This window comes from Populus alba, chromosome 11 (assembly GCF_005239225.2).
Source record: "Populus alba chromosome 11, ASM523922v2, whole genome shotgun sequence".
In the NCBI taxonomy this organism is placed as follows: Eukaryota; Viridiplantae; Streptophyta; class Magnoliopsida; order Malpighiales; family Salicaceae; genus Populus; species Populus alba.
Genome location: NC_133294.1, coordinates 746,268 through 813,488, shown reverse-complemented (window position 1 = coordinate 813,488; position 67,221 = coordinate 746,268). Strand labels below are relative to the sequence as shown.

The 67,221-nt window shown below is 35.3% G+C and overlaps 6 protein-coding genes across 7 annotated transcripts in view; all 6 read left to right on the top strand.

Moving 5' to 3' along the window:
* Positions 1-7,331: 7,331 nt before the first annotated feature.
* On the top strand, positions 7,332-9,546 carry LOC140956146 (uncharacterized). Its single transcript, XM_073412615.1, has 4 exons — positions 7,332-7,845; positions 7,947-8,096; positions 8,216-8,346; positions 9,082-9,546. Exons 1-4 carry the CDS (start codon positions 7,332-7,334, stop codon positions 9,544-9,546), a joined length of 1,260 nt encoding a protein of 419 aa, XP_073268716.1.
* Positions 9,547-11,895: 2,349 nt separating this feature from the next.
* LOC118045260 (ankyrin repeat-containing protein NPR4-like) lies at positions 11,896-14,580 on the top strand. The gene is made up of 3 exons (XM_035053845.2): positions 11,896-11,989; positions 13,427-13,599; positions 13,900-14,580. Exons 1-3 carry the CDS (start codon positions 11,896-11,898, stop codon positions 14,578-14,580), a joined length of 948 nt encoding a protein of 315 aa, XP_034909736.1.
* A 2,379-nt stretch (positions 14,581-16,959) lies between these two features.
* LOC118045266 (uncharacterized) lies at positions 16,960-21,624 on the top strand. The gene is made up of 6 exons (XM_035053851.2): positions 16,960-17,070; positions 17,259-17,907; positions 18,010-18,159; positions 18,298-18,471; positions 19,831-20,474; positions 20,829-21,624. Exons 1-6 carry the CDS (start codon positions 17,035-17,037, stop codon positions 21,480-21,482), a joined length of 2,307 nt encoding a protein of 768 aa, XP_034909742.1. The 5' UTR covers positions 16,960-17,034; the 3' UTR covers positions 21,483-21,624.
* A 9,350-nt stretch (positions 21,625-30,974) lies between these two features.
* Positions 30,975-34,722, top strand: LOC118045268 (uncharacterized). Its single transcript, XM_035053854.2, has 6 exons — positions 30,975-31,044; positions 31,356-31,896; positions 31,996-32,145; positions 32,282-32,425; positions 33,199-33,743; positions 34,088-34,722. Exons 2-5 carry the CDS (start codon positions 31,365-31,367, stop codon positions 33,432-33,434), a joined length of 1,062 nt encoding a protein of 353 aa, XP_034909745.2. The 5' UTR covers positions 30,975-31,044; positions 31,356-31,364; the 3' UTR covers positions 33,435-33,743; positions 34,088-34,722.
* On the top strand, positions 33,558-34,753 carry LOC118045261 (uncharacterized). The gene is made up of 2 exons (XM_035053846.2): positions 33,558-33,743; positions 34,088-34,753. The coding sequence occupies exons 1-2, from the start codon at positions 33,558-33,560 to the stop codon at positions 34,751-34,753; spliced, it is 852 nt and encodes a 283-aa protein (XP_034909737.2).
* A 12,048-nt stretch (positions 34,754-46,801) lies between these two features.
* Positions 46,802-67,221, top strand: part of LOC118045263 (uncharacterized) — a 91,881-nt gene continuing 71,461 nt past the window's right edge. The window contains exons 1-6 of one of the 2 annotated variants that reach the window (XM_035053847.2): positions 46,802-46,916; positions 47,054-47,627; positions 47,722-47,871; positions 48,024-48,146; positions 49,599-50,227; positions 50,581-51,383. In XM_035053847.2, coding sequence (XP_034909738.1) covers positions 47,063-47,627; positions 47,722-47,871; positions 48,024-48,146; positions 49,599-50,227; positions 50,581-51,252 — 2,139 coding nt within the window. In that variant the 5' untranslated portion in view covers positions 46,802-46,916; positions 47,054-47,062 and the 3' untranslated portion in view covers positions 51,253-51,383. Of the gene's footprint in view, positions 46,917-47,053; positions 47,628-47,721; positions 47,872-48,023; positions 48,147-49,598; positions 50,228-50,580; positions 51,384-67,221 lie in introns of those variants that run through there. The other variant, XM_073412478.1, reaches the window with a different exon arrangement.

Sequence of the window (67,221 nt, the reverse complement as noted above, 5' to 3'; positions counted from 1 at the left end):
AGAAATTGGGCTTTGCACCCACGACCAATAAATATGATAAGATGGGTGTTGGACCCACGCCGTTTTTTATATTTATTTTTTTGTTTTATTGTTTTTCACATGCAAGAAAATTTATATACAAAATAAAAAAAACGTTTAGAAATCTCAAAAAATTTACCTGAGTGCCACTGTATAGGTAAAAAGACTGAAATACCCTCGGATTTCTCGAAAAATTATGAAATGCCACTGGCGGCGCGTGTGGCTCACGCGCTGTTACTATTGGCGGCGGCAAAATTTTTCCGGCGAGATTTCTGACCAACCGATGGTCGATCCTGGTAGATCTGAGGTCGAGGATTCTGATGGGTGTGTCTTGACGGCCATTGATGGCTGATGAGGGAGAATCGACGACTTGAAGCTTCGGTGGCCGGCGACGATCACAACCTTTTTCTGGTCAGATGAGGTGGCGAAAAACACTGAAAAAAGGCCGGGTTTTGCCTTTGTAGGAGATTGGAGACCTTTCTATGGTGGTTTGGAGGCTTGAGACGACCGGAGATGGGAGATCGTAAGAGAGAGAGAGAGTCCCCGGCGAGAGGAGAGAGAGGCTCTAGGTTATACTACGGTGTGAACGCTAGCACGGTACACCGGTGCAGCTGAAGTCTGTGAGCCGTTGGATCTCTGATTAAAAGATCGTGTGGCTGTGATTGGCTCGATCTGTAGGTTGATCGGACGGTCCGGATGAGCATAGGATTGGGTGACGTGGCGCAATGGGATTAAATCTTAGATTATTTCAAGGGCTGAGATGTGTTGGGATATGTTTGGTATTTTTAAAATTGTTTTTTTAAAAAAACAATATCTTACTCTCGTGAAGAAAAACTAAAAAAAATATGAATAGTGACAAATCAATTCTTTCTCTTCTTTTCTGCCTCTCTTCCCCTTTGCTCTCGTGGCTATTTATAGCCAATGAGTAGGGGACAAATGAGCAGAGGACAACACGCATCTACCTTAAATAAAAAAAATATATAAACACAACTGCTCCTTCTATAATATACATATAAATACAACTACTCTTTCTATAATACACTTGTTCCTTCTATAATACAACTGCTCCGCTGACAAATTTTATTTTTGTATTATTGATTTTGTTTTATTATATATATAATAATAAATATTTATATAGGTAAATTAAAAATTCAAATCAGTATTAGAAAAAAGCTCGTTTCAACCGCAAAAGCAAAAAAAATGGAATACCAAAAAAACATTTTGATGGGTACCAACCCGATGAACCGAGTTTTGGTCGAAAAATGACGGTTTTTTGACCTGAAACAGCTCGAAACTAATTTTTACCCTGGTCGATTATGGTTTGACCCGTATTGACCCGGTGAACTCGGTTTTGGTCGGAAATGACGGTTTTGACCCGAAACAGCCTGAAACTCATTGTTTACCCTGGTCGACATGGTTTGACCCGGTGGACTTGGTTTTGATGGAAAGATGCGGTTGACTCGAGAAAAATAAATTTTTAAATTTTAAACTTTTTCTTAATTTTTTTGGATTTTTATAAATAATAATAGAAATAAAATAACATTCAAGAAAAATCTTGGTGAATCCAAAATTGGGTTACAACATATATATTGTCAAATTTCAATATTTTTATTTTTGAACCTCCTTAACCAATTTTTGATCATTTTTCGGACGCTGTGGCATCCTTTTCTCATTGTTATTATTTTTTTCAATTTTTTTGTTTTTTTAGTTCGAATATTGTTTTTGATTTTTTTTGAAAGAGAAAAAGTGAATTTGGAGAATAACCAAAAAATGGGTATGACACTCAGAAGAAGGGGATAAATTATAATGAGGTATTCTCTCCAGTTGTTAAGCATTCATCAATTCATATTCTACTAGCCTTGGTTGTATAATTTGATTTGGAGTTAGCCCAACTTAATGTGAAAACTGCCTTCTTACATGGAGATTTGGAAGAGGAAATTTACATGTCTCAGCCATATGGTTTCAAAGTCACTAGGAAAGAGAATTGAGCTTGTAAACTGAAGAAGTCATTGTATGGATTGAAACAATCTCCTTGCCAGTGGTATAAGCGATTTGATAAGTTCATGACAGAACATGTATACACACGGAGTCAATTTACAACTGTGTATATTTTTGCAAACTTCTTGATGGTTCTTTCATCTATTTGCTCTTATATGTGGATGATATGTTGATTGCATCACAGAGCAAGGTGGAGATTGATAGACTGAAAGCTCAACTGACAACTGAGTTTGAAATGAAGGACCTTGGAGAAGCTAAGAAGATTCTTGGCATGGAGATTCAGAGAGACAGAAGAAAAGGCATAGTTTGTTTGACACAGACCCAATACTTGAAGAAAATTCTACAAAGATTTGGGGTAAATGGTAAGACCAAGCCTATAAGCACACCTTTAGCTCCTCATTTTAAGCTAAGTGCTTCAATGTCTCCACACACAGAGGAAGAGCGCAAACATATGGCTCAAATTCCATATGCAAATGCAGTTGGTGCATTAATGTATGCAATGGTTCGTACGAGACCAGATATTTCACATGCTGTCAGTATGGTGAGCAAGTATATGCATGATCCGGGAAAGGGTCACTGGTAAGCAGTTAAGTAGATTCTACGGTACATTCATGGCACAACTGATATTGGTTTGAAGTTTATGCAGCGCCATATAGCGCATTGGAGGCAGCATTGATTGATCACGAGGATTGAATGGAAAAATCTTGCCAAAGTGGAGATTAAAGTGGAGATTTCAACCACCATCAACCACCATCTCCTTTTTCAACCACCATCACTTCTCAACCAAGCTACCAAGGCTCTCATTTCTTTATAAATGGAGACAAAGAGAGAGCAAGGTAAGTGTAAGTGTAGAGGAAGTGTGGTGAGAGCAAGAGAGTGAAAGTGCAATTTCAAGAGTGTGAAAGAGCAGATTTGAGAGAGAAACACCAAGTGTAAAAGTAAAACACTGGGTTTTGTGGGATTGTACTGGGTTGAGTTGAGTGTTTGTATCATTCCTCCAATAATATACAATCTACTGCCTTTGTGGGCGTACCCGGTTTTGGGGAACCACGTAAATCTGCTTGTTTGTGTTTTTACTTGTGTTTGTTTTCGGTCCAGTAAGCACAACAAATTTGTCATGAACGTGAAACACAATTGTATATTCTGTGTCTTTTAAGTTGTACTGCAATAATTGTACTTATGTATCATGTATGAACATTTAAAATACGATTATTCCAAAAGGAAAAGAAAAAGATGAAGAATTTACTTTCTGCTTTTTTGCTTGCCTATTGTCGTACCCGACATCGCGGCAGCCTTAAAAATTATCTAGATTATGGAAAAAGAACAGATTTCTAGCATCTGGTTTTTTTAGAAAAAAGGTCTTGTTTAAGGAGTCGCCACCTAGTATTATGGTTACTAGTAACCCTGATTGGTCAACAAAGATTCTATGGTACGGGACTGGTTACGCAAAAGGAAAGATATTATCACCCCTTAAACGTCCTGCTTGAGGCAGGCTGCATTGCTAATTTTGTCATAAACTGCTAATGTTTTGTTGGTTTACGCTATGATGGTTTGCATGTGATATTCCTGACTCTGGCGCCAGTGAATATTCAACTACGAATACTTCCAACTCTGGCGTTGGTAAATATTACGTAGTTATAAAACAAAATAAATTTAAATCCATATTTTTTATTCCTGACTCTAGCGTCAGCAAATTAAAAAAATTAATTTTATGCATACACATATTTTTTATTTTTATGTAGCTAAAATAAAATAAAATAAATTTAAATCAGTATTTTTATTCCTGACTCTAGCATTAGTGAATAAACAATAAATCTATATATTTTTTATTTATACATACATATATTTTTTTATTTTTTTATTTTATTTTTTGGGCTGAGCCCCACTCAGCCCATATGGGTTGGGCTAGGCCCGGCCAGGCAGCCGGGCCACTGGCCCAAGTCAGCGGCCCGGCTGCACTGCATCAAAGCACACGCGTGAATTCAATTCACGCGTGCCTTGAACTGTGCGAAGGTAATTAAATTACCTTCGCACAGTGTTCTAGCAACTCTTCTTTGAACGAAGTACAAAAATGGAGGGGAATGGCATACCTGCTTCTGGAAACAAAGAAGAAACTTGCAGCGCGGTGATGCCTCTCGCCTGCTTAAGACCTTTCCTTCTGTTTTTTTTCCTTTTGTTCCTATGCCCGGTCTACTTTCGTCGTCCAGCAGATTTTGAGATGACGAAGGAACCGAGAATGAAGGTGTCGACTTCTACTGATTTTTGGGTTGTTTTCTGCAGGGATGAAAACAATGGCAGAATCGATTCTCCTCTTTGTGTTGTTCCTCTGCTTTTCTTTCCTCGTCTGGGTTTAGCTTCTGTTTTTCTTCCTCTGGTTTTTTAGGTCAAAATCCCCCGTTTCTGTTTTTTCAGTGGTATTCGTCTTCCACTCGTCGTTCCCCTGCTCCTGGGTCTCTCCTTTTGCTCTTTTTTTTACTGTGTTTTATGCCCCTGTTTTTCGTAGCTCTGGATTTCTTCCTCCTCCCATGTGAGGCCTTTCTCTGGCTTTTATAAAGCCAAAGAAGGTCATGTGTTCATGCCTTCAGAAATGGCGAGCATCGTGGAGGCGAGAGATCGTGGGCGCGAGATACTGGAATTCCCCTGTTGAATCGGTCTTCAGCCAACACATGATGAACAGAAGGATCAAAACGGCGTCATTTGGCATGAAAAATGACAGATTATAGATTGGTCCCTGATGTTTTGAAATGTATCAATTGGGTCCCTTAATCAATAAATTTTAATTTTGACCCTTGGATTAATTTCAATTAAATCCCTGAATTTATTTAATTTATTAAATCAAAGTTTAATTAAGTCCGAAAACTTATTAATTCTTCAATTAAACCCTTTGATTTGATTAATTAAATTAATTCCAAGCTCAATTAAATCTCAAAACTTATCAATTCTCCAATTAAGCTCTTGATTTAATTAATTAAACTAGTCAAGAGTTTAATTAAATCTTTAAACTTCCAATCATGTTGCCCTTAACCCAAATTTTAATTCATTCTTCATTTATTTTATTTTTACTTGTTTTTCATTATTTTTTTAATAAATAAAATAATTAAAATAAAAAAGTCAAAATTTTGTGTCATGGCAACCTATTTTAGAAGCAAGAATGTGAATCTCGATTCAAGCTGCAATATTATGGTTTAAAAATTGCAATGCATTTTTTTTTTATACTGAGCTAATAAGAAAAAAAATCTGGCATAAATCTAATCTTAATATATTTATTTTATAGTGATCAATCAATCAAGTTCTTAAGCTACAAAAAGCAGAGTAATAATATAAACCTCTGAAAAACGGATTAATTCAGCTATTAAGAAAATATCCCTATGAAAAAGGAGCTCATCCGAGCAAGAAGTCATCGAAAAGAAAAAATGTATTTTAATTAAGAGATCAATACAAAGTATTATTTAATTATTTAAAAGAAAATAGAAAGGTAAGATGGGTGCTGATAGTGAGGAACATTTAAAAGTGGATATAAATTATCTATTTAATGACTTGAGTTTTTGAGTTAAGATAATGATTAGCTATAAACCACAGGTTATACACTTGCTTTTTTTTTAATTAAAAGAAAAATTATTCATAATACAAGAAGATATATTTTTATTTTGTATTTCTGGATTAGAAACTACAGATCACATTCATGGCGCATAACTCATTTATTGCATGATTTGTTTCATTAGTGGAAAGGATTGATTTAAGGAAAGTTGAAGTATAAGATATGGCAAGGAATCTTTTATATATGGAATAAAATAGATTATAATTTGGCATACTAAAGCTAATTCTTATATGAAGCAATCATCCCTGATTTTTTGTTGTTTATTTCAAAATGCCGCATCTTGGATTCAATTCTTTAAACCTAGTTTTATACATACTTGCATGGATCTATTAACAAATAGAGAGTGTGTAGCATATTAGATACATTAAATAGCCTAATTCTTAGCTGATTTACTTTCATAATAAACCAACGTTTTTTTCTGTTTGTATCTTGTCCTCCAATGTAACCTTTCTTGTTACTACAATTGATTTGTTTCTATAATCAACAAATATCTCAACGTTTCTTTTCGTTTCTGTTTTATTACCATTAGTACCCTTTGGCTTGTTGGAAATATATTTATCATGAACGTGAAACACGATTTTATATTCTATGCTTCTTTAAAGTTGCAGTGTAATAATTGTAACTATGTACGAAAAAGCAAATGGGAACATCTCATATTATAGTGTAACAATTGTAACTATGTACGAGAAAGCAAATGAGAACAATTAAAGTAGGACTATTCCAAAAGGAAAAGGGGAAACCAGTACTAATTTACTTTCTTCTTTTTTGCTTGCCTATTTTAGAAGCAAGAATGTGAATCTCGATTGCAAGCTGCAATATTATGTTTTAACAAATGCAATACATTTTTCTTTTATACTGAAACTAAGAAAAAAAAAATCTGACAAAAATCTAATCGTAATATATTTATTTTTATAATGATCAATTAAGCAAGTTTTTAAGCTACAAAAAACAGAGTGAAAATATATACTTCTGAAAACGGATTAATTCAACTATTAATATATATATCCCTACAAAGGAGGAGCTCATCAGCAAAGATTCATCAAAACGGAGAAGTATTTTTTAAGAGATCTATAAAAAGTATTATTTAATTATTTTAAAACAAATAAATAGGTAAGATGGGTGGTGATAGCATGGAATGTTAGATTTGAAATTAATATATTAGATTCCATCATTGTTATATTCTTATAAAAGAAGTAAATAGAACTTTAGCTTCATTAATTATATTCTCATAATAGTTTTCACTTTATAAACTAAACACACAGATCCTCATTTACCTTTTTCTTTTTAACATGGAACTGTTCTTTAAAGGATTGTATATAAAGGGTCCTCAAACTACAAGCTAGGTTGTGTCTTTATTGTCATCTCTCCGAAAACAAAGTTTTCTTGTTGACATTGATTTTAGCAAGAGCTAGGTAGAGAGGAGCATTTCGACCATTTCCATTACTAAAAGGTAATGACATACTTACAGTTCTCTTTCAGTGCTTACTGCTTACTTCCTAATATTGTTTTCCAAGTCGAGAACTTCATTAATATGTCTTATAGCCAGTAAAATAGTGACTATACAAAGAGAGAAAAGAAAAACAACAAACAAAAAGTATCATGTACACTACAAAACATAACAGTACTAAACATGATTTCACCCAACAATTTAATTAGCTTTGAGTTGAGATTGTTCATTAACAATGGTTACTTACATAATTTTATGTAGAGAGCAAATATGGATTCTGAGATGATACAGGAGACACCTTATACAGCAGCCATGAATGGAGATTGGGAAAGCATGGTTGATTACTATAAGAAAAATTTACAGTATTTGTTCTCTCGAGTTACTCTCTCTTTAGATACCGGATTTCATCTAGCTGTGCACAGCAACGAAGAGCAACCACTTAAAGATTTACTTGGAATCATGAAGGAAAGAGAATTCTTTTTACCGGAGACACGAAACAAATTTGGAAATACGGTTCTTCACGAGGCAACCATCTATGGGAATTATGAGGCTGTAAGACTTTTGGTAGAACGTTGTCCAGACCTGCTTTGGATTCCAAATGAGGTCGGTGAAACCCCATTGTTTACAGCTGCTGCATTTGGTGAGGCAGAAATGGTGGAGTTTTTAATCCGTTCCAAACCAGAACAATGCGTGGATGATAATGGCCACCTGTTATCAAATCACCGCCAGCGATGGAAAGATGGCCTGTCCATCCTTGGCGCTGCTATCATAGGGCAACACTTTGGTAACAATTTCTCTCTTTATAGAATTCTCAAATTTAAAAAGTGTGTGTGTGTGTATCATAGATATTGTATAATTTTTGAATGTCTAATTTCATGAATGCAGAAACAGCTTTACTTTTGCTAGAACTGGATGAATCGCTCCACAGCTTGAAGGACGATAAGGACAGAACTGCTCTTCAACTTCTAGCCGATATGCCATCTGCTTTTAAGAGTGCATATTCCATGGGCATATTTGAAACACTCTTCTACTGCTGTATGCCTACACCAACCGCATTATTAGACCTTACAATACTTCCTACATATTTCTTGTTTGAAATACCATGGAGATACATACATACATACATATAATTTGAACTCTAAATTATATTGCAGGCCTTCCTGTTATACGTCACCACGAGGTAGTATTACAAGTAGAAACTAGGGGCCAGGCAGGTCAGGTTGTGAGAGATCTTGAGAGCGGTTTGGGGAGGAATCAAAGAGGCGGCCTACTCAACTATTTAAAGGTACCTAAAGGTAATGGACACAATTGAGCTACCTTTGCATATCGAGATTAGATATAATTACATTTCATTCATGTTCGTTCGTTTGTTTGCTTTGTTTGTTTTCTTCTTCTTCTTCTTTTCAAAGGGAAGACTTAATGGACCTCTGCTACACAAACAGAGTAGTTCTTCCCAATTTGTAAATTCTACAAACTTTGACTTGTTATGTTCCTTCCTACAAATTTTACAAGTGTTATATTTAAATCACATTTAATACTTGCATAGTCCTTGTGCTTGAAACAAATGGGATTCGATGTTACATCTTCATAAACTTAACAGTCAAGTGGTTGGCACGAATTGCATGGAAAATACAACTTTAAGACATAAAGAGGTAATGGTTCAAATTCTATTTTTAGATGCTGACGCAAATAATTCTTGGGAGTCATCAGAGAAGAACCTCTTCCAAAAAGAACAATATATGTTGGTGTTGTTTTGTTGTCTATATGATAATTAATTGTGCTTCCACTAAATTTAGCATGTCTCTTTTTTGTAACCTTTCACTATCTTTTTAGTTCAACCTTCTATCATTAACATTTCTTTTTACTTCATAAAAATGGCTAGCTCTCATCCATGATTAATTTCGTTCCCTTTCGCATGATCATGAAGTCGGATTTTGGCCAGTTAGGCTAGAAAGATTCTGGAACCAGAAAATAAATCATGTATTTGCTTTGAGACTCGCGAAAATACTAATAAAGGAAGATAAGTCATGAAGAGCCGTCAGCAAAACAGAGGAAGGACAAGAAGAAAAACAAAACTGTCGATCCTCATTCACAAGTTAAGCAAGGAGACCAAAAACAAGGAAAAGAAGAAGAGCAGGGAATGGGCGGGGGAAAAAATAAAAAGGGAGAAAACGAGTTCCCTGCTGAAAGAAGGGAAGAAGGGAAAACTTCTGAAAACACTAGCAAAGAAACAGAAATAGAAGAAGTCCAACATCCAACAGCACAACCTTCTGTAACGAACTCATCATTAATTAGGAAGGAGGAGATCCCAATGTTGATTGCAACTAGGAATGGAATAGAAGAGATTGTGGGGGAGATAATAAAACAACATCCTCATGCTATTGAGCAGCTCAATGATGAGGGGCAGAGCATTTTGGATGTGGCCGTCATGCATCGCCAGGAAGAGATCTTCAGTCTTGTGAAGGAACAGAGAATACCATGTTAGGTTTGTTAGGTGTGTTGCCATTTAATGTGCCTAACATTACCATTGACCAGCAGCCTTTGTTGAAGAAGATGGCAGCCACCATTGACTGCAGCTGCAGCTGCTGGAAAGAAGAAGAGAAGCCACCATTAGCCTATAAATAGGCACCATACAAAGAGAGCTTTGTGAGAGTTGTGAATAACGTGAGGGTGAAGAGAAAGAGAAGAGAAAGGGCTGCTGCCCCATGGCAGCAGCCCTGCAGCTGCAAGCCATTGGCAGCAGAGATGTGAGTTGAGTGGATGACCTCCTCCAATGTTTATTGTATTCTTTCTCTACTCTAATAAAATGGACTCTCTCCCGTGGATGTAGGCGGTTTTGCCGAACCACGTAAAATATTGTGTCTCAGTGTGCTTGCCCCTCCTATGAGCAAAGATCAGTTACATCACCGGTCACATGGATTCCGAGCCCCCAACAATTGGTATCAGAGCTAATGGTTTTAAGTGGTGTTTGATTTTTGCAAAAATAAAAGTTGTCCAAAATTATGTTTTCTATCGACCATACCACTATGTAGAGGAGGCCGAGACGAAGCCACTGTGAAAACGGCGTCAAAATCGGACGTCGACATGGCCGCACTCTCCATCACTCTCCGGCAAGCGTCTGCCACGCGCACAGACGCGCCCCACGCGTCTTCTTCACCCGGATTGAGATTGACCCGACCCGAATACCAGTTGACCCGACCCATGTGAACAGTATCATGAACAGTGACGGTATCATGAACAGTACCATGCAAAGGATGACGTCATCATGATGCAAGGATGACATCAGCATACACAGTCAGCAAGCAATTGACTAGTCAACATCCATGTCAGCATATGGGGACCCACTTGCCACGTCATCAGCCGCGAGCCGAGCCACGTCGAGCCGAGTTGAGTCGAGCCGAGTTGGAGCTGAGCCGAGCCGCGAGCCGAGGGATAGGATCCAGTGTAGCTGATCCTACGTGCATCCGGATCTGAGATTGAATCTGAGCCGTTGTTCAGGCCAGAATTGTGTTGATCAAAACGTAGCCGTCTGAAGTGCGATTTGGACGATTCAAGACATGTTTCCAGCTAATTTGATCATTCCGGATGCAATGGTACGGTCCGATCGTTGATATTCGAGACTAAAAATGGCGGTGGTGAATTATTAAAGAGAGATTGCCCGATCAGGAGGCATCTGAAGGTCATTCATTGGTGGTCGATGAAGATGATGAAGAAAGAAGGTGCACATGTTTACCCAATTACATGTGCTGAACTGTTAAATGGGAAAATTTTAATGCCTTGATGGAAGGCAAAATTGGGACACTCAGGACACCCGAGATGTGGACGATTTGAGGTGTAGAGTGAAAACTGATGAAGACCAATCTTGTCGAATCTAAGCACTGGTAGTTCTCGCCAGATGTGAGAAATCAGGTATATAAACCAGTATATTCCAGATTACTTGCAAAGGAAAGCCGCAACAAAGCTAGCAAATGGTTGTATATACGGAGAGACAGTACGATGGATAGATATGGCCTAAGAAGTTCTGTCTAGGAGATTGGGTTTTAAGCGGGACCGTTTACCCCTCCAATCTTTCCTGGGAACTTGCTTAGTGGAAGATTATCCATACGGTACTATTTTCGTATATATAGCAGTTTGTAATGAAACGGTTGAAGACTAGCAGGATGACGGCACAAAGGAACAGTTGGGTTCCGCATGATCAAGGATCTAATGGAGTGGTGATTTCTCCAAAGAAGTTAGATTCGGTGACTGTGATTTCTCGAGGGGAAAATTGATGAAGACCCTGATAATGGAAGAGAAATACAGCAAGGAATGAAGATTGGCACCCTATTTTGACTTGGACAGGTGTTGTGATGGGATGAGCTGCTGTCAAACATAAGCAAGGAATAGGGAGACAAATCTGGAGAACAGATATTGCACGAGGGCACACGGAGATTGTGCAGGAGTACCCGAAGGATCCTAACGAGGTACTGTGATGAGACAACAGGTGCAAGGAGAAGAAGAGTTCCCAGATAAAGCTCAGAGCAGAGACTATGTACAACAGGAAGTCTCTTATGCTCTTGATGAAGACAACAAGCAAGGACCTTTCCAATGCATGCAAGGATGGAAAGATGAGCTGTTGCAGATGCATCTAATTGAGGGGGTGCGAACGCCTGTGATAAAAGGCGACCGCCTATGATGAAAGGCGAAGACACCAAAGAGAGTTGGTATAGGTGGAGCTGTCAAGCAGAAAGGCGTAGAAGCTCCAAACATAGAAATCGAGGTGGAGGATTGCGAGGAGTATACCGCAAGTTTCTCTTTCTATGTAGTTAGTGGCAGTAATCTCTCCCAAGTCCACATGGTGGTAGAGAATCTTAGAGCCACTAGAGACATCCCCGATGAAGGAGGATGTGGCCGTCTCATGATGACAGGTGGAGATACCTCAGGAGAAGGTGTGAGGACCATGTTATGAGTCCAAGTTCAGACCGTCTCATGACGACAGACGAAGACACCTTAGAGAAGGTGTGAGGGCCATGACAGGAGCCCCATTTCAGACCGCCGCATGACGACGAGCGGAGACACCCGAGAAGAAGGTGTGTGGGCCAAGATATGAGCCCAGTTCAGAACCCCCAGAGCCAAATGTGATGGCTAGATATAAGTGGACAGGTGGATAGCCAATGAAGTGGCTATGATGATATGATGAGTATGAAGACAAATGCAGGATTGACTTTCATGGATATTGCCCCCATGCTAAAGATCAATGAGCTAGAAGACATTTGCCTTGGACAATAAGTGGATAACTTGTGGAGCATTAAGACGCGGCTGCTATGAAGGAGCAGAGGGCATGCGCAGGTTCCGGGAACGAGTTGACTCTTGTCAAGGTGGTGAGCTCGGAGATGGCATTGTAATACTCAGAGTATGAAGACATATATGGATCAACCTTTAATGGGCTGCCCCCATGGTTAAAGGTGGAGAGCTACCTGGACTCTTACGACTAAGAGCGGGAGACTCATGGAGAAGTAAGGCGTGGTTCCTATGGTGGAACAGAGGGCAGGCGCAACTCCTGGATGAGTAGACTCTTGGAAGAGTGGTGGGCTTGTGATCATATTGAGATACTCAGATAATGACTGTCGCACTTGGAATATCCGTTTGAAGGGGTGTTGTAAGCCTTGGTGTGAGGCTTGGTGAATCATTCCGGACCGAGCATGATTGATACGCTCGAAGGGGAATGTTGTGTTCCCAGAGACAAGCGTTAACACTCTTCAGATGTGATGTGTGAGACCATCTGGTTGAAGTGATCCTTTGGTGTAAGCAAGGGTGTGCTTTGGTGACTCTGGTGATTGAAAGGTTTGGTGAGTACCTGTAAACTTGGCCACAGACGCTCTCAGAATGGAAGCTTGAAAGAGCTGCAGGATGCAAGATTGTGCTGAAGAAGCAAGAGGACAATTGCCCATTATAATGTCAAAGGGGGTGATTGTTAGGTTTTGTTAGGTGTGTTGCCATTTAATGTGCCTAACATTACCATTGACCAGCAGCCTTTGTTGAAGAAGATGGCAGCCACCATTGACTGCAGCTGCAGCTGCTGGAAAGAAGAAGAGAAGCCACCATTAGCCTATAAATAGGCACCATACAAAGAGAGCTTTGTGAGAGTTGTGAATAACGTGAGGGTGAAGAGAAAGAGAAGAGAAAGGGCTGCTGCCATGCAGCAGCCCTGCAGCTGCAAGGGCAGCAGAGATGTGAGTTGAGTGGATGATCCTCCTCCATGTATTTATTGTATTCTTTCTCTACTCTAATAAAATGGACTCTCTCCCGTGGATGTAGGCGGTTTTGCCGAACCACGTAAAATATTGTGTCTCAGTGTGCTTGCCCCTCCTATGAGCAAAGATCAGTACATCACCGGTCACAGGATTCCGCGCCCAACATACCATTGGCTAGATTGCATCGAAATATTGATAAGAAGGGCAACACATTGCTGCACCATGTTGCAGTTATGACGGAACACAGTGGAGCCACCAAGCCTGGGCCTGCACTTCAACTTCAGGAGGAGTTGCAATGGTTTGAGGTGAGCCCTTTTCATCCCCTTGTCTTTACCTCCTGGTAAAAATTATTCATGGACTTTGTACACGATTACCCATCTTGTGTATATGAACACCATGCAATCCTATTCAGACATTTGTTTCAACCAAATTAAGACATCAGGCTGAACGAGCTCTCCTCACCACCTGAACCACCTAATTTTGAGGAAAACATAAATATTGTTCACAATTAAAAAATTATCTGCATTCTAGTAATTACATTTCTGTAATATTTAGTTTTATTTAGGAACTCCATATATGTAATGTTTATCTCCAAATTATGGCAGCATGTCCGCAAGGTAATTCCCTCTCATTATGTCACGCTTCGGAACGATGACGGCAAGACTGCAAGAGAGCTCTTCAAAGATAATCACAAAGAACAACTGCAGAGCGCACGAACATGGATCAAGGAAACTACTCAGTCTTGTTCCACAGTAGCTGCACTTGTTGCTACTGTTGTCTTCGCTGCTGCCTATACCGTGCCTGGAGGTTCTGATGATAAAGGCAAGCCCAACTTCATCAACTCTCCCTATTTTCTGGCTTTCACTGTCTCGGATGTTCTCTCCTTGGCAAGCTCCTTGACTTCGCTTGTGGTTTTTCTCTCTTTGTTGACCTCTCCCTTTGAGCTACAAGATTTCTACATTTCTCTTCCTCGAAAACTTATTTTGGGCTTCACCTTCCTCTTCTTGGCGGTGATAACGACCATGATATCCTTTGGGGCAACGATTTTGATACTCATTCAAACAGAGAGTAAGTTGACAACATTACTCCTTTCCTTTGCTGCCTTCTTTCCTGTCTTAATATTCGCAATAATGCAATTCCGTCTGTACGTCTCCTTTATGGGCTCTACATTCAACATTCTCAAGAAAAACGGGAAAGCTCTGCCATCGATTCCTGTCCCTTGCCTACCATGGGGGGAAATGCTCGTCCCAAGTAAAAGGAAAAAACTCGATTTGATTAATGTGTGAGAATAAAGTGGCCTAGAGATTTTTCATTTTTATTGTTGGTTTGAACCTCTACCATTGATCATTATGTTTTGAGTGTTTACAGAATGTTTGATAGTTCAATTTCGTGATATTTATAAGGTCGTGCTCTCTTCAATGATGGCCTTAGAAGTCAGTACTTATTATATATTTAGATTATATGGGTATATATAGACAAGTCTCAAATCTAAAAAAAATATAAGTTTGCCAAACAATTGATTTGATGAAAATATCCACAACTTTTGATTTAATCATTTAATATGTTTTAAATTTTCTTAGAAGATTCTGTATGCTGGTTTTTATAATGTGAGCTTGATATAACCACCAAAGCTCAAATTACCCTTCAAATTAGGCTCAAAGTTGCTATTTTATTCAATTTTATTATTTTCCTAATTAATTTTAAAATTTTTAGCATGATATCTGGTGTTTATGTTATTTTTTATTTGAATTAGAATTCTGATTATTTTTATTTTTAAAAGTCAATTTAAAACCTATTTAAAAGGTTGTGATCTCTATTTTGAAAGCAACCCATTAGAGAAAAACAATTCAATAATAACACTAATCGGTGTGCTGACATATCTTTTGCACGGTTGCACCTATTCTCTATGTCTCCATAATTGCAATATGACACATGCCTCAAAGGCTTGCACACAATGCACAATCATGGCTAACCAATGGTTTATCCTCTGTAAAAAGCACCAGATAGAATTGATGATCACCAATTCTTCCACTAATAATACATGTTCTTTTCCAAGAAGAAAGTTCAAAGACTGGGTTTAAAAATACACTTAGCTAGACTGCAAATATTACTCCCGGCCTGCCTTGTTCAAGTACGTATTTTCTTCTCTGAAACTTTAATGCTTTTGTTCTCCGGCTTGTTGGAAATATATTTATCATAAACGTGAAACACAACTTTATATTCTATGCTTCTTTAAAGTTGTATAGTAATCATTGTAACTATGTACGAAAAAGCAAATTAATGTGAACATTTCATATTATAGTGTAATAATTGTAACTATGTACGAGAAAGCAAATGAGAACAATTAAAGTAGGACTCTTCCAAAAAGGAAAAGGGGAAACATGTAATAATTTACTTTCTTCTTTTTTGCTTGCCTATTTTAGAAGCAAGAATGTGAATCTAATCGATTTCAAGCTGTAATATTATGGTTTAACAAATTAAATACAGTTTTTCATATATAATGAACTAAGAAAAAAAAATCTGATAATTATTTAATTAATTAAAATTTTAAATTAAAATAATTATTTAATATGATATCAAAATTATATTGACCTGTGAAGAGTTCAAAGTTTATATTCTGTATTTTCTTTAATTAAATTAGAAAAAAAAATAAAAGATAACTAATTTCAATTGAGAGAATATAAAAAATATTGAATGGACTATACATTATAAAAATTGAAGTTTTTTTTAAATGACCCCATTTCAATAATTCAATTTCATATGTTATGAGAACTGAATGATTAAATAATTAGAAATTCAAAATCTCATAAATTTAACTTGAAACTGATGGATATGGAACTTAAGGGTAGAATTGTTTTTTATACAATTTTATGTTCTATGCTTCTTTTAAAGCAACTGAGAACATCTCTATGTACGAGAAAGCAAATGAGAATATTTTTTTTTATATAGTAATTGAGAGATCATATTAATAAGATTTAGGCAATGCCATTAAAAAAATAACAAATTAACTAAAAGAAGCAAATAAGAACAATTAAAATAGGATTATTTCAAAAGGAAAAAAAAGGTTAAACAAGTAATAAATTAATTTCTTCTTTTTTGCTTGCCTATTTTAGAAGCAAGAATGTTAATCTCGGTTTCAAGCTGCAATTAATTTTATGGTTTAACAAATGCAATACATTTTTCACTCATACTGAAACTAGCTAAGCCAAAAAAAAATATGACCAAAATTCTAATCTTAATATATTTTATTTTTATAATGATCATTTAAACAAGTTCTTAAGCTATACTTCTGGAAACGGATTAATTAAATTATTAATATGGAAGAAAATATCCCTACAAAGGTGGAGCTCATCAGCAAGAATTCACCAAAAAAGAAAAGTGTATTTTAAGAGATCGATACAAATTATTATTTAACTATTTAAAATAAATAATAAGCTTAGATGGGTGCCAATATAAAATTATTTATAAAATTTAAATTTAAAATTATTTTAAGCGAAAGGAGAATCAACATATCTTTATTATATTCTCATAATAGTTTCACTTTATAAACCAAACAAGCAACACACAGATCCTAATTTACTTTTTTTTTTTTTTTTCTGAAAAAGCAATTAAGGGGATTGTATATATAGGGTTCTCAAACGACTTAATTCAGAAAAAAAACTACAAGCTAGCTTGTTTCTTTGTAGTCATCTCTCCGGAAAGAAAGTTTTCTTGTTGACATTGATTTTACCAAGAAGTAGATGGAGGGGCATTTCGATCATTTCCATTACTTAAAGGTATGACATACTCACAGTTCTCCTTAAGTGCTCACTTCCTAATTTTGTTTTCCATTATATTAATGAGTTATATAATATAAATTTATTTTTTAGGGTTTCACATTATTTAGCTTTGAGTTGAGATTGTTTTCCATGATATTAATAAGTTATATAATATTAACAATAGTCACTTACGTAATTTTTTGTAGAGAGAAAACATGGGTCCTCTTCCTATAAGGGCGACACCTTATAGAGCAGCCATGAATGGAGATTGGAAAGGCATGGTTGACCATTATCAGGAACGTGTCCTAGATGTTCCCTTGCCAGTTACGCTCTCTGCGGATACTGCACTTCATTTAGCTGTGTACAGCAAACAAGAGCAACCACTTAAAGATTTACTTGAAATCGTGAAGGATATAAAAGAACTTCTACCTGAGACAGAATTCCTTCTACCTGATGAGACAAAATCCCGTGTACCTGAGATAGAGCCTGAGACAGAGCCTGAGACAGAGTCCCCTGTACCTGAGACAGAGTCCCTTGAACCTGAGATTCAATTTCTCAAGAGAAAAAACAAATTTGGAAATACGGCTCTTCACGAGGCAACCATCTACGGGAATTATGAGGCTGCAAGGCTCTTGGTAGAACGTTGTCCAGACCTCCTTAAGGAAAAAAATAACTACGGTGAAACCCCATTGTTTACAGCTGCTGGATTTGCTGAGACAGAAATAGTGGAGTTCTTAATCAGGTCCGAACCAGAAAAATGCGTGGATTGTAATGGCCGCATATTATCAATTCACCGCAAGAGAAAGGAAGATAACCTCTCCATCCTTAGCGCTGCTATCAGAGGGCAACACTTTGGTAACAATTATTCCTCTCTTTATATAATTCTCAATTTTAAAAAGTATACTCATATATATAAGATATCGTATAATTCTTCTATGCCTAATTTCATGAATGCAGAAACAGCTTTACTATTGCTACAACTGGATGGCTCGCTCCACAAGTTGAAGGACAAAGACGGCGTAACTGCTCTTCAACTTCTAGCCCAAATGCCAACCGCTTTTGAGAGTGGATTTCCCATGGGCATATGTGAAAGACTCATCTGCTGCTGTATGCCTATACTAACCACATTATTAGACCTTACAATATTGCCTACATATTTCTTGTTTATATACCATGGACACACACACTTATATGTATATATGTGTATGCACACACATATAAATTGAACCCTATATTATGTTGCAGGCCTTCCTGTCAAACGTCACCACAAGGTAAAATCACAGGTAGAAGCTTGGTTCAAGGAAAGAAAGAGGTTGAGAGATCTTGAGAGCGGTCAAGGGAAGAACTCTGAAGATCTGGGGAGCGGCTCGTTGAGGAATCAAAGAGGCGGCATACTCAAATATTTAAAGGTCCCTAAAGGTATTGGACACGATTGAGGCCTGTTCTTTTGGTTTCAAGGCCAGGTGGTATTATATATTGAGCTACCTTTGTATCTCGATTTTAAAATTTCATGGCTCGAACAAATATTTGAATCCGGTAGCCAATGTTAGTTTGAATATAATTGAGTCTCTCTCTCTCTCCCTCTCTCTTTTTCAAAGGAAGATTTAATGGACCTGGGCTACACAAACAGAGTAGTTACTCCCAATTTCTAAATCCTACAAACTTTGACTTGCTGTGTTCCTTCCTCCAAATTTTTGACTTGTGTTGTATTTCCAGTTTGCGGCGTCAAAAATGATAAGTAATAATGTATCACGTTGCATATTTTAATATGATGACGTGAGTAGAGATACAACCACCTTTTTTTGTTATTCTCTTATAAGTATTACTTAGTAACTTAAATTTTTTTATTGAAACGATTTTTTAAATGATATTATAACTTTAATAATAAAAAAATCATGAATTTGAATTCTAGCTTCCAATATTAGAGATTGAGAGCATTGCAGCGGGTGGTTATTTCTCAACTTTATGCATCACTCACGTTATTTACTTTGGACTGGTGGTTCTAACATCTTATTGTTATTTAAAAAGGTGTATTAGTGAGATAATAAATAACTATTCTTGCATTTAAATTTTTTCATTGTAATGTTTTTTTTACTGGAATAATCCTTATGCTTTAACTTGGAAAAAACTGGATTCGATGTTACGAGCCTGTTTGAAATTTTAGTAACGGTTATGGTTTAAACTGTTTTTTCGTTTATAAATGTATCAAAATAATATATATTTTTTATTTTTTTAAAAATTATTTTTAATATCAGCACATCAAAACAATTTGAATATATATAATTTTAACAAAAACAAAAATCAAAATTTAAGAAAACACCACAGGCATTTCCAAACAGAACCTACATCTTCATTAACTTAACAAGAGGTTTTAGTTCACATCCTATTATTAGATGCTTATGCAAATAATTCATGGGAGTGATCAGATATAGAGCTACGATTTCTTCTTTTAATTATGTTGGTGTTGTTTTGTTTTCGATAATTTTTTTAAAAACGAGAGAGACTATTGTTAATAACGGAAAGTTAGCCATACGGTTTTTTACTACCTAATATAAAGTATAAGGCATGAAAGTAAAGAGAATTGCTGATATAAAGGTTAAAAACCAGACAATCATTATCTTTTTTCACCTCTAGCATGCCTCTATTTTTTCACCTTATACAATCATGATATTTTTTTGTTCATCCTTCTACTATCATTGTTAACATTTCTTTCTGTTTCCTAAAAATGGCTAACTCTCATCCATGTTTAATTTCATTCCCCTTCGCATGAACATGAAGTACGATGGCTAGAAGGATTCTGGAACCAGAAAAGAAAGCATGTATTTGCTTTGAGGCTCGCCGAAATCCTAATAAAGAAAGATGAGTCATTGAATAAAGTCAGCATAACAAAGGAAGGACTGGGTGGGAAAGAATATAGAAAGGGAGAAAACTGCAAAGGAAAAGATAAAGAAGAAATCCGACTTGAGGGAGAAACTTCTGAAACGAACTCATCATTGAAGGAGAAGATCCCATTGGTTATTGCAACCAAAAATGGAAAAGAAGAAATTGTGTTGGAGATAATGACAAAATATCCCGATGCTACGAACTCACCATCATTAACTAGGAAGGAGCATATCCCATTGTTTATTGCAACTATGAATGGAATAGAAGAGATTGTGTGGGGGATAATAAATCAATATCCCCACGCTGTTGAGCATCTCAATGAGGAGGGGCAGAGCATTTTGGATGTGGCCGTCAAGCATCGCCAGGAAAACATCTTCAGTCTTGTGAAGCATCAGAAAATACCATTGGCTAGACTGCATCGAGTTGTTGATAAGAAGGGCAACACATTGTTGCACCATGTTGCAGATATGGAGCATTACAGAGGAGGAACCAAGCCTGGGCCTGCACTTAAACTTCAGGAGGAGTTGCAATGGTTTGAGGTGAGACCTTTTCTTCCCTTTTTCTTTACCTCCTGATAAAAATTATTCATGGACTTGGTACAGGATTATCCATCTTGTGTATTAGAGCACCAAACCTATAAAAACATTTGTTTCAATCAAATTATCCAATCCAGTTAAGGTCATAGAAAAACCGTTAAAATGTAAAAAATCGATTTTAATGCTAATGAAGCGTAGACATGTCACCTAATTAAGACATCAGGCTGATCTAGTTCTCCTTGTCACCCGAACCAACAACTTAAATATTATTAAAAATTATACGGAATTAAATTATACGTTGTTTTATTTACAAACTCCATTTATATAACAATCATATTTATCTCCCGTTTATTGCAGCAAGTGGAAAAGGTAATTCCTTCTCATTATGTCACGCTTCGGAACAAAAAAGGCAAGACTGCAGAGGAGCTCTTCAAAGAGAGTCACCAGGACCAACTGAAAAATGCACAAACATGGATAAAGGAAACGACCCAGTCTTGTTCCACAGTAGCTGCACTTGTTGCTACTGTTGTCTTTGCTGCTGCCTATACTGTGCCCGGAGGTTCTGATAAGAATGGCACGCCCAACTTCATCAACTCTCCCTATTTTCTGGTTTTCACTGTCTCGGATGTTCTTTCCTTAGCAAGCTCCTTGACTTCGCTTGTGGTATTTCTGTCTTTGTTGACCTCTCCATTTGAGCTACAAGAATTCCACATCTCTCTTCCTCGGAAACTTCTTGTTGGCTTCACCTTCCTCTTCTTTGCTGTGATAACGACCATGCTATCTTTTGGGGCCACAATCTTGATACTCATTCAGTCAGAGAAAAAGTTGACAACATTACTCCTTTCCATTGCTGCATTCCTTCCAGTCTTAGTATTTGCAATAATGCAATTCCGTCTGTACGTCTCATTTATGGGCTCTACATACAACATTCTCAGGATAAGCGGGAAAGCTCTGCCACGGTTTCTTGTCCCTTGCCTACCCCGGCAGAAAAAGCTCCGTCGTGTTGATTAATATGGGAGATTTAACTGGCATAGAGGTTATTCCATTTTCTTGATGATTTGAACCTCTACCATAGATCATTATATATTGTGTTTTATTGCATGTATGGTTGTGATTCAGTTTCGTGATATTGAAGTGGTTGTGCTGTTTTCAATGGCGGCCTTGAAGCCAGTACGTATTATATATAGTTTGTCACAGGGTGGTATTTGAATGGTATGATTACAGGCAAGGTTGTCAAAATCGCGTTTTGACTCGTAAAATCGTACGATTTTACGAGTCAAAACATGCGATATCGCGCAAAATCGCGATATCAGAACCGATTTTACGATTTCAATTTAAAAGCCCCAATATAATTGTTGTCCCCCAATATAATTGCTCCCCCCAATATAATTGCTCCCCCCGTTCCTCCCCCAATATTATAATTGCTCCCCCCAATATAATTGCTCCCCCCGGACCCCTCCCCTCCAATATTATAATTGCTCATTTGCTCCCTAATCGTTCCTCCCAATATAATTGCTGCACAGCCCCCCCATTAGCCTTGATTTTTGTGATAGTTGGGATTCATTTTCGTGGATCTCACTAAAATTATGACAAACATTTTGTCCAAGTAAAGTATTTTTTTCAAGAGGTTTTTTTCTTGGTTAGAAAATGTTTTTTATAAAAAAATATTATTTTTGTTTTAAATTATTTTTTAATGTTTTTTTTATTTTCATATAATAATATCAAATTACTTTTTCTAACATGTAATTAACTGTTTTGCGGACTTATAAATAAAGTACCATGTAGTGTATATATATTATTGTGGTGTATGTTGCTTTTAAAAATTAATATTTATTTAAAAATATATACTATAATAATGCTGAATTTATATTTTTTTATTTTTTATATCAATATATATGTTTTTATTGTGATGAATGCTTAAGGAATGATGAGGAAACACACCAGCAGATTGTTTGTTTTAAATTTGTTGATTATTAGTTAATGAAAAGTTATTTTATATTATATATGACTTTTATTTGAATCTTATATTTTAAGATGCTTGAATTATATATGAATTTTTATTTGAAGGCTTGAAATATGCATGAAGTTTTATTTGAAACATGTTTTTTAATGTCCTTGAAATATGTATGAATTTTTATTTGAAACATGAATTTTTTTAATATATTTCAAAATTCCTTACGATTTTACGATTTTACGATCCGTTTTTACGATCCGATTTTGTGAAGGGCTTTCCGTTTCGTTCTAAAATCTCGATTTTAACAACCTTGATTACAGGCCTTCAAGCTTGCTCCAATCAGTTACATGGTAATAAAATTGGATGTAAATTATAAATGTTTAATATGTGGTCAGTTCTGAAGTGCAGGAATAGTGGAGGCCTATTTTGTAAATTATAAATAGTAGAGGCCTATTTTATAAATTATAAATATTTAGTGTGTGTTTGAATTAAAAAAAGAATTTTTATTGTTTTGTAAACATAGCTCCCAATCACCCCCCAAAAAAAAAAAAAACTAGACTCAATAAGCAAAACTAGCCGCCAGCTGCCTTTTCTTCTTTCCTTCAGATCAGCACCAAACCGTAAAAACCCAAACCACCAACCCTCTCCATCATCTTCTTTGTTTTTTTTTTTTTATTCCAGAAAACCCTATTTCTCAAAAAGCGTACTTTGTGGGTCCAGGTAAGCGAGTAAAACCCTGATTGTCTCAGGCTTTTACAAGAGGTGTACGCCCTGACTCGAACTCGAGATCTGCTGTACAAATCTCAAGCCCTTTACCATCACGTTACGTTTTTTTGAGACCTCTCCATCATCTTCCCTAACGCGCAAGCACCGAGAGACCCACTCTCACTGATACAAAGCTTCATCCCTCTCTTTAGACCAAAATAATTAACCCACCTCCCACTTCTACACCTCCAGTAACACCATCACCAACAACCCCACCCTCCAAGTCAACCCGTCTTCACCCGGAATGTCCAATCTTGTCCCAAGAAAACAATTTTTCATTTCCCAGGACTATGCATCGCACAATTTTTCTGTGTACATAATTTATATTATGCAGAGCATGTCTGCTAATTGTAACACCACTTGGTGTGTTGAAATATTTTCTACACCTACTCTCTGCATCTACATGTAAGCATGGCACATACCAGACAGCTCTAAGATCTAACTTGTTGTTGCTGAGCCGTTGTAACTGTACCTTTCCCTATCTTTGATACTCTGTTTCCAGAAAACCTTCTCTGTTTCTTGGAAATTAAAATCCAAGAAATGGCCACCATCTATCCATTGAATCAATTTCCAGAATTACGTGCATATGTTAATTGGGGTTCAATTTATTTTGAATAAAAAGGACACTGGAGTATGGGAGGCAGACTCACAAGGAAGGTTCAATTCATTTGGATGTTGCTTCAGAATAGAGTCTGCACTCGGGAGTTTCTTCTCCACAGGAATCTGATAGACACCGGTCAAAGTAATTGTTCATCTTTTCTTGCACTGTGATGATGTGTGGAAACTGTGGATGAAGTTCACAAAATGGTTAGACTGCAGCTGGATTATGCCTCAGGAGTGCACTGGTGACTTGGATATTCCAACGAAAAGCAATTATTTTGCTTTTGCATGGCATTTTATGGGGCATTTGGACATCAAGAAATAAACTAATTTTTGAAAACAAAAACCCGATTAGATTGCAGCGTTTTCCCTAATCCTTCACCACCTAGCACTATTGTTGCACAATGTGGACAATAATTTCTCATATACAGGGATGGATCTTTACAGAAGTCCGATAGAATCTGATGCTGGACAAACAACTGCTGAATATTGCTCTGCAAGTATAACTGTTAGGTTTGTTGCCATTAATGTGCAGCAACAACCATTGACAATTGCAGCAGCTGAACATGGTAGTTGCACCAATCATTGATAAATGGTGCAACCCATGTGCAGCCACTGTTGATGAAGAAGAAGAGCTGCCATTGAAGCCTATAAATAGGCACCAAGAGCAGAGAGCAAAGTGAGAGAGTGTAGAGAGATTGTGAAGAGAAGGAGAGAGAAAGAGGAGCTGCTGCCATGGGCAGCAGCCCTGCTGCCATGGGCAGCAGCCCTGCTGCCATATGCAACAGTGTGTTTGAGCTAGGAGTAGAGTAGAGTGAAGTGATCCTCCTCCTTCATGTATTTATTGTATCCTTTCTCTATCTTTAAATAAAATGGACCTCTCCCGTGGATGTAAGCAATTTGCCGAACCACGTAAAATATGGTGTCAGTGTGCTTACCCTCCTATGAACAATTATCAGTACATCACCGGTCAGATTTCCCCAACAATTGGTATCAAAGCATTTGGTTTAAAGTGGTGTTTGATCTTTGCTCAAAAATGAAAGTTTTCAAAATTGTGTTTTGACCATACCACCGTGTAGAGGAGGAAGAGACGAAGCCACTGGTGAAAACTGCGTCGAAATCAGACGTCGAACATGGCCGTACGCTCCGTCACGCGCTGGCGAGGTTGCTACCCACGCGCGCAAACGCGCGCCATGCGTCACATGCGTCTTCTCTGTTCGGATGGGCCGACCCGACTCGAATACCAGACGACCCGACCCACGTGGCTGACCCGGATAAGGATGACGTTAGCATGACGTAATTGTGACGTCAGCATGCATAGTAAGCATGGCCCATGATGACATCAACATGATATAATGGTGGCGTCAGCACAGTGGGGCCCACAAGCTGAGCCGAGGGACAGGATTCTGTGCAGCAGACTCTACGTGCAACTGGATCTGAGATTGAATCTGAGCCGTTGATTAGGCCAGAATTGTTTTGATCAAATCTTAGCTATCTGAAGTGGGATTTGGACAATTCAAGACATGTTTCCAGCTAATTTGATCATTCCGGATGCAATGGTACGGTCTGATCATTGAGATTTGACACCGAAAATGGCTGTGGTGAATTATTAAAGAGAGATTGCCCGATTAGGAGGCATCTGAAGGTCTGGATTGAGGTCGATGGAGATGAAGAAGAAGAAGATGCACATGTTTACCCAATTACATGTGCTGAATTATTAAATGGGGAAATTTAATGCCTTGAAGGAAGGCAAAATTAGGACACTCTGGACACCCGATCATGTGGACAATTTGAGGTGGAGAGTGAAAATTGACGAAGACCAATCTTGATGAATCTAAGCACTGGTAGTCTCGCTAGATGTTGAGAAATCAGGTATGAAACCAGGATACCCAGATCACCTGTAAAGGAAAGCCGCAACAAAGCTAGCAAATGGTTGTATATACGGAAAGACAGTACGATGGATAGATATGGCCTAAGAAGTTTTGTCTAGGAGATTGAGTTTAAAGCGGGACCAGTGTGCTTCCCCCTCCTATGAGCAAATATCAGTACATCACCGGTCGGAATTTCCCCAACAATTGGTATACCAGTGTGACCCATCCAATCTTTCCTAGGAACTTGCTTAGTGGAAGGATTATCCATACGGTACTATTTTCACATATATAGCAGTTTGTAATGAAACTGATGAAGACTAGCAGGATAACAACACAAGGGGAACAATTGGGTTCCGTATGATCAAAGATCTGATGGAGTGGTGATTTCTCCAAAGAAGTTAGATTCAGTGACTGTAATTTCTCGAGGGGAGAATTGATGAAGACACTGATAATAGAAGAGAAATACAACAATGTGATAAAGATTGGCACCCTATTTTGACTTGGATAGGTGTTGTGACAGGATGAGCTGCTGTCAAACATAAGCAAGGAATATGGAGAAATCTGGTGAACAGAAATTGCACGAGGCACACAGAGATTGTGCAGGAGTACCTGAGGGATCCAACGAGGTACTGTAATGAGACAACAGGTGCAAGGAGAAGAAGAGTTCCCAGATGAAGCTTAGAGCAGAGACTGTGTACCTGAGGACCTTTCCAATGCATGCAAGGATGGAAAGATAAGCTGTTGCAGAAGCACCTAATTGAGGGGGTGCGAACGCCTGTGATAAAAGGCGACCGCCTATGAAAGGCGAAGACACCAAAGAGAGTGGTGTAGGTGGAGCTGTCAAGCAGAAATGCGTAGAAGCTCCAAACATAGAAATCGAGGTGGAGGATTGCGAGGAGTATACCACAACTTTCTCTTTCTATGTAATCAGTGGCAACAATCTCTCCCAAGTCCACATGGTGGTAGAGAATCTTGGAGCCACTGAAGCATCCCAGCTGAAGGAGGATGCGACTGCCTATGAAAGGCAAAGACACCTCAGGAGAAGGTGTGTGGGCCATGATAGGAGCCCCAGTTCAGACCGTCGTATGACAATGAGCGGAGACACCTTAGAAGAAGGTGTGAAGGCTAGGATTGGAGCCCCAGTTCAGAACGCCCCAGAGTCAATGTGATGGCTGGATATGAGTGGACAGGTGTATGGATAGCCAATGAAGTGGCTATGATGAGTATGAAGACAAATGCAGGATTGACTTTCATGGATATTGCCCCCATGCTAAAGATCAATGAGCTAGAAGACATTTTCCTTGGACAATAAGTGGGTGACTTGTGGAGCATTAAGACGCGACTGCTATGAAGGAGCAGAGGGCATGCGCAGGTTCTGAGAACAAGTCGACTATTGTCAAGGTGATGAGCTCGGTGAAGGCATTGTTATACTCAAAGTATCAAGACATATATGGATCAACCTTTAATGGGTTGTCCCCATAGTTAAAGGTGGAGAGCTACCTGAACTCTTGAGACTAAGAGCGGGAGACTCACAGAGAAGTAAGGCGTGGTTCCTAAGGTGGAACAGAGGGCAGGCGCAACTCCTGGATGAGTAGACTCTTGGAAGAGTAGTGAGCTCGTGATCACATTAAAATACTCAATGACTGTCGCACTTGGAAATATCAGTTTGAGGGGGTGTTGTAAGCCTTGGTGTGAGGCTTGGTAAATCATTCCGGATCGAGCATGGTTGATATGCTCGAAGGGGAATGTTGTGTCCTAGAGACAAGCGTGAACACTCTTCAGATGTGAAGTAGCAGACCATCTGGTTGTAGTGATCCTTTTGTATGAGAAAAGGTGTGCTTTGGTGACTCTGGTGATTGAAAGGTGTAGCAAGTACCTGTAAACTTGGCCGGAGATGCTCTCATAATAGTAAGCTTGGAAGAGCTGCAAGATGCAAGCTTGTACTGAAGAAGCAAGCGGACAGTTGCCCCACATGAATGGCAAAGGGGGTGATTGTTAGGTTTGTTGCCATTAATGTGTAGCAACAACCATTGACAATTGCAGCAGCTGAACATGGTAGTTGCACCAACCATTGACAAATGGTGCAACCCATGTGCAGCCACTGTTGATGAAGAAGAAGAGCTGTCATTGAAGCCTATAAATAGGCACCAAGAGCAGAGAGCAAAGTGAGAGAGTGTAGAGAGATTGTGAAGAGAAAGAGAGAGAAAGAGGAGCTGCTACCATGGGCAGCAGCCCTGTTGCCATATGCAGCAGTGTGTTTGAGCTGGGAGTAGAGTACAGTGAAGTGATCCTCCTCCTCCATGTATTTATTGTATCATTTCTCTATCTCTAAATAAAATGGACCTCTCTCGTGGATGTAGTCAATTTGCCGAACCACGTAAAATATGGTGTCAGTGTGCTTACCCTCCTATGAACAATTATCAGTACATTACCGGTCGGAATTCTCAATAATAACATGGATCCTCATTCTATTAAATATAGACCAAAATAGTGTAGCAATTTTCGGACAAGCTGATAGAAAAGTCACTCTTTCCATTTTTAAACCAATCATTTGTTTATTAGATTCACAATTTACCCCTTTATCATTTGCACATCAATTATTTCAACTTGAAATCTTTAATTTTTAAATGAGATTCATTTAATAATTTTAAAATAACTCTTAATACTTGAAACCTATTTGAATTTAAAAATTTATGCTATATTATAATTGATTTTATCAATTTAATAAAAAACCAATGAAGATAATGAGATTAGAACCCATGACATATTAATTTCTTTGCTATTAAAATTAAATATACTATAAAAAATAATCTCAACTCCAAAAATTAAACTCTTAATAGGGTCTAAGAAATAGTTTTAAGAACATAAGATAACAAAGAATCTATAGTATTCTGGTCAATCAGAAATATGGAAGAGAACTGCAATATTATTCCCGGCCTGCCTTGTTCAAGAATGTAGTTATTACGGGATGTTGCTAAAATAGTAATTATATTAATAATAAGATGATGTTTAGAGTGGTAGTTATGGTATGGTGGTGTGATGATGGCAATAATTATAATAATATTATTGAATGCTATAGTTTAGTATTGTGAAAATATATTTTTTTTCACGAGATTAAAATATTTTTCGACACTATTAAGAGAATAACCGAAGATGGCAAAAGTGGAGAAAAGAATACTTCCATTTTGTTGCGAAACATAATTTACCACTCTAAACGGAAAAGGGGAAGATTGGACTAGCAAGGACTGCCTGAGAATCATTTTTATCCTCTTGCTGCTTGGACTGTGGGATCTATTTCGGACGAGACAACACTGTCGATTTAGTGCTTCCATTTTTATTTATGCATGGGTTTGATTTTCTCGCCGGAGCGTTTAACGGAGGACATCCTCTCCATCCTAAACATGTTAGCAAAAAGAGAAAGGAAGGAAAGATGGAAAACCCAGCATAAAAACAGGAGTCAAAGACAAGTAATTATGTTTATGGTAGGGCAAAATGAAAGGTGGATTCTAGCACCCATGGCGCCACAAAATAGGTGGAGGAAAGGAAGGAGAGAGGCCGTGGGGGAGACAAAGATACCCATTTATGCTGGACCACATGCCTTGTTTTTATTATATTCTTATAAAAGAAATAAATAAAACTTTAGCTTTATTATATTCTCGTAATAGTTTCACTTTATAAACTGAACAAGCAAAACACAGATACTAATTTACTTTTGTTTTTTTTCTTTGAATGATTGTATATATAGGGATCTCAGACGGTTTAATTAAGAGAAAGTAGAAGCTAGATTGTTTCTTTGTACCTCTCCGAAAACAGGTTTATGCTGGACCACATGCCTTTGCTTTGCCCTGCACTCCAGTGTAAAAGAAGTCACATGGATGGAGCTTCATTTTTGTTCTTTTCAATGTACATAGTATCTAAAGATACATTGCTCTTTATATATATATATATATATATATATATATATATATATATATATATATATATAAGATTTACTAACTTACTGAACTAAGAAAAAGAATTCCGACATAAGTCTAATCTTAATATATTTATTTTTATAGTGATCGATCAAACAAGTTCTTAAGCTACAAAACGCAGAGTAATTTTTAAATTACTATTAAGAAAATATCCCTATAAAGGAGGAGCTCATCCGAGCATGAAGTCACCGAAAAGAAAAGGTGCATTTTAAGAGATCAATACAAAGTATTATTTAATTATTTAAAAAGAAATAGAAAAGTAAGATGTGTGCTGATAGTTTTTTTAAAAGTTGATATAAATTATATATATAAAAAACTTAAGTTTTTTAGTTAAGATAATGATTAACTATAGAAAATAAGTTTTGCACCCAACCTTTTTTAATTAAAAATATTTTATCATAATGCAGGAATATTTATATTCATTTTGTATTTCCAGGTCAGAAACTACAGATCACATCCGTTTTCATTATAATTAAATGTCTTGAAAAATCTGAAACAAATAGTTTATTGGTGGGGACTTTCATGGTTCATAACTCATTTATTGGATGATTTGTTTCATTAGTGGAAAGGATTGATCAAAGGAAAGTTCAAACGAAAGGTATGGCAAGGATTATAATTTGGCATACTAAAGCTAATTCTTATATGAAGATGAAGCAATCATCCCTGATTTTTTGTTGTTTATTTCAAAAGGCCGCATCTTGGATTCAATTCTTTAAACCTAGTTTTATACTTACTTGCATGGATCTATTAACATATTGGATACATTAAATAGCCTAATTCTCAGCTGCTTTACTTCCATAATAAGCCAACATCTTTTTCTGTTTCTGTCTTATCCTCCAATGTAACCTTTCTTGTTGCTGCAGTTGAGAACAATTAAAGTAGGATTATTCCAAAAGGAAAAAGGGGAAACCAGTAATAATTTACTTTCTCCCTTTTTGCTTGCCTATTTTAGAAGCAAGAATGTGAATCATATAAAATCATATATGGTTTTTAGGAAGTTGATATAAAATCATATAATTTTTAGGGTCTCATATGTTAGCAAACATATCCCATATTGAATAAATATAAAAATATAAAGAAATATTGAATGGACCACACATTACAAGACTTGAGTTTTTCAGCTATTTAATTTAATATAAAACTTTACAAGGCTTAAGTTTTTTAATGAGTAAGCAAATAAAGTAAAGAGGGATGCATTAGAAATTAATATATTAGATTCCATCATTGTTATATTTTTATAAAGGAAGTAAATAGAACTTTAGCTTCATTAATTATATTCTCATAATAGTTTCACTTTATAAACTAAACAAGCAACACGCAGATCCTCATTTACCTTTTTCTGTAATATAAAGGGTTCCCAAGCTACAAGCTAGGTAGAGGAGCATTTCGATCATTTCCATCACTAAAAGGTATGATATACAAACAATTCTCTTTGAGTGCTTACTTCCTAATTTTGTTTTCCATTATATTAATTAATGATCGGTATTATGAGTTAATATAAATTTATTTTTAGGATTTTACCTAACAATTTTATTTTATTTTTTTGATGAAGTCGATAATTTCATTAATATCTCTTGTAGCCAGTAAAATAGTGACTATACAAAGAGAGAAAGAAAACAACAAAGAAAGTATCATGTAATTTACAAAACAGAGCAGTAACAATTTAATTAGCTTTGAGTTGAGATTGTTAATTAACAATAGTTACTTGCATTTTATGTAGAGAGCAAATATGGATTCTGATGAGACGATACAGGAGACACCTTATGGAGCAGCCATGAGTGGAGATTGGAAAAGCATGATTGAGTACTATCAGGAGCATTACGAATATTTTTTCTCTCCAGTTACGCACTCTTTGGATACTGTACTTCATCTAGCTGTGCACAGCAACGAAGAGCAACCACTTAAGGATTTACTTGAAATAGTGAAGGAAAGAGCATTTTCTGCAACTGAGGAAGGTTTTCTCAAGACAAAAAACAGATTTGGAAATACGGTTCTTCACGAGGCAACCATCTATGGGAATTATGAGGCTGTAAGACTCTTGGTAGAACGTTCTCCAGACCTAATTTCCATTCCGAATGTGTACGGTGAAACCCCACTGTTTACAGCTGCTGGATATGGTGAGGCAAAAATAGTGGAGTTTTTAATCCGTTTCAAACCAGAACAATGCGTGGATGATAATGGCCACCTGATATCAATTCACATCAAGCGATCGGAAGATGACCTGTCCATCCTTGGCGCTGCTATCATAGGGCAACACTTTGGTAACAATTTCTCTCTTTATAGAATTCTCAAATTTAAAAAGTGTGTGTGTGTATCATATATATTGTATAATTTTTGAATGTCTAATTTCATGAATGCAGAAACAGCTTTACTTTTGCTAGAACTGGATGAATCGCTCCACAGCTTGAAGGACAAAAATGGCATAACTGCTCTTCAACTTCTAGCCCACATGCCATCTGCTTTTGAGAGTGGATTTCCCATGGGCATATTTGAAAGACTCGTATACTGTTGTATGCCTACTCCAAACACACTATTAGACCTTACAATAGTGCCTACATATATATATACATGCATGTGTGTGTGTGTGTGTGTGTGTGTGTTTAGACATCTATATGTCTATGATTTGAACTCTAAATTATGTTGCAGGTCTTCCTGTTCGCCGCAAGGTAGAATTCCAAGTAAAAACTAGTGGCCAGGCACGGGAGGGTGTGGGAGATATTGAGAGCGGTTGGGGTAGCAGCTTGGAGAGGAAACCAAGCGGCCTACTCAACTATTTTAAGGTCCCTAAAGGTATATATTGGACACACAATCGAGACCTGTTCTTTTGGTTTCAAGGCTAGCTAGGTGGTATTATTGAGCAACCTTTCTATAACGAGATTAGATATATTTCTGGAGGGTACATTTCATTCATGTCCAAATTAAGGAATCATAACTGATTATTGAATTTGATGCCATTTATTGAATTTCTGTTATAACTGATCATTGAATTTGACTTTCTGTTATACAATGAAACACCCTCTCTTTTTTTAATGTTTATGTTTCTAGTGACTTTCTGTTATAACTGATCATTGAATTTGATGCCATTTATTGAATGGGATAATTGACTCTTATTATATGAGATTTGTGATTCTGGTCATTGAATTTGATATTTATTTTTATATATTACTCATACTATTTATTTATTCCACGTGGGATTGGTGGTTCTATATATCATTGTCATTTATAAAGAATATGGATTGATGAAATGATTTATTTACATGCATAATTCTTATGCTTGAAACAAATGGGATTCAATGTTACATGCTCATAAACTTAACAATGAGGATACTTAACTTTAAGACACAGAGAGGTTGAGCCTTTTCCTACAAAAACTTTCCGTGAATTTGATGATTTGATATATATATATACTGGAATGACTTTGATCCAGTTCTTTATTATTATTGTTATTATTATTTTACTTTAGTTCATCCTTCTACTATCATTGTTAATGTTTCTTTCTATGTCATAAAAATGGCTACCTCTCATCCATGTTTAATTTCATTCGCTTTCGCATGAACATGAAGTACGATGTTGGCCAGCAAGGCTACAAGTATTCTGGAACCAGAAAAGAAAGCATGTATTTGCTTTGAGACTAGCCAAAAAACTAATAAAGAAAGATGAGTCATTGAAAGTCAGAAGAGACCAAAATGAAGAGGAAGAAAAAGAGCAGGGAATGGGTGGGGAAAAAGATGAAAAGGGAAAAATAGAAATAGAAACAGAACCTCCTGTAACGAGCTCATCATTAACTAGCAATAAGTAGATCCCATTGTTTCTTGCAACGAGAAATGGAATAGAAGAGATTGTGTGGGAGATAATAAATCAATATCCCCACGCTGTTGAGCATCTCAATGAGGAGGGTCAGAGCATTTTGGATGTGGCCGTCATGCATCGGCAGAAAAAGATCTTCAATCTTGTGAAACAACTGAAAGTACCATTGGCTAGACTGCATCGAGTTATTGATAAGAAGAAGAACACATTGTTGCACCATGTTGCAGATATGGAGCATTACAGAGGAGGAACCAAGCCTGGGCCTGCACTTGAACTTCAGGAGGAGTTGCAATGGTTTGAGGTGAGCCCTTTTCATCCCTTTGTCTTTACCTCCGGATAAAATTTATTCATGGACTTGGTATAGTGTATTAGAGTACCAAACCTATAAAAACATTTGTTTCAATCAAATTACCCAATCCAGTTAAGGTCATAGAAAAACCGTTAAACTGAAAAAAATCGATTTTAATGCTAACGAAACGTAGACATGTCAACTAATTAAGACATCAGGCTGATCTAGTTCTCCTTGCATGTCACCCGAACCAATTACTTAAATATTATTAAAAATTATACGGAATTAAATAATACGTTGTTTTATTTACAAACTCCATTTATATAACAATCATATTTATCTCCCGGTTATTGCAGCAAGTGGAAAAGGTAATTCCTTCTCATTATGTCACGCTTCGGAACAAAAAAGGCAAGACTGCCGAGGAGCTCTTCAAAGAGAGTCACCTGGACCAACTGAAAAATGCACAAACATGGATAAAGGAAACGACTCAGTCTTGTTCCACAGTAGCTGCACTTGTTGCTACTGTTGTCTTTGCTGCTGCCTATACTGTGCCCGGAGGTTCTGATAAGAATGGCAAGCCCAACTTCATCAACTCTCCCTATTTTCTGGTTTTCACTGTCTCGGATGTTCTTTCCTTAGCAAGCTCCTTGACTTCGCTTGTGGTATTTCTGTCTTTGTTGACCTCTCCATTTCAGCAACAAGAATTTCACATCTCTCTTCCTCGGAAACTTCTTATTGGCTTCACCTTCCTCTTCTTTGCTGTGATAACGACCATGCTATCTTTTGGGGCCACAATCTTGATACTCATTCAGTCAGAGAAAAAATTGACAACATTACTCCTTTCCATGGCTGCATTCCTTCCAGTCTTCGTATTTGCAATAATGCAATTCCGTCTGTACGTCTCATTTATGGGCTCTACATACAACATTCTCAAGATAACCGGGAAAGCTCCGCCATCGTCTCTTGTCCCTTGCCTACCACGGGAGAAAATGCCCGGTCTTAAGAAAAAAGGAAAAAAATAAGCACCACTTGATTAATATTGAAGATTAAAGTGGCATCGAGTTCCTTGTTATAGTTGGTTTGAACCTCCATTAATCACTATTTATGGAGTGTTACAGAATGTTTGGTTGTTCAATTTCGTGATATTTATAAAGTTGTGCTCTTTTTAATTATAGTTTTTCTTAATTAAAAAATAATATAAATTATATTTTGAAACTTTACCTAACAGTTTAAGTTATTATATTGAGATAATTCTTCAATATAATATAAGAGTTTTAATCATCAAACGATCACGAGAATTTCATCATTCTCATTTATTTGATAAAAATTAAGTATATAATAATATAGATTTTACAAGTTTTAAGTCTAAAATGGATTGAGATGGTTTTTTAATATAAATTAATATGTCTTATGTATAGTGTGTAATAGGTTGGTATTTAACTTAACAAGTTAGGACTAAAATGTTGCTTCAATCGGTTACTTGTAGTAAAATTGGGTGTAAGTTTATGATTATTATTATTAATGGATATCTCTCTTCGATTTTCTCAATCACCTACAAGTTCGTTTTCTCAATCAACTTGAGGGGACTATTTATTGTATTCCACAGTACTACCAGGTATTACAATGATCTTGATACAATAGATTTTGATCAATATTTAGATTATATGGGTGGCAAGACTCATATGGGCTGGATCCAGCAGGCTAACCGGATACTGGCCCATTGGCCCAAGCAAGTAACCTGTTTTTTTTTTATTTGGCGTGCGTGAACAGCAACAAGGTAATTAAATTGTAAAGCATCTCCAATGCAAAAAGCCAAATTGAGAAGCTAAATTGATAAAATGGCTTTTTGAATAGTATAAAATATAGTTTTTTTGATTATATGCATTCCAATGGTAAAAAGCTATTTAGAAAAGCCATTTATATTTTAATATATTTCATGTTAAATTCATTTTTATATTTTAGAGAATATCTTCTGATTCACTCATAAGAAAGTTGGTAAAAGAGCTTGGAAAATTTGAATTCATCTACATTAAAAAAAACCTCAAGTTAAAACCTTATAGGAGAGTGTAAAAGAAACGTACATTCAATGTCTAGCAATTTTATAGTTTACATACATGTGAATTAATAACAAGCATTGCATTCTACTTATTCTAACATTACAATTTGATTATTTTTTGGAACTAAGAGAGGATTGATATACTGGTTTAATTGCATTTTCAACAAGACAAAATATAATTAACCTCAAATTAAAACAGACAATCAAAAATAAATTTTAAATATGCCACTCTATATTTTTATCAATATTAGCTACCATTATTACTTCCTCTTAATTTTGTCAAAGATAACAACATAAATAAAAAAATGTTTTTCATAACCCATATCAAAAACATAAAATTACAAAGAAATAAAAATCATCACAAATATCAAATTAACAACAAAAAATCTACAAAATCAAGAGATATTAAAGAGAAAATATAAAAAGCTTTTAAATAAACATACCTTTTAATTTCAGCTAATTAACACAATCGATGTTATTAATTAACCAGAAAATAATTGATTCTTGTTTTTTTAAATTTAGGAGAAGAGTGAGGCACAATACAAGATTTAAAACAAAAATAAGTTTTTTTCCTTACTTTTAAAACACAATCGATGCTGGAACGCTTGGGGACGACATGGTGGCGAACGTGTTCTGGCTAGCCAAAGCTACTTTCTTCTCCTCTGTTTTTTTTTTTTTTTTGCTTTTCTTCTGGTCTTGCTTTTCTTTGCTTGGTTTCTTTTTGCTTTTCTTATTCTCTCTGTCTCTGTTTGTGTCCGTCTCTGTTTCCTTTGTTTTTGGGTGGTTAGGTGATCTGTTGTTTAGGAGACAACAGACATTCCTTTTCTGGAGTCCTGGAAGAAAGCCCAGAAATCTTTCTTCGTTTATTTTGTGTTCTCCTGGGTTCTCTTTATCTCTTTGTTCTTGATCTTCTTCTCTGGTTTTTTTCTCCTTCCATGTCTCTCTCTGTTTTCGTTCACTTTCTCTGTATTCGTTCTTCGTTTGTATCTGTCTTCTTTCCCTTTCTCTCTCTCTGTCCTCCTGTTCGTTCTGTTCCGCTGTGTTCTGTCCTCTCTGTGTTTGCTTCGTTCCCCCAGCTCGTTCTCTCTTCCCCCTCCTGCTTGTTGCCTTTTTCTTGTAGGCGAGAGGGATCGTGGGCAGCTGAGACGTGACCCACGATCTTCAGTAGTTTCCGCTGAATCGGTGGGATGAAGGAGATGAATGGTTTGTTTTGAAACGACGCTTTTGCACATGAAATGCAGATTTCCAATTTGCCCCTAAACGTCTGACATTTAGCAATTGGATCCTCACGGAAATCTTTTTTTTATTATTTTACCCTGGCTAAATTGCAATTGAACTCCTGTATTTTATAGCCATTTACCAAATAGTTCTTGGTTTCTAATTTAATCAATTAAGCTTCATTGACTCTTCAACTTTTAATTCTTTCAACATTACCCCTGAAAAAATCAATTAACCCCCCTATGGTATAACTACCTATGCACTTTGATCCTTGGACTTTAATTTCTTGCATTTTCGACCCAAATTAGCCCCAAACTTTGGTATTTATTCAATTAAGCCCTTGATTGCATTAATTAAATAAATCAAAGTTTAATTAAAAGTCTTCAACTTTTAAGCCTTTCAAAATTACCCTTGGAAAAATCAATTAACCCCCCTATGTATCACTATCTATGCACTTTGGTCCTTGGACTTTAATTTCTTGTATTTTCTACCCAAATCAGCCCCAAACTTTGATATTTCTTCAATTAAACTCTTAATTACATTAATTAAATAAATCAAAGTTTAATTAAGTCTATAAACTTATTAATTCTTTTTAATTTTTTACTAAATTGACTCCCAAATTTATAATTTCATTCTTATTATGTTAACTCAATTCTCAAATTATTTTTTTATTCATTCATTTTTATTTTTATTTATTTTTTATATATATTATTTATTTAAAAATAAATTTCAAAATTAGGTTACTACAATAACAAGTTTTCAATCAATAAAGCTACAGGCTAAATGAAACCCAAATTCCAAAAAGAGGCACACAATTTGACCCTTTAAAACTCATGATTTTTCCAACCTTTTTTTTCCAACCTCTTCAAAATATTTTACATATCTAGTTTGATACTTATTTACGTAATGTGTAATGTGAATTGTAACATAATTATATATTTTTAATAAAAATGTGACAAATATTAAAGAGAGGAAAATATAAAAAATATAGACACATAAAAAAAAATGCTATCTTTTGACAAAGGTTTTCTTTAAGAGGAAGAGCTTCTCAAAACAAATAAATAACTTAATCTAATGATGTCAAATATAAGATAAAACAATAGCTAAATGACCCTTTAAAAAAATACTAAGATTCAATTTATTAATATTATAAATTTTAATTTAATTTATTATTTTAGAATTAAAATTATATGTAGAATGGAAGAAAATAAAAATATAGGCAAGAATAGAAATGCTATAATTTTTTTTGTTTAAAATGAGTATTTTTTAAAAAATATTTCTAACTATTTTAAAATATATATATATAAAATATAATATATATTTTTTAATTTTTGTAACTATTGAGATCTTATTAAAAATATTTTGTTGACATGACCCAGAAACATAATATAAACTTGAATCGTAAAACCATAAAATTATAGGTAATATTTTTTAATTAATTATATAGTGACAATTCCAATCAATAAATTAAATTACATTAAAATATAATAAAACGAGTCAACAATATTATAATCAATGAGTGATCTAAATTAAATAAAATGAGAGAGATAAATAGTATGAATCAATAAATTACAAACATGGATAAATAAAAAGTCTCAGAACAAAGCTTTTCAATACAGGGGAATCACTAAATGGTATGAACTACACATGAACCTGGTGACAACATGATTATTCACATCACAATAAATTCTAATGGACACCTTTTGGGTTGAAAGCTAATGAACCTAAACTAGTAATTAAGTAACATAAATTCAATAATGAAATAAATTCCTAAACAATGTCTAATATATTAGAAAAAATTCAAATTAAAAATAATTATTTAAAATAATAAAAAATAATAATAATAAAGTTTTCATGTTTAAATTTCTCCATGTAACTCGAATCTCAAATTTTTACATATTTTTGACATATTTGAGTTCTGATTTCAAATATGTCGCTCTCTTTTTTCTGGATGAATTACTATGCGTATAATATATGATTGGAAAGCTTCCAATGTTCCATATATGTCACAAGTAGCACACAAAGGTCTAGTTTGATATATTTAACAAGATTCATCTGCTAATTTTAAACCCTCTAAAATATTATGTTTCTGAACTTCATTTAACCTGAAAATTTATCATAATATATTTTCATGTGTTTAATATTTTCCCATCAAAGTTTAGCTCTATCCAAATTTACGCTTTAAAAGATATGTTCAATCTCGTAAAATTGATCATCAAATATTTTAAAACTAAATTTAAACATAACTTTGTTCATATCATAAATTTAATAAATTTAAAAAATCAGATTGTATTTATTAATTTTATTGATTTTGTACTAGTTAATTCCGATTTTACTAAACTCAAAAACTCGATTCTTACGAAAATAATGTCAGGGCTTCAAGCGCTTCAATCGGTTACTTGGTAATTATTGATGTTAGAAAAAGACAAATAATAGCCCAACCCAACTCACCATGGGCTGGTCATCACCTTGCCTGGACTTGCCAGGCGACCAGCTCGTCAAAAGGCGAGCTGGAAAGTCACCTTGCTCAGGCGAGGTCGCCCTTGGACCAGACATTCCACCCAGGTCACTCAACCATACATTTTTCTCCACCTTAATATATATTTTTTCATTTTTCATGCTCAAAGTATGCCAGCTCACCATCACTTACGTGCCAAGTGCCACATCGCCCCACCTACATGGCACATGTCACCATCACCTAGACAACATAACACACGCCAATGTGCTAGTGCTACCTCCATTATTACCCGATAATTACCCGATAAAGCACCACTCACTGTAACCATCTACTACTCGTAAATGACGGACCATATCAAGTTAAGTGACTGGATATTCAAATTTAACAGGATATAATTAAATTAATTTTTAAAATTAAAATTATAATTGAGAATTTAATTCAACAAGTCAAAAATTAAAAACTAATTTGGAATTTAAAATTTTTTTATTGTTATTTTTATTTAAATGAAATAATGTGTTTTGTTCAAAATGATATTATTTCTGATTTTAAAAAAATTTCAAACCCTCATTATTTTTCTTTTAAAAAAATCTCTTTTGAGACAATGAATTTTTTTTTTATCAAATTAAATTAATCTGAAAAACCTTTCATATCTTCCGCACGTTTCCTCTGTGTCTCCATAATTGCATGACACACGTCTTGAAGGCTTGCACACAATGCACAACCATGGCAAACCAATGGTTTATCCTCTGTAAAAAGCACTGTGATGCTCTTTACGAATGTAAAAGTATGGGGTTTGGCGCAATTGAGCTGAATGTGGGATCGCTTGGAGTTCCTGAAGAAACAATGATTAGAGACGAGAGAACAAATTGCAAAAAAAGATTATTTAGTAATTTTTTAAAACAATAAATTAATAGAAATTATAATTAATCATTATTTTCACTTTAGTTTATAATGAAGATTGATTTTTTAAAACTGATTTAAAATTATGACTTATCAACTGATTAAAATCATAGTAAAAAGGATTTGTAATTATTGTAAAAAAAATATTCACTTCTAAAAAGATAATATAATTAAATTATGATTTATTCAATCATTCAATTATTTCTTCAAATAAATTTAATAGTAAATAAAAAAATTAAACCAATTATATATCAAACAAAATATTATATATGCTTTAATCATTATATTAATTTTCAATAAAAATATTCATTTTCCTTTATAATGTTAAAAAAAACCCATTCGTTGAATAAAAGAAATTCTTCTTGTGTTTTTTTCAATAAAAATAAACTCTTTGATTAATTAGTTTTATAGAAAAAAATCATATAATCTAATTCATAATTTTAATTGTTATAGATTATTAAAAAGTTGACTAAAAATCATATAATCTAATTCTAATTAATTTTAATTGTTATTTTAATTTTGTTTCCTTCATTCCCGTTGTTCCTTCCTCTTTTTAGAGGGATAAAGAGTTGTCTAAAAATTGTCACACAAATCAATATCTCTAGAACTTGTATCCTATTGTTATGACGTCAATGTTATGACCTCATTCTCGTGTTGCTCATGAATAGTGTCCCTTCCTCAGTGAGCATGCGTCGCGGAATTCTTCTGATAATTAACGGGAAAGAGCGAGTCTTTTTGTTCTGTATATATTAAATTTTTTTTAATTATTAAAAAAATACTAAAAAAGGTTAATTTGGTGTTTTTTTAAATAAAATTTACTTTTAAAACATACTAAAAAATAAAAGCTATCATTCTTCTACGCACTAATAAACTCGTCTTTTATATTAAAAAAAACAAAATTTTAATAAAAGATAATAAATAAATAAGTGACAAAAAGGATATTTTTAAAAAGTAATTTGATTAACATAAAATTTTTGCTTATTGGTTAAAGTAATTAACTTTAGAATTTGATTGGAATTAAATTTGGAGAGAAATAAAAAACCATCCTTCTGTTGTTAAGTTTTCTAACTTAAAAGTGTGTTTAGTTATAGGAAACACTTTTTCATTTTCATTTTCAGTTTTTCATTCCTTTTTTTTATTTTTTTAGTATATAATTAAAAAATATGTTCATTATTGTAATCTATTTTTTTGGATCCTCACATAAAAAAATAATAAAATACAAAAAAATGCAAAAAACAATATATTATAAAATATATAACAGTGAAAAAATGTCAGAGCGTCCTAAAAATGCTCAAAATTTGTTTGAGGATGTTCAAAAATATAAACATTAAAAACAAAAAGGAAAAAAAAAGAAAAGAGAAACCCGAAACAGTGCCATTTTGACGGCACTGTGGGACTTCTTCTTCCCCTAGACGCGCGAGGCAGGGGAAGAAGAAGATTTTCTTCCCCCATTTTCGCCTAATTTCTTTCTCGGTTTTTGCTCAATAAGACGCCCACCATTCGACACCCACTTGCCTCCTTTTTTATCCGTTGAAAGGATAGTGGAGTTGGCCGCCCCACCATGTCGGCCCCTCCCCTGTTTTCCTATAAATACAGGGGGGTGGCCGAGAGAAAGAAAAAGAAAAAAAAAACCCGAGAGAGAGGGAAGAGAAGAGAAGGGAGAGACAAAGAGAGAACACATCAGAAGAGAGAGGGAAGAGAAGAGAGAGAGCTAAAAAAAAAAAAAAACACAGAAGAGGAAGAAGAAGATGCGGACAAGAGTAAAACAGAGGAAAAAGAGAGAAGAAAACAGCACCGCCGGCCACTGCGAACCGCCAACGCCGCCACCACGACCCCTGCCGCATCAGCTGCTTCCAGCATCACCACCACTCCAGGTAACTTTCTCCATGTCCCTGTCGTTCTTCGCTTGAGCTTCATTTGCATGCAGAATGTTTACGTTCTGCAGCAAATGAAGATTAATTAGCTAGTTACTGTGATGTGCACAGTAACTATCTAATTAATTCACGGGTTACTGTGTGTGCAGTAACCCGGTTACTGTGCACATGCACAGTAACTCACTGATTAATTCGCTGGTTACTGTGTGCACAGTAACCGGGTTACGGTGCACACAGTAACCAGTCCGGCCCCCAATTTCGGCCCAATTTATTTTGGGCCGAGTCTGGCCCAGGCCACTGATATGGGCCAGGTCCGGCCCATTAACAAAAATCACGGGGAATTTAGTTTATATGCACAAATATCTAAAGGACAGATAAAAATCATGTTGTATTTTCCATAAAAATGTAGAACATGTATCTACATATATTCTGGGAACTAATAACTGATTTATCAAAGCCTTAGAATTGAGCTATAATTTTAATTTTAAAATTACATCAAGTCCACGAAGCTTGAAAGTGAATGTGTGGTGTGTATTTTGTTTATGAATGTTTTTTTTTTATTATTTTTATTATGATAAAATTGCAAGAATATAGAAGAATTTAATATTCTGATTTGCTCACGGATAAAGAATTATGAACTTGCACGTAAGTTGTATTTTCTAAAATTCGATGAATGAATCGAATTTTAAAACTTCTGTAACATATCAAGTCCACGAAGCAGCTTACCTCAGGTAGGGTGCGTTAGGGGTGCTAATACCTTCCCTAACCACAACCAGTCCCTTACCCATGAATCTCTGACGAGACCAGTACACCCGGGTTTTCTAGTAGTCTTCAATGAAATACTTGGTGGCGACTCCAACGAACCAATCAAAGCAAAACTTCATAAGAAGACGAAAAAGTCGCCAAGCCCGATGCCGCACAGATTTTCCGAGGTGCGACATTCATTTATTGAAAAGTCCTTTGAATCATTACTATTTGTCTCGAATCTACTCTAAAAAAATTAAGGCATTTCAAATTGTTTGTTGACACGGATAAAGTCAAGGAAAACCTCTTAAATTATTCTAATCTTTCACAAAAAAAAAAAAATTACATCAAAATCACAAATATTTTTCATAAAAAAAAATCATAATTTATAATAGTTATTTTAATATTTTGTATTTGTGATATTCTAACTGTAAAATATTAGTTTTATATCATTCAAACTAGAAACTATATGAAAACATTATATTGTTAACAAAAACAAATCTTTATATTAGATTTATAATAAAAATTAACTTTATGACACTGATTAAATAGGAAAATAAAAAATAAAAAAATTTTATATTTTATATTGTTAAAAATTACTTGTATATAAAAGGAAAAAAAAAAGCATTGTTCATGTTTTTCTTTTTCATTTGAAAAACAATGTTTTAAACTATGGAGAAGCTTTAAAATGTGTTTTTTTTTTAAAATCACTATAAATTTGAAAAAACTAAAAAACTATTTTTCTAGTTTTTTTGAATGAAAAAATTACTGTAAAAAGCATTGTGATGCACAACCATGGGAAACCAATGCCATGTTTCTAGGCGGAGGGATTACCCTTTTAGCCTAGTAATGGGTCGGTGATTATTTCCGTTGCAATCTATTAAAAATTATCTTAATTTAAAAATTTAAATTGTTAGATAAAATTTCAGGATATGATTTATATTATTTTCTAACACATCCTTTTAAATGAAAGCTCTTTGGGCTTGAAATTTGCACAGACCTAAATTACGTTGTGTTTAATTTTTATCAAATAAATAAAGATGGTGAGATTTGAACTCGTGACCGCTTGATCATCAAGGCTCTGATATCATATCAAAAAATCATTTCAACCCAAAAAGTTAAATGGTTAGGTGAAATCCTAATATATAATTTATATTAATTTTTAATACTCTATACTCCAAGTTGAAGGAAATGATGTCCCTATAGCTTATTGGAAAAATATATTTCAAGGATATTAGGAATGTGGTTGTGGTTGCGGTTGCTTTTTAAAGTGCTTTTTAAAGTGCTTTTCGGCTGAAATGTCTTTCCTCTCTCAAACTTTAGTCATCTCCAACAACTGAAAGAGGTGGATGCCTACACATTATCGAGAGTTGTAGGTGAATTAATCATGGCAGATAACTCATTCAAGTTTCGTTACAAAAATGAACAGTGGAGAACGGTGGAGCAATGTTTCGGCTAGACTAGGTCTGGTACAAATCTAAATATATTGAACCGAGTTAAACCTAGTAAAATAAAAAAAATATTTTTTTTAATTATGTTTTATTCAAAAAACTAGTGTTTAACATTATTCAATGACACTACATAAATTAGAAAGTTATTGCATAATGACATAATATTTACAGAATTTGATCGCAATTTTAATTTTGTTCATGATAATATTTTACCTGATGTTATTTCACGCTCAATAAACCATGAAAACTGTAGTCCTTGTTGAATGAATTTTGTATGTTATAGAATTGCAGATAAAATAATGAAACAATAAAAAATATTTTATATAAAGTATTATTTATTTTATAATGTAATAGAAGTAGTTAAATCTATAATATTTAAATTAAAAACAATCAATATTAATATATATATATATATATATATATATATTTAATTATTTTATAACCTCAATTTGAAAAATATTTTTAACCAAATACATTAAATTATTTTTTATTTAACCTCAATTTTAACCATAATTTTAACCCAATATAACCTTAATTAAAAATTATTTTTATAAAATATTTTTTTAAAACTATAAATATAAAAGCTAATACAATATCCAACACATAACTGTGAACGTGAAACACAATTTTATATTCTATGCTTCTTTAAAGTTGTAGTGTAATCATTGTAACTATGTACGAAAAGGCAAATGAGAACATCTCATATTATAGTGTAATAATTGTAACTATATACGAGAAAGTAAATGAGAAGAATCAAAGTAGGACTATTCAAAAGGAAAAGGGGAAACCAGTAATAATTTACTTTCTTCTTTTTTGCTTGCCTATTTTAGAAGCAAGAATGTGAATCTCGATTTCAAGCTGCAATATTATGGTTTAACAAATGCAAAACATTTTTATTTTATACTGAAACTAAGAAAAAAAAATCTGATAATTATTTAATAAATTAAAATTTTAAATTAAAATAATTATTTAATATAATATTAAAATTATATTGACTAAACTGTGAAGAGTGCAAAGTTTATATTCTATATTTTCTTTAATTAAATTAGAAAAAAAATATAAGATAACTAATTTTAATTGAGAGAATATAAAAAATGTTGAATGGACTATACATTATAAGATTGAAGTTTTTTTTAATGATCCCATTTCAATAATTTAATTTAATATGTTATGAGAACTTAGTGATTAAATAATAAGAAATTCAAATCTCATAAATTTAACTTCAAACTGATGGATATGGAACTTAAGGGTAGAATTGTTTTTTTATACAATTTTATATGAAATACAATTTTATATTCTATGCTTCTTTAAAGCAACTGAGAACATTTGATCATATTATAGTGTAATAAGTGTAACTATGTACGAGAAAGCAAATGAGAATATTTAGTAATTGAGAGATCATATTAATAAGATTTAGGCAATGCCATTAAAAAAAATAACAAATTAACTAAAAGAAGCAAATAAGAACAATTAAAATAGGATTATTCCAAAAGGAAAAAAGGTTAAACAAGTAATAAATTAATTTCTTCTTTTTTGCTTGCCTATTTTAGGAGCAATAATGTTAATCTTGATTTCAAGCTGCAATTAATATCATGGTTTAACAAATGCAATACATTTTTCACTTATACTGAAACTAAGAAAAAAAAAAATTTGACCAAAATCTAATCTTAATATATTAATTTTTATAATGATCATTTAAACAAGTTCTTAAGCTAATATATACTTCTGGAAACGGATTAATTAAATTATTAATATGAAAGAAAATATTCCTATAAAGGAGGAGCTCATCAGCAAGAATTCACCATAAAAGAAAATTGTATTTCAAGAGATCGATACAAAGCATTATTTAATTATTTAAAATAAATAATAAGCTTAGATGGGTGCTGATAGTATGGAATGTTAGAAAGTTAGATATAAAATTTAAATTTTTAGATTGAGATAAATTTTATATAATATTAGAATTGTATTTACCTAGAAGTAAGGAGTTTGAATTTTATAATTCTTATTCACTACAATTAATTTTTTTTTTAAAGTATAAGTTTACTTTCATTAAAAAAAAGAGGTTGTTAGAAAGTTAATAGAAAATCATATCATTCTTAGAGTTTCATGTGTTAGCACAAACATATCCCATATTGAATAATACAAAAATATAAATAAATATAAAAGATATCCGTTTATATTAGTTTTACATGAACATATATATACATTTTAAGCGAAAGGAGAATCAACATATCTTTATTATATTCTCATAATAGTTTCACTTTACAAACCAAACAAGCAACACACAGATCCTAATTTACTTTTCTTCTGAAAAAGGAACTAAGGGATTGTATAAATAGGGTTCTCAAACGACTTAATTCAGAAAAAAACTACAAGCTAGGTTGTTTCTTTGTAGTCATCTCTCCGGAAACAAGTTTTCTTGTTGACATTGATTTTACCAAGAAGTAGGTGGAGGAGCATTTCGATCATTTCCATTACTTAAAGGTATGACATACTAAAAGTTCTCCTTGAGTGCTCACTTCCTAAGTTATATAATATAAATTTATTTTTAGGATTTCACCTTATTTAGCTTTGAGTTGAGATTGTTTATTAACAGTAGTCACTTACGTAATTTTTTGTAGAGAGAAAATATGGGTTCTCTTCCTATAATAGGGATACCTTATAGAGCAGCCATGAGTGGAAATTGGAAAAGCATGCTTCACCATTATCGGGAACGTGTCCTAGATGTGCCCTTCCCAGTTACGCTCTCTGAGGATACTGCACTTCATTTAGCTGTGTATAGCAAACAAGAGCAACCACTTAAAGATTTACTTGAAATCGTGAATGATATGGAATTCCTTGTACCTACAGAATCCCTACAGAATCCCTTGTCCAGTCTACCTGAGATTGAATTTCTCAAGAGAAAAAACAAATTTGGAAATACGGTTCTTCACGAGGCAACCATCTACGGGAATTATGAGGCCGTAGTACTCTTGGTAGAACGTTGTGAAGACCTCCTTAAGGAAACAAATAACTACGGTGAAACCCCATTGTTTACAGCCGCTGGATTTGCTGAGGCAGAAATAGTGGAGTTTTTAATTCGTTCCAAACCAGAACAATGCGTGGATGTTAATGGCCACCTGTTATCAATTCACATCAAGCGAACGAAAGATGACCTGTCCATCCTTAGCAATGCTATCAGAGGGCAACACTTTGGTAACCATTTCTCTCTTTGTCTAATTATCGAATTTAAAAGTATACATATATAAGATATCCTATAATTCTTCCATCCCTAATTTCATGAATGCAGAAACAGCTTTACTGTTGCTAGAACTGGATGCCTCGCTCCACAAGTTGAAGGACAATGACGGCGTAACTGCTCTTCAACTTCTAGCCCAAATGCCAACCGCTTTTGAGAGTGGATTTCCCATGGGCATATGTGCAAGACTCATCCACTGCTGTATGCCTAAACTAACCACGTTATTAGACCTTACAAAATTGCCTACATATTTCTTGTCTGTATACCATGGACACACACACACACACTCTTATATGTATATATGTGTATGCACACACACACACATATAAATTGAACTCTATATTATGTTGCAGGCCTTCCTGTTAAACGTCACCACAAGGTAAAATCACAGGTACTAGAAACTTGGTTGAAGGAAAGCAAGATGCTGGAGAGAAATCAAAGAGGCGGCATACTCAAATATTTAAAGGTCCCTAAAGGTATTGGACACAATTGAGGCCCGTTCTTTTTGGTTTCAAGGCTAGGTGGTATTATATATTGAGCTACCTTAATTTGTATATCGATATTGAAATTTCATGGCTCGAACAAATTTTACAAGTGTTGTATTTCCAGTTTGCGGCGTAAAAAATGATAAGTAATAATCTATCACGTTGCAGATTTTAATATGATGACGTGAGTAGAGATACAACCACCTTTTGTTGTTGTTCTCTTATAAGTATTACTAAGTAACTTATTTTTTTTTTTATTGAAATGATTTTTTAAATGATATTATAACTTTAATAATAGACAACCATGAATTTGAATTCTAGCTTCCTATATTAGGCATTTAGATTCTGTTTGATATTGTGGTAGTAACTGTTTTTTAAAGTATTTTTTTTTTAATTTATTAAAATAATATATATTTTTTAATTTTTTTATATTAGCACATTAAAATAATTTAAAAACATCAAAAAATATTAAATTTAAAGCAAATAAAAAAATTATAAAAAAATATTTTTAAAATACAAAAACAAATATTATTTTAATAATAAGAAATGATTACGATTCAAATCCTAACACTCATTTTTTTCAATTAACTTAACAATTTCAGCAAAAGACAGTGTATATTTCAAAACTAAATTGCTTTGTAATTGTAACTTGCTTTTGAATTTCGTGATCTTCACTGGACCATTAAGTCCTTACTGGCTCCCCTACTATTTGGATTTTGATAATTATTTCTACATTTCATTCAAAAGACTCAAGTGGGTGGTTATTTCTCAACTTTATGCATCACTAATATTATTTACTTAGGACTGGTGGTTCTAACACCGATTGAGCACCATCTCATTGTTATTTAAAAAGGTGCATTTAAATTTTTACATTGAAATGTTTTTTTTTTTACTTGAATAATCCTTATGCTTGAACTTGGATAAAAAGGGGATTCGATGTTACATCCTCATTCACTTAACAAGAGGTTTTGGTTCACATCCTGTCATTTCTTCCTAAAGAACTAGATAAACTCCCTGTAAATATCAAACTCGCTTTAATTATGTTGGTGTTGTTTTGTTTTCTCCAATTTTCAGGCTCGCTTTTATGGTTGCACGATTTAGATTAATTTCTTCTAGCTACGTACGATTTCTCTTTTAATTATGTTGGTGTTGTTTTGTTTTCTACAATTTTTTTATAAACGAGAGAGACTATTATGAATAACGGAAAGTTAGCCATATAGTTTTGACTACCCAATATAAAGTATTGCTGATATAAAGGTTAAAAACCAGACAATCATTATCTTTTTTCACCTTTAGCATGCCTCTATTTTTTCACCTTCTACAATCATGATATTTTTTTGTTCATCCTTCTACTATCATTGTTAACATTTCTTTCTGTTTCTTAAAAATGGCGCCTACCTCTCATCCATTTTTAATTTCATTCCCCTTCGCATGAACATGAAGTACGATGTTGGCTAGATGGATTCTGGAACCAGAAAAGAAAGCATGTATTTGCTTTGAGACTCGCCGAAATCCTAATAGAGAAAGATGAGTCATTGAAACAAGTCAGCATAACAAAGGAAGGACTGGGTGGGAAAGAAAATAAAATGGGAGAAAACGAGTTCTCTGAATTCACTAGAGGAAAAGATACAGTTGAAATCCAACTTCATTGTACAACAGAAACTTCTGAAACGAACTCATCATTGAAGGAGAAGAACCCATTGTTGGAGATAATGAAAAAAAATCCCGATGCTACGAACTCATCATTAACTAGGAAGGAGCAGATCCCATTGTTTCTTGCAACTAGAAATGGAATAGAAGAGATTGTGTGGGAGATAATAAATCAATATCCCCACGCTGTTGAGCATCTCAATGAGGAGGGGCAGAGCATTTTGAATGTGGCCGTCAAGCATCGGCAGAAAAAGATCTTCAGTCTTGTGAAGCATCAGAAAATACCATTGGCTAGACTGCATCGAGTTGTTGATAAGAAGGGAAACACATTGTTGCACCATGTTGCAGATATGGAGCATTACAGAGGAGGAACCAAGCCTGGGCCTGCACTTAAACTTCAGGAGGAGTTGCAATGGTTTGAGGTGAGACCTTTTCTTCCCGTTTTCTTTACCTCCTGATAAAAATTATTCATGGACTTGGTACAGGATTATCCGTCTTGTGTATTAGAGCACCAAACCTATTAAAACATTTGTTTCAATCAAATTATCCAATCCAGTTAAGGTTATAGAAAAACCGTCAAACTGTTAAAAATCGATTTTAATGCTAATGAAACGTAGACATGTCACCTATTAAGACATCAGGCTGATCCAGTTCTCCTTGTCACCCGAACCAACAACTTAAATGTTGTTAAAAATTATACACAATTAAATAATACGTTGTTTTATTTACAAACTCCATTTATATAACAATCATATTTATCTCCCGATTATTTCAGAAAGTGCTAAAGGTAATTCCTTCTCATTATGTCACGCTTCGGAACGATGAAGGCAAGACTGCAGACGAGCTCTTCAAAGAGACTCACCAGGACCAACTGAAAAATGCACAAACATGGATAAAGGAAACGACCCAGTCTTGTTCCACAGTGGCTGCACTTGTTGCTACTGTTGTCTTTGCTGCTGCCTATACTGTGCCCGGAGGTTCTGATAAGAATGGCACGCCCAACTTCATCAACTCTCCCTATTTTCTGGTTTTCACTGTTTCGGATGTTCTTTCCTTAGCAAGCTCCTTGACTTCGCTTGTGGTATTTCTGTCTTTGTTGACCTCTCCATTTGAGCTACAAGAATTTCACATCTCTCTTCCGCGGAAACTTCTTTTTGGCTTCACCTTCCTCTTCTTTGCTGTGATAACGACCATGCTATCTTTTGGAGCCACAATCTTGATACTCATTCAGTCAGAGAAAAAGTTGACAACATTACTCCTTTCCATTGCTGCATTCCTTCCAGTCTTAGTATTTGCAATAATGCAATTCCGTCTGTACTTCTCATTTATGGGCTCTACATACAACATTCTCAGGATAACCGGGAAAGCTCTGCCACGGTTTCTTGTCCCTTGCCTACCACGGCAGAAAAAGCTCCGTCAAGTTGCTTATTATGGGAGATTTAACTGACATAGAGGTTATTCCATTTTCTTGATGGTTTGAACCTCTATCATAGATCATTATATATTGTGTTTTATTGCATGTATGGTTGTGATTCAGTTTCGTGATATTTATGTGGTTGTGCTGTTTTCAATGACGGCCTTAAAGCCAGTATGTATTATATATAGTTTGTCACAGGTTGGTATTTGACTGTTATGATTACAGGCCTTCAAGCTTGCTTCAATCAGTTACATGGTAATAAAATTGGATGTAAATTATAAATGTTTAATGTGTGGTCGTTCTGGAATTGCAGGAATAGTAAATTATAAATATTTAGCGTGCGTTTGAATTAGAATTAGAATTAGAATTAGAATTTTTCGTGTTCTGTGAACATCTACCAGCTCGCAATCACACACACACACACACACACACACACAAAACTAGACCCAATAAGCAAAACTAGCACCGACCTGTAACAACCCAAACCAACAACCCTCTCCATCATCTTCCCTAACTCGCAAGCACCGTGAGACCCACTCTCACTGATACAAAGCTTCATCCCTCTCTTTAGACCAAAATAATTAACCCACCTCCCACTTCTACACCTCCAGTAAAACTGATGTAGGACAGCTTAATGAATAAATCCTAGGCCACACTGGAATCCTAGTTCTGCAGGGAAACATACACAGGAGCAAGCAGCGTGTTCTCCCCTGTTGCTCTTTTCCTTAATTCACATGGATTCCCCCATTGAAGTTCCCTGCAGAAAAATTCTATTTGCGTACAAATCAGAACCTTGAATTACGTCTCTAAAGTAGGACTTTTCCTGTTTTGCTATTTAAATTTATATGTACTTTTGTTATTAGGATTAGGATTTGCAGCTACAAGCTGCCCTTCTCGTTGAAAAACACTTTGATTTTTATTGAATAAGAATTTTCATTCAGAAACAATAATCTTTTACTCGTGGATTTGAGTATTTTATATCTTGTTCGTGGACTTGAACAAAATCAGAGAAAAGGGACGGTGATCCTTTTTCATTAATAGATTTCCGCTACGTCAGTTGGTATCATAGTAGGTTTAACTTGTTCAGATGGCAAACACTCGAAACGAAAACAAAGCCCTTGATGACGGCAAACATGAAGAGGGCATGATCACACAAGCTGAATTCCGGATTTTCCAACGAGAAACCCAAAAAGCATTACAAGCAATTCAAACGACTCTTGCTAGGCTGACAATAAGAAATAACCTACAGCAAGGTGAGGCAGGTCACTAGAATTATAGAGAAAGGATGCGTGATCGCCATCCGATTCCACTTAGATAGTTAGCCTACGAGGATGAACTGAGTGATGATAAGGAATATGTCGAGCATAATTGACGGGACAACGCAATGTCGGAGAGAGAGAACAACAAACATTCCTTAGCAAGCTCCTTCACCTCTCTAGTTGTATTTCTTTCTTTAAATTTATATTTTTTTTTTTATAAAAAAAAAAGGAGCAAAAAAAACCCCAAACTTGCGAGACCAATGAAATGAAGAGCCCAGGAGCGCTGACGGGCTTGGGCTTATTTTTTATTTTTTTAATTTTTTAAAGTGTCAACTGTGCTTTTTTTTTTTTTTTTGAAAAATATAAGAGGGTGATGTTGCATACGATGTGTCATCTACAAACCTAAAATTTGGTCACTGCGATGGTAACCGAAAAAATCAGGGTAGCTTATTTTTTGCCTAACAAACACAATTTGCAAGCTATTTTAACTCAAAAAACTCCCAAACACCTACAAACAATTCCATCAACTTTAAATACTCAAAAAAAATCCAAAAATCTGAAATCAAACCGGTTTAATGTTAGCTTTCTTGGCTCAAATTTAATTTTTCATCCAAATATTTAATTTATATTCATATGCATATAATAGTATCCATACATATATTAATTTAACAAACTCATAAATTATAATAAACTTTAATATTTTTAATAATTAATTATAAATAAATAAAATTAAAATTAGACAGTGTTTTGCTATGAACCCTCTGTTCCTCCTTCCTTTGCTTCTTTCCATCTTTCACTTTTTTGGATTGCCAGTTCTTTCTCTGTATTTGTCTAGTAAATAAATAGAGAAAAATAAGTTGTTGATAGTTATATCATTAATAAAAAAAATTATGCTTGTGATTAGTTGTTATGCCTCGCATTGTTATTGGTCGTCTGGGCTGGTAAATTCCCTTCTAGAGGGGATTATTTTTATATAAAACGATAGACATCTTTTTAACAGATTTCTGGTTGGGCTGGTCTAGTCATAAAATTAACAGATTTCTATTCGGCCAAGCCTAAACTGACAGATTTCTGTTCCAATAATGGACATAATTCTATAAGTTTAGGCCTGACCTAAAAACAGAGATTTTTATTTTTTACTTTTATTGTACCGAATGGGGCATATTTTATATACATAAAAAAATCCTCATGCTTGGGCCAAGCCTAGGTTTCAGGCACTGGAAGTCCGATGCTTGGGCCAATGGCGTGTAGTAGTGCCCATCTCTTAAGCCAAGTCTAAGCACATCGACGCCTCCCAAGCGCCGAAAAGGCGACAACCAGCACTTAAGCAACACTGGGCAGGCACCTCCCCAGCGTTTTGGTAGCCCAAAGCCTCCCCAGGCAACCCAAACACAGGGATTTTTAAACCGTCTTCACCCGGAATGTCCAATCTTGTCCCAAGAAAACACCTCAATATTTTTTCATTTCCCAGGACTATGCATCGCGCAATTTTTCTGTGTACATAATTTATATTATGCAGAGCATGTCTGCTAATTGTAACACCACTTGGTGTGTTGAAATATTTTCGACACCTACTCTCTGCATCTACATGCAAGCATGGCACATACCAGACAGCTCTAAGATCTAACTTGTTGTTGCTGAGCCCTTGTAACTGTACCTTTCCCTATCTTTGATACTCTGTTTCCAGAAAACCTTCTCTGTTTCTTGGAAATTAAAATTCAAGAAATGGCCACCATCTATCCATCGAATCAATTTCCAGAATTACGTGCATATGTTAAGTGGGTTTCAATTTATTTTGAATAAAAAGGACACTAGAGTATGGGAGGCAGACTCACAAGGAAGGTTCAATTGATTTGGATGTTGCTTCAGAATAGAGTCTGCACTCGGGAGTTTCTTCTCCACAGGAATCTGATAGACACCGGTCACAGTAATTGTTCATCTTTTCTTGCATTGTTCATCATTTGGATGAAGTTCACAAAATGGTTAGACTGCAGCTGGTGACCGTGATATTCCAACGAAAAGCAATTATTTTGCTTTCGCATGGCATTTTATGGGGCATTTGGACATCAAGAAATAAACTAATTTTTTAAAACAAAAAACCGATTGGAATGCAGTGTTTACAGTACCAATCCCTATCTTTTTTGTTTTCCATTTCTCTCTATTTAAAGACTATGTTTTATTCGTAAAATTTCGATTATTATAAATTAATGGGTCAAAGGTAGAAATCTTTATCATCTAATGGAGCTAGCTTTATTGCTCTCTAATTATAACATGGATCCTCATTCTATCAAACTAGACCAAAATAGTGTAGCAATTTTCGGACTGAAACTGAAACTAGACCAAAAAAAAATTCAAATTTACCAAAACGCAGGTACAAACACAGCCCCAAACGGGCTAGAATAGACTATGGTTTGCTTTGAACCATCTGTTCCTCCTCCCTCCTTTGCTTCTTGTTTTTCACTTTTTTGAGTTGCCTGTTCTTTCTCTGTATTTGTCTTGTAAATAAATAGAAAAAAATAAGTTGTTGATAGTTATATCATTAATGAAAAGATTATGAGCAAGCTGAAAATAGTATGACACAATATTAATTGTATTTAAACTTGTAACTTCGCATTGTCATGTATGCTAATTTATAGATTTTCTGTGAGTCCAGTGAGCTCAATATATATATATATATTTTTAGAATCGAGAGAAAGGAGGAGTCCATTTGGATTGCCATGTACGCGTGTGTTCAAGAAAAATAAAATAAAAATAGGACACTAGTCTGGTTGGGCTGGTCTAGTCATAAAATTAACAGATTTCTATTCGACCAAGCCTAAACTGACAGATTTCTGTTCCAGTAATGGACATAATTCTATAAGTTTAGGCCTGACCTAAAAAGAGAGATTTTTATTTTTTAATTTTATTGTACCGAATGGGGCATATTTTATATACATAAAAAAATCCTCATGCTTGGGCCAAGCCTAGGTTTCAGGCACTGGAAGTCCGATGCTTGGGCCAATGGCGTGTAGTAGTGCCCAGCTCTCAAGCCAAGTCTAAGCGTCAACACTGGAAACCCAAACAAAGGGATTTTTAACCACCTCCCCAGCGTTTTGGAAGCCCAAAGCCCAAAGCACCTCCCCAGCGTTTTGGAAGCCCAAAGCCTCCCCAGGAAACCCAAACAAAGGGATTTTTAACCACCTCCCCAGCGTTTTGGAAGCCCAAAGCCCAAAGCACCTCCCCAGCGTTTTGGAAGCCCAAAGCCTCCCCAGGAAACCCAAACAAAGGGATTTTAACCCGTCTTCACCCCGGAATGTCCAATCATGTCCCCAAGAAAACACCTCAATACTTGGTGTGTTCAAATATTTTCTACACCTACTCAGCTACTCTCTACATCTACATGCAAGCATGGCACATACCAGACATCTCTAAGATCTAACTTGTTGTTGCTGAGCCGTTGTAACTGTACCTTTCCCTATCTTTGATACTCTGTTTCCAGAAAACCTTCTCTGTTTCTTGGAAAATAAAATTCAAGAAATTCCAGAATTACGTGCATATGTTAAGTGGGGTTCAATTGATTTGGATGTTGCTTCAGAATAGAGTCTGCACTCGGGAGTTTCTTCTCCACAGGAATCTGATAGACACCGGTCAAAGTATTTGGTCATCTTTTCTTGCATTGTTCATCATTTGGATGAAGTTCACAAAATAGTTAGACTGCAGCTGGTGACCGGGATATTCCAACGAAAAGCAATTATTTTGCTTTCGCATGGCATTTTACTGGGCATTTGGACATCAAGAAATAAACTAATTTTTGAAAACAAAAAACCGATTGGAATGCAGTGTTTACAGTACCAATCCTTATCTTTTTTGTTTTCCATTTCTCTCTATGTAAAGACTATGTTTTATTCGTAAAATTTCGATTATTATAAATTAATGGGTCAAAGGTAGAAATCTTTATCATCTAATGGAGCTAGCTTTATTGCTCTCTAATTATAACATGGATCCTCATTCTATCAAACTAGACCAAAATAGTGTAGCAATTTTCGGACTGAAACTTTATGATTTTGACTTCATGTTTCGCGGCAAAGGGGAATTACCCTTTAGCCTAGTATCTGGTTAGTGATCACTTCCATTGCACTCTATACTCCAAGTAGAAGGAAATGAAGCCCCTTTAATGGCTTGTTGGAAAAAGATTTCAAGGACAATTTGTCATGAACGTGAAACACATTTGTATATTCCATGCGTCTATGTAGAATTATTGCAAAAGGAAAAGGGAAAAAAGATGAAGAATTTACTTTCTGCTTGTTTAGTTCAGAAGCAAGAATGTGAATCTCCATTTCAAGCTGCAATATTAATATGGTTTTAAAAAATGCAATGCCTAATCTTAATATATTTATTTTTATAGTGATCAATCAAACAAGTTCTTAAGCTACAAAAAGCAGAGTAATTTTTAAAATACTATTAAGAAAATATCCCTATAAAAGAAAGAAAAAAGGTGCATTTTAAAGAGATCAATACAAAGTATTATTTAATTATTTAAAAAGAAATAGAAAAGCAAGATGGGTGCTGATAGTATGGAACATTTAAAAGTTGATATATATATATATATATATATATATATATAACAATTAAGTTCTTGAGTTAAGATAATGATAATGATTAACTATAGACAATAGGTTTTGTACCCAACCTTTTTTAATTAAAAATATTTTATCATAATGCAGGAATATTTATATTCATTTTGTGTTATTAAATGTCTTGAAAAATCTGGAACAAATAGTTTATTGGTGGGGACTTTCATGGTTCATAACTCATTTATTGGATGAATTGTTTCATTAGTGGAAAGGATTGATCAAAGGAAAGTTCAAGTGAAAGGTATGGCAAGGACTCTTTTATGGAATAATATAGATTATAATTTGGCATGCTAAAGCTAATTCTTATTTGAAGCAATCATCCCTGAATTTTTGTTGTTTATTTCACAGCACCTTGGATTCATTTCTTTAAACCTAGTTTTATACATAATTGTATGGATCTATTAAAAAATAGAGAGTGTGTAGCAGATTGGAGTAGTAATAAATACCTGTGATATGCTACCATGCCGGATTTCCATCCATTAGATGACCAACTCTATATAATTCTTCAATATTCATAATGTCACACCCCCTCAAAAAATTTATAAAGGCACGACATCGGCTGGCGATTTTCGTTGTGTTCTAAGGATTTGGTTCTTTGGAGTCGCCACCTAGTATTTGGTCACTAGGAACCCTAACTGGTCTTTCAGAGATTCTAAGGCAAGGGACTGGTTGCGTAAAGGGAAGGTACTAGCACCCCTAGTACGCCCTACCTAAGGTAAGCTGCTTGGTGTTTGGTTTGCTCTATAGTCTATGGTGTGTTGGCGTTTTCTAAACCCGTCAATTGATTTTGGATAGAAATCTAAGGAGATTCCATGTGCTTTGAAAGCTCATTTTTCCCTTAGTATTTCAAGAGTTTGCGACTCGTAAATCGCAAGGAGGGACAAAATTTGAAATTTTGAAATGTCCTCGATTATAATCAAGGCTTCTTTCAAAGATGCGTGCGGATTTATTACTCCCAATAATATTTTGGATATTCATCCTTTAAGGGTTTCTTTATCCAAACATTAGCGGTGAATAATAGATGAATTACTCCCAATAATATTTTGGATATTCATCCTTTAAGGATTTCTTTATCCAAACATTAGCGGTGAATAATAGATGAATTACTCCCAATAATATTTTGGATATTCATCCTTTAAGGATTTCTTTATCCAAACATTAGCGATGAATAATAGATGAATCTCCCTCCCAAAATAAAATTTTAATAGTTTTTGGAATATTGGCCAATACCCTTTGGAGTTTTACAAACATGTTGTAAAATCCAGAAATGCAAGAAAATAATTTGTGTTTAAGAAATCTATGCGAAAACACATTTTCAAAACTTCCAATATTTTTTTTATATAAAAAGAACATTCAAAACATGTTAGAGTATTGGCCGTATGCATGAAAACAAAAACATTTTTTTTTTTTATAAACATTTTTTTTTGTTAACGAAAACCGGATATTTTAATACCGGATTTGTATCTTTACAATATAAAAAATACAACCCAATATCCTGCAAAATTGGTAGAAAAAGATGCGAGAAAATCACATTTTTTTTTTTAAAATTGATTTTTGAATTTTTTTTATTTTTATTTTATAATCTTATAATACACACACACACACACCTATATATATATATAATTCATGTCCTGCGTGAACAGTAGGACGTGAATTATATTTCACGCCTACTGTTCATGCAACAGTAGGTAAGGAGGAAGAAGAAGAAAAGGAGAAAGGGAAAAGGAAGGAGGAGAAAAGGAAGAGGGGCTTACTTGGCCGAAGGGGTTGTGGCTGCTGTGATGAGGTGGTTCGGCTGGTGGTTGCAGCGGTGGAGTTGGAGGAAGACGGCGTCGGTTTCCTGTTGCAGAGGAAGAAAGAAGAAGAAAAATCTGCAGAATTTGGGCGAAAATGCTGGTTTTTGGCTGACTTTGGACCCGAATTTCTCCCCCTCCGATCATCAAATTCGACTCTATTTATAGGCTGTGGAAGAGGGCAATCTTGTATATGTTATGGAAAAATTGCAACCCTTGATTCAGTTGGGAAGCATCTCAACCATTCGCTCAAAAGTGTGCACCTCGAGCTGCCCAAATTTTGGCAGCTCAAGGCTGCGAACTGCCCGAGGTGGCCACTTTGAGCCACTCAACGGAGCCGTTTCTAACATTTCCGACCCGACCGGACCATTCTCCGGGATAAAGGGGTTGCATGTGAACATGTTGGTGTAAGGTTTGTCGGATTTGGAGGCCACACGAGCCGGAAAACACGCCTGGAAAGCAGCCACTCAGGCAGCTTTTTGAGGAAGAAAGTGAACAGTAAATTAAGGCATCTTTTCCAAATTGGTCCCTGGTTTCGGATTTTCTCAATTAAGTCCCTAATTGGCCCTTAAACTTCAATATTTATGCAATTAAGCCCCTGATTTGACTTAATAAATTCCTAAAATCATAATTTGGCCCCAGAACTTTAATTTCTTCTAATTAAAGCCCAAATTGACTTAAAAATCAATTTTTTCTTGCAATCAAATCCTTTAAAATCCAATTAAGTCCATAAACATCCAAATTTGGGCTTCTCCTCAAAATTCAAAATTTCCTTCTCAATAGGGCTCTCATCCTTCAAGAAAATACTGTAAAAAATCCAATCTTTGTATCTTTATACTCCTTGACCAATTTTCTAACCATTTTCTGAGTGCTTCTGCCTTCCGTTATTTTTCTAGCCTCTTTTGGCTATTTATTTTATTTATTTTTGTGGGGACCCAAAAATGGGTTACAACAGATGCCCCCTCTTTATAAAGCTTACGGAGCATAGGTTTTGCGCAGTAAGATTTATAAAGATAAACCAAAACTGAACTCCTGAAACTGATTTGGTTGGAGCTTGATCTCTCTGAAACTTTGTCTTTATAGCAATCCTCCTCAACCCAAAAACTATGATCAAAATTTAGTCATCTCGAGATCCCTTCTGGCGATCTCCTTTAACCCCAAAAACTTGGAATCCCATCTGGCGATTCTTCTTAACCAAGGCTAAAATATAAAGTCCCTTCTGGCGACCTCCTTTGACCAATATCGAAATGCGAGATCCCTTCTGGCGATCTCAACCAACTTGGAATCTCATCTGGCGATTCCTTTACTCACAACCAAATACAAAAATGCGTAATGGTCTCATTGTATGGGTGACCTACCCAAGAAAAATAATGGTCTCATTGTATGGGTGACCTACCCAGAAAAATGCTGGTCTCATTGTATGGGTGACCGACCCAAGAAAAATGTTGGTCTCATTGTACGGGTGACGAACCCTAGTGCTGGTCTCATTGTACGGGTGACGAACCCTAGTGCTGGTCTCATTGTACGGGTGACGAACCCTAGAAAAATGATGGTCTCATTGTATGGGTGACCGACCCAAGAAAAATAATGGTCTCATTGTATGGGTGACCTACCCAGAAAAATGCTGGTCTCATTGTATGGGTGACCGACCCAAGAAAAATGTTGGTCTCATTGTACGGGTGACGAACCCTAGTGCTGGTCTCATTGTACGGGTGACGAACCCTAGTGCTGGTCTCATTGTACGGGTGACGAACCCTAGAAAAATGATGGTCTCATTGTATGGGTGACCGACCCAAGAAAAATAATGGTCTCATTGTATGGGTGACCTACCCAGAAAAATAATGGTCTCATTGTATGGGTGACCTACCCAGGGGGAAGAATTCTTAGTAAACTCCAATGCTTTTCTAAGAAATGGTTTCAATATGAGGTCCCTTCTGGCGACCTTCCTTGATGAATGTCGAAGTATGAGATCCCATCTAGCGATCTCCTTTAACTTGGAATCCCATCTGGCGATTCCTTTTATTCAAAGCTGAAATATGAGGTCCCTTCTGGCGACCTCCTTGGATGAATATCGAAATATGAGATCCCTTCTGGCGATCTCCTTTAACCAACTTGGAATCCCATCTGGCGATTCCCTTTTTAACCAACATGAAATACGAGGCCCCATCTGGCGACCTCCAAATAGTGAAACACGAGATCCCTTCTGGCGATCTCCTTTAATCATCTTGGAATCCCATCTGGTGATTCCTTTTAACAAACATGGAATATGAGGTCCCATCTGGCGACCCCCAAAATAGTGAAATATGAGATCCCTTCTGGCGATCTCCATCAACTTGGAATCCCCTCTGGCGATTCCTTTTAACAAAAGCTGAAATTTGAGGTCCCTTCTGGCGACCTCCGTTGATGAATATCAAAATACGAGATCCCTTCTGGCGATCTCAAACAACTTGGAATCCCATCTGGCGATTCCTTTTTACCGAATGCTATCGATGTCGTTTTTCCTGCTGGCAGGGTTTGAGAATCCTTATCTTCTCTTCTTGTTGTTCTAGAATCAACTCAATGATTCTTTCTTCGTCCATAATCTTGTTGGAATGCACTAAGATCTCCTCCTGTAACGATCCAAAAAAAACATACATGCAATGATTTATGATTAGATGCAATGCATGCATTCGTACCTGGTTTGAAACATAGGCCCCATCCTCATCTTCTTGTTCGTGAGACTGCCTCTCAACATGAGCTTGCTTTTGAAATCGTATGCTGGATTCATCTCTCGTGTTGCCTCCTATCATATCTTGGGGAAGAAGTCTTCGACTTTTTTACAAGTAGCCCCTTTTTTCTCCAAATTTATGACTTGTCCTTGCCTCTTTGTCATGCTTTTGTTAAATGCTTTATCTTTTTCAAATCTACGGGCCCTCATCCCGTTTTTGAAAACATGTAAAACCTTTCAGGAAATAATCTTTTTATTGCCCCCAGTGTGGAGTGCAAACTATATGTCAAGAAGATTTGATTTGGTGCTCTCCAATTGATGGAGTCATCTCCTTAGTCATGTGTAAAAAGTTCTTTTAAGTAAAAGATTTCAAATGCTATGAGATCATATGTTTTATATAACTATATATATAATATATATAATATATATATATAATATAATATATATATATTATATATAAAAGGCTATTTACAAAGAGAATTCATGGTCAGACTTTAGTTTTTGTTGATTGGGAAATTATGAAATACATCAAGTGTAATATTTCCTTATAAAGTCAGAATTCACGGGCCTAAATAGATCTTCTCCATCCATTCTAGATAACAATTAAAGCTTCTCCCAAAAATGCTTTTTGTACCACTAAAGGGCCCTCATTGTTTGGCGTCCATTTACTCTGACCTTCTCCTGGTAAAAGACAACATTTTCTTCAATATAAGATCTCCTTCGTGGAACCCTTCAAGGTCGAATCCTCTTTGTTGTATGATTTGGCCATCCTTCTTTGATAAAGTTGATGATGACAGAATTGCGGCTATCCTCTTTTCACTTATCAGATTCAACTGTTCACATTTAACCTTGTCTCATTCTAACTCTTCTAGCTCAAAAGTCTATCAATACTCTTAATGAGGGATTTCAACTTCTAAAGGTATTACCGCCTCCATTTCATATACCAATGTATACAGGGTGACTCTTATTGAGGTTCAGATTGCAGTGGGGTACGTGTGAAGGGCAAATGACAACATCTCATACCAATCCTTGTAAGTGAATACCATTTTCTAAATAATCTCTTGATATTTTTTGTTAGAAGCTTCTACCGCACTATTCATCTTTGGCTTGTATGGCGAGGAATTGGCATACTTGATTTTTTCATTTAGCGCAGAGTTCTATTATCATCTTGCTATTGAAGTTCTGGCATAATTAATTTTTCTAGTGGACCATATCGATGGATCAAATATCTTTCCATAAATTTCTTCACCACTTTTTTCACGTCATCGAAACATCTCAACAAAGTTTCGTCAAATGATTTCTTATACAAAGTTTCCCCATCAAGATAGAAATCCATTGCCAACCTCCTCAACGTCTTCTTCTTGTTGATTTTTTGGATGCCCCCACGGGATATGTATGGTTTTTGGATGAAATTCTTGATATCATAGTACCAAAGGGTTTCCATCTATTTCTCTTTCAAACTGAGCAACAGTGAGCTAAGTTATTTCTTATATCAATGTGTATTGGTTGTACCTTGTGCCCAAAGTCTATTCTAACCATAGAAGCTGGCGTGACCAAAAACATCAAAATGGTTTCATTCCCTTCCTAGATGAGTGAACTTTATTTCCTCAAATTCTCTAGCCCATCTAGACAAGTATTCTTGGCAAGGTCTCAACTTCTCGTCCTTTGGTTTGCCCTTGTCCTTTCACTTGACAAATAATCAAAATCGAGTCTCCAATACACATCTATCTTTCTGATGTTTAGCTCTAATGCAACCTCTAGAATGCAAGCTTCAAACTCAGTTGCGTTGTTTAGTGTACCCAAATTGCGATTTAAACTAAAACCGGATACTGTTTCTTATTAGGAAAGATTAGCACTGCCCCCACTCTATTACCACAACACCCTCAAAGTACATAATCCAACAATCTGATTTCCCTTACTCGACTGAAAGCATATTTTTATCCAAAAATCAAATCTTAACAGCCCATAAACTTTCACAACATGGTCAGCTTAGGTGATTGGCGATGACATTCATGGCTTTTCTTGTCATATATACTATGTTGTACTCAGTTAGTAGAACTTGCCATTTTTTCAATTCAACTCGATAGATAGGGGTGGATTCAGTAGGTATTGCTTGATTTTCGTGAAAGCTTCTCCACGTTCTTATTCCAAATTCCAAGATTCTTCCTCCTTAACAATTTAAAGATGAGGTCATAAGTCGTGGTTAATTGGGATATAAATTGAGCAATGTAATTCAAACTTCCCAAGAACCTCCTTACATCCTTCTTAGTCTTGGAGGTTGGCATAGGTTGAATAGCCTTTACTTAATCAGGGTCCACTTCTATCCCTTTGTCACTCATCATAAATTCCAACAACTTCCTAGATTTCACCCCGAATGAACACCTTGCATGGTTAAGCCTCAACTTGTACTTTCTTAGTCTTTCAACTAATTCCTTCAATATTTGGTCATGATTCTCTCCCTCTCTAAGCCATGTCATCCACGTATACTTTAATCTCTTTTGCATCATGTTGTGAAATAAAGTTACCCTGGCACTTTGGTAGGTGCCCCCAACTTTCTTTAACCCAAACGGCATGACCTTGTAGCGGGTTTCCAAGTTTGTTCATGTTGTTCATTTTTGTGAATCCCCTAATGTTATTTTCCTACCATTCTTCCTCTTCTACCCCTAAGTCTGGCCATTCATTCTCAGTGTAAAGTGTAGGTGTAGTTATGGAAGATTCGTTTTGAAAAGAAAAATGATGTGTAAAAACACCAAGATGAACTTTTGAAAAGGCATTTGGAACCTCGATTTAAAAAGTTGAAAAAGGAAAACAACACAATATCATGATCAAACAAGCATTGTTGATTAAATCACCAAATGAAGCTTCTTGGGTCTCCCAATTCTAGAACATCTCTCCCTTTATGGATGCAAAAAGATATTATGGAGCATACATCCTAAGGATAGGCTCTAGTTCCTTTATGTGAGACATTGGGTAGGTTTACTACTGGGTCTCTAAAAAGGGTCTCTTGCTGTTCCAGTGATCACCCTCGTAAAGGCGATATAGAGGTCCAGCAGATAGTGGGATGGCACGTGTACCAATCACAATCAGTCTAAACACTCAGCAAAGAGTTGGGGTTTACACAAACTTAAACCTTGACTCAAGTCATAAGGCAAGCTGCTAGTCCCCCACTTAATCTTAAAGTTACATGTGTGTGCCCTCAAAAAACATAATAATAATAAAGTGATGCATGACTACATCATGTATGATAGAAATGTAAAGATGCATGCTAAAGCTTTTAAATAGAGTAAACCATTCATTGTAAAAAAGAAAAACAACAACATAGCATAATAATAAAAAAAAACAATTACCAAGCTTAGTCCAATAATGTCAGAAACAGTACCTTCCCCAGCGGAGTCGCCATTCTGTCACACCCCCTCAAAAAATTTATAAAGGCACGACATCGGCTGGCGATTTTCGTTGTGTTCTAAGGATTTGGTTCTTTGGAGTCGCCACCTAGTATTTGGTCACTAGGAACCCTAACTGGTCTTTCAGAGATTCTAAGGCAAGGGACTGGTTGCGTAAAGGGAAGGTACTAGCACCCCTAGTACGCCCTACCTAAGGTAAGCTGCTTGGTGTTTGGTTTGCTCTATAGTCTATGGTGTGTTGGCGTTTTCTAAACCCGTCAATTGATTTTGGATAGAAATCTAAGGAGATTCCATGTTGCTTTGAAAGCTCATTTTTCCTTAGTATTTCAAGAGTTTTGCGACTCGTAAATCGCAAGGAGGGACAAAATTTGAATTTTGAAATGTCCTCGATTATAATCAAGGCTTCTTTCAAAGATGCGTGCGGATTTATTACTCCCAATAATATTTTGGATATTCATCCTTTAAGGGTTTCTTTATCCAAACATTAGCTGGTGAATAATAGATGAATTTACTCCCAATAATATTTTTGGATATTCATCCTTTAAGGATTTCTTTATCCAAACATTAGCGATGAATAATAGATGAATCTCCCTCCCAAAATAAAATTTTAATAGTTTTTGGAATATTGGGCCAATACCTTTGGAGTTTTTACAAACATGTTGTAAAATCCAGAAATGCAAAGAAATAATTTGTGTTTAAGAAATCTATGCGAAAACACATTTTCAAAACTTTTCAATATTTTTTTTTATATAAAAAGAACATTCAAAACATGTTAGAGTATTGGTCGTATGCATGAAAACAAAACATTTTTTTTTTATAAACATTTTTTTTTGTTAACGAAAACCGGGTATTTTAATACCGGGATTTGTATCTTTACAATATAAAAAATACAACCCAATATCCTGCAAAAATTGGTAGAAAAAGATGCGAGAAAATCAACATTTTTTTTTTTAAAATTGATTTTTGAATTTTTTTTATTTTTATTTTTAAATAATCTTATAATACACACACACACACACCTATATATATATAATTCATGTCCTGCGTGAACAGGTAGGACGTGAATTATATTTCACGCCCTACTGTTCATGCAACAGTAGGTAAGGAGGAAGAAGAAGAAAAGGAGGAAGGGAAAAGGAAGGAGGAGAAAAGGAAGAGGGGCTTACTTGGCCGAAGGGGTTGTGGGCTGCTGTGATGAGGTGGTTCGGCTGGTGGTTGCAGCGGTGGAGTTGGAGGAAGACGGCGTCGGTTTCCTGTTGCAAGAGGAAGAAAGAAGAAGAAGAAAAATCTGCAGAATTTGGGCGAAAATGCTGGTTTTTTGGCTGACTTTGGACCCGAATTCTCTCCCCCCTCTTATCATCAATTCGACTCTATTTATAGGCTGTGGAAGAGGGCAATCTTGTATATGTTATGGAAAAATTGCAACCCTTTTGATTCAGTTGGGAAAGCATCTCAACCGTTTCGCTCAAAGTGTTGCACCTCGAGCTGCCAAATTTGGCAGCTCAAGGCTGCGAACTGCCCGAGGTGGCCACTTTGAGCCCACTCAACGGAGCCGTTTCTAACATTTCCCGACCCGACCGGACCATTCTCCGGGATAAAGGGGTTGCATGTGAACATGTTGGTGTAAGGTTTTGTCGGATTTGGAGGCCACACGAGCCGGAAAACACGCCTGGAAAGCAGCCACTCAGGCAGCTTTTTGAGGAAGAAAGTGAACAGTAAATTAAGGCATCTTTTCCAAATTGGTCCCTGGTTTCGGATTTTCTTCAATTAAGTCCCTAATTGGTGCTCTTAAACTTCAATATTTATGCAATTAAGCCCCTGATTTGACTTAATAAATTCCTAAAATCATAATTTGGCCCCAGAACTTTAATTTCTTCTAATTAAAGCCCAAATTTGACTTAAAAATCAATTTTTTCTTGCAATCAAATCCTTTAAAAGTCCAATTAAGTCCATAAACATCCAAATTTGGGCTTCTCCTCAAAATTCAAAATTTCCTTCTCATAGGGCTCTCAATCCTTCAAAGAAAATACTGTAAAAAATCCAATCTTTGTATCTTTAACTTCCTTGACCAATTTTCTAACCATTTTCTGAGTGCTTCTGCCTTCCGTTATTTTTCTAGCCTCTTTGGCTATTTATTTTATTTATTTTTGTGGGGACCCAAAAATGGGTTTTACAACACATTAAAACAAATCAACATATTTTTATTATATCTTATAAAAGAAA

Coding starts and splice junctions, on each gene's coding strand:
- LOC140956146 (XM_073412615.1), top strand. CDS start 7,332: ATGGATTCTGAGATGATACAGGAGACACCTTATACAGCAGCCATGAAT. Junction 7,846..7,946: donor TATCATAGGGCAACACTTTG/GTAACAATTTCT, acceptor TCATGAATGCAG/AAACAGCTTTACTTTTGCTA. Junction 8,347..9,081: donor GCCTACTCAACTATTTAAAG/GTACCTAAAGGT, acceptor TAATAAAGGAAG/ATAAGTCATGAAGAGCCGTC.
- LOC118045260 (XM_035053845.2), top strand. CDS start 11,896: ATGGTGGTAGAGAATCTTAGAGCCACTAGAGACATCCCCGATGAAGGA. Junction 11,990..13,426: donor TGGAGATACCTCAGGAGAAG/GTGTGAGGACCA, acceptor AGCAAAGATCAG/TACATCACCGGTCACAGGAT. Junction 13,600..13,899: donor AGGAGTTGCAATGGTTTGAG/GTGAGCCCTTTT, acceptor AAATTATGGCAG/CATGTCCGCAAGGTAATTCC.
- LOC118045266 (XM_035053851.2), top strand. CDS start 17,035: ATGGAGGGGCATTTCGATCATTTCCATTACTTAAAG. Junction 17,908..18,009: donor TATCAGAGGGCAACACTTTG/GTAACAATTATT, acceptor TCATGAATGCAG/AAACAGCTTTACTATTGCTA. Junction 18,472..19,830: donor ATATTTAAAGGTCCCTAAAG/GTATTGGACACG, acceptor ATGAACATGAAG/TACGATGGCTAGAAGGATTC.
- LOC118045268 (XM_035053854.2), top strand. CDS start 31,365: ATGGATTCTGATGAGACGATACAGGAGACACCTTATGGAGCAGCCATG. Junction 31,897..31,995: donor TATCATAGGGCAACACTTTG/GTAACAATTTCT, acceptor TCATGAATGCAG/AAACAGCTTTACTTTTGCTA. Junction 32,146..32,281: donor TGAAAGACTCGTATACTGTT/GTATGCCTACTC, acceptor ATTATGTTGCAG/GTCTTCCTGTTCGCCGCAAG.
- LOC118045261 (XM_035053846.2), top strand. CDS start 33,558: ATGCATCGGCAGAAAAAGATCTTCAATCTTGTGAAACAACTGAAAGTA. Junction 33,744..34,087: donor AGGAGTTGCAATGGTTTGAG/GTGAGCCCTTTT, acceptor CGGTTATTGCAG/CAAGTGGAAAAGGTAATTCC.